A 72089-nucleotide genomic window follows, 5' to 3' on the forward strand; every position below is an offset into this window, starting at 1 on the left:
ACATCGAAACTTACAGAACTCTTTAGAAGCAAGATTCTTTATGCTTATCTCGTTATTCATTCATATAATAAGCTCAATTATATCGAGCGTACTCATATCGAAAGTGAACAAGAATCGTAGACAACTCGGAAATATCTCAAATAGAGCTTCAGAAGTCATAAATACGTATCAAAACCATATGCATATAGCTGAATAATTAAATTCCAAGACTCGATGAACAAATATAATTACTGACATCTGAGGGCTCAGAAACAAGTTTCAGGTCAATCAGAATTAGTATAAGAAAGTTGCGAGCTTTTGAAGTACAGAACCTTTTAAAACGTTTCATAAGCCATATTCAGAAATTCAAGTATTATTCATTTTAGGAACTTTTGAATAACATTATAGATCAAATCAAATGGAGACTTTAGGACAATATTGACGTATCAAAGTATTCATCAAAGACTTTAGTCATCTCGTTTTTCTTTCGAACAACCTTCGGAAACATAACAACTAGAATCTTTGAACATCATAAATACGTATCAAGCCATATGGAATAGCTTATAGAAGTCAACGATATTAGCCATCCTAGTGGCTCTAAGAATGGGATTTTCTTTGGAGGCATACATATACGTTATGGGTTTATTTCATAAAGGTCATGCCAAAAGAAGGAAAGGTAGGCTTTACATACCTCGATCGCTCGCTAAACAAATCTCGACTCAAGTCTCGGGCTCTCTAATATCTACAATAACGTTATCAATTACCAAACATTAGCTACAAGTACTTAGAAATTTAATTCTAACTAGTACTTGTCTACAGAAATTTCGGCAGCATCTCCCTTGTAAATTCAACATCCCCGAGAATCTAACTCGGCCAAATTCATCAACAACCATACCGACAATACCAACAACCATACCGACAATACCAACAACCATACTAATAGCATCAAAAATCAATTTAAATTGCATTCTAACATTAGTAACCTTCTCCTTTACGTAGCTTATCACATTCAATTCAACTACGTACATTCAAGCTAATATCAACGCTTACATATCCATTACTAATCCAAGATCATTCAAACACAATTCAAGAGCATTTCAAACAATCTACAAAATATTCAACCAACTCCACCAACACCATACTCCACCTGAAACCTCTACAAATGCAACGAAACTACAACGATGCATTTTCTTCTTCCAAATTCATCAACAACAACAACAATTCACACCTTAGAAACTCCATTTCCACAATTTCATAAAAAAAAACATATTAAAATCACATAAGTTCCTACAACAACCTACAACCAATTTCCATGCCAACTCGAACCATTAGTCTTTCATTTACATCATAAAGGCCACAACAACACAACTAACATGCTAAATAAAATTATTTCATCTTCTCTTCACCAATTACACCACACGGCCACACACACACAACACACCCACACGGCCCACACACAACACATAACATTTCCATGATTTTCATTCAATTCTACTCACTACAACATATATAAGTCTTCCATAACATGTAAAAGAATAGAAATTTTTACCTTTTCTTCAATTTTTCACTTGCCACCAAAGTGATTTTCTTGCTTAAATAATTATACCATGTTGAAGAGGGTCTTGAACTTAGTAAGCATTCAAGAAGAAAGGAATTTTTGGACCAAGGATGGAAGGCTTCAAAAAAAAAAAATCTCTTCTTGTTGGCCGAATGGCCTCTTGCTCTCACTCTTTTTTTTGTCTTCTTGAATGTTCTAAAAATGGAAGACTAAGTAGGGGTCTTCTCCTTTTATTTCTTGGATTAAATTTTTCATGGGCCTTGGGCCATTTTTTTTTCTCTATGGCCGGCCACTTGTTGGCCCTTTTTCTCTTTTTTTTTTTTAAGCCCAACTCACTTATGTCTAATATTTGTAATTCATGAACCCATTTTTCAAATTTCTAATTTTGCCCTTGGCCTTCTTCCATATTTCCGCATCAATATTTTTCATGAACAACATATATATTAAATAGAATCAAAATATTGTCTAATCTCTTACTAGTCACAATTTTCTCAAATTATTCGAATATGCAAAATTATGGGATATAACATCTGTTTTGTTAAAATGAAGGCTAATCAGTTCTTAAATGCTTATGTGTGCCTAGTTAAAGTCTTAAGAGTTGAAATAACAAAAGATTAGAAATTCCTTTTTTGTTTGACACCCATTTCTATTTTGAATCATCTAAGTCATGTAGGGGTTTAAAAGAACCTATTTTTGACCTTGAAGTGGTAAATGGTTGCTATGTGCTATCTTGAAGCTTGGCACTGTCTTGAATCCATTTGGCTGTCTTAGAGGAAAACTGAGTTTGCTATTTGCTAAACAAGACTAAAATTGACTAAAATTGTAAGGAAACAAACCTGTTGGCTTAAAAATTGGAGATTGTATTATGGCTTGCAATTTCGCTTATTTTCTCAAGTCTAAAAACATGAAAACTGAATGAATTCTGTGAAGGTTCAACTTTCCATTTATTTAGATATTTTCTTACATGACACCATAAGGTGCCTCTGTTTGCTTCGAAAAATGCATTACATTTGGTTCTCTTTTCTTCAAAGTTAAAACTGACTTGAAAAGGAAGAAGAGATCCTGTGTGTGAACTATTTAAATCATTTGTGTGCTTACTTGTCTCACTTCTCCTTGGTTGTCTGATTCTTTAGTTGTGACACTTAGAATCTATGAATACTTTAAAAAGCAGGTCACCTTTGGTTTGTTTTAGCCTGACTTAACCTGTGCTTAGTGACTCTGTGTGCATTATTCTAACTTGTTGGTATCTCTGAATAAAACTTAGATTGAAGGTTTAATATCTGAATTGAAAAGGTTGAAAAGGTAAATTGAAAACATTTGTTCGCAACCGTGCTCATGAAAACAGTGTGTTAATCCTTTCAAACTATAATTTTTGAAAATCTCTCTTTTTATCAAGAGTTGCTCTCATTCTAGACTGGATTAAACCCAAGCTTATTGACTTAGAAACTGCCTGATGAATTGAGTTTTAGGATGCTGATTTGTTCAGCTTAAATCATAGATCTTTTGTTATTTGTTTTACTGAAATATCCCTTGATTTATTTGCCTAAAATCCTTGTCATTTGAGAAGGTAAATCTGCTTACCTGTTAGTGTGTGCCACTGCTTGGTTTTGAGTATTTTCTGGGAGTTTTGGATGTTGTTTCTAGGTAGTTTTGATGATTTATTTGAAGGAAGGATACGGGGAACATATAGGGTATATGGAGGGTATGCCTCCCAAAGGGGTTTTGCTCTCCACATATAGGTATATCACCAAGTATATGTTGTATATCACAGCCCTAATACTTAGAAAGTTTCTAAAAAATGGAAATAGTCTATCAAGTGATATATATATATATATATATATATATATATATATATATATATATATATATATATATATATATATATATATACAAGGCCTTATATGGGAAGAAGTGCAGGTCACCTATCGATTAGTTCGATATTGGTGAGACGAAGTTGATAGGCCCAGACATGATTCAGCAAGCTGTTGATAAGGTGAAGCTTATTCAGGAGAGATTATTGGGAGCTCAGAGTCGACAAAAGGCATATATATATATATATATATATATATATTCTGATGGCACCGTACAAGGCCTTATATGGGAGGAAGTGCAGGTCACCTATCGATTAGTTCGATATTGGTGAGACGAAGTTGATAGGCCCAGACATGATTCAGCAAGTTGTTGATAAGGTGAAGCTTATTCAGGAGAGATTATTGGGAGCTCAGAGTCGACAAAAGGCATACGCTGATAATCGACGTCGAGACTTAGAGTTTCAGGTTGGTGACTGGGTATTCCTGAAGGTATCACCCATGAAGGGTGTGATGAGATTTGGCAAGAATGGGAAACTCAGCCCGAGGTACATTGGGCCTTATCAAATTATTCGTAAGGTAGGCAAGGTGGCCTATGAGTTGGACCTACCATCTGATTTGAAACCTATGGACTGATTTGGACTAATATTCAAAAACTTGTGGGACTAATTGTGACTATTTAGGCTTAGACTAAAAAATAAAATTTGACTAAAACTTGGCTAAAGGTAGAATAAAAATGGACTATACAGAATACAATTAATGTACGGATTATAATAGTATGCCCAAAATTATTTTCCTAAAAACTATTTTTTATACTGAAAAATAATTTTTTCAAAACTATTTTTGGGTGGACTTACATAGAGTCCTACTTATACTAAGAGCCTTAGGATATTAGCCTAAGTGTTCTAGTCCGATACCTTAAACGCCCAATTTTGGGCAAAATTTTACCACTTTTGTTTCTTGAAACATGTTATATTTCATGAATGACTAAATATTTGTTGCGAAAATATAAGCCGAAATAATTTTTCACCATAAACAATTTATATCTACAAAGGCATACTATTAGAACACGTAGGTCAACCGTATTTTACGAATCCTTAATATCGGAGTGCCTAACACCTTCCCCGGGGGATCACCAGAACTCTTACCCATACTTTGGTTAGATTAGGATTCTTTTAAAATTTAACCATTTTGAATGAACCCTTTTCGAACTGGTTTTACTAATTTACTAAAAATTAGATGGCGACTCTAAAATAAAGTCCATTTAGAGCAACATCCACATAGAAATATATATATTTTTTTTTTTTCCAGTACGATTGACAACCGTACTTCCCCGGGACACTTTCTTTTTTAAATGAGGCAAGTGCAAATACGAATCGGAAAAAATAGAACCGCTACACTAACATCATCATAACGTACCCAACTGCAGTGGTGTGCACAATAGGTGTCGTACCCGACACACTATAGCGCGGCTCGATATATATATATATATATATATATAGGCTCATAGAATGACAGTCTGAACCTTTCGGAGTGACGTAAGGTCAATAACCTCCGAATACGTTATTCGAGATAACTCGTCAATATGTAATATCATAAGGAGCAGCAAATATCATCAACATGTACCTTACATGAGAAGCCAAGATTAAGGACATGAACATGATCATATACATTTCAATAAAGCGAGACAATGTAAGCAATTTCTAACTTCTAAGAGTAGAGTACTTTGAAAGAATCATTCGTGCGCATTATGTTTCATTCGGATTCGTCCAAAAGAAGGAAAGGGTAAGTCTTACATACCTCGTAATGTCCTACCCAACCACAATAATAACAACCTAGATTGGAAACTCTAAGAATTCACAATCAAAAGATAACAATGCGGAAATTAAGATAGGGGAAAATTGGGGATGGGGAAAGAGATAAAGCTAGACCCAATTAGAAGAGAATTATTAGGCAAACTTGGGAATAAGTCCCAAATCCTCCTAACCTATTCTATCAATTTGACCCTAAACTATTTGAAATTCAAGGCAAGGGAAATTCAATTGAAAATCCACAAGTGAATAGCTCTTCATGAAATTCCAGGGCAATGTTGATTAACAACTTTAGAATCACACGCTACAATCTACTCTCAATCTAGGGCTAGTAAGTCAAACAAACTATATTGAACAATGTCAATTCTAAATTCATCAAAAACTAACTAATGCTAACCCTCAAAACACTATATATAGTGTTTGGGAATAATTACAAACTAGGCTCAAAAGTGTCCTTGCAAAGATAGCCTTCATGGAAGAAATATGTCTCGTGATGCCCTTTTATAGACTGTAAATAATTATACAGTTCGTACTTCTTGTTGTAAAACTATCAATTTCCATAGAAGTGTTAAGGTGACATTTACGGCCCGTAAATATTTTACAGTCCGTATAATGTTCCGTAAATCGGTAACAGAAACTGAAAACTGTTACGCCCTATTTTGAACTAGTCCAATATAGTTTGCAACTTCCCGGTTTTTCTAACTGGTTTAAAAAAGAGTTAGAGTCGCCACCTAATTTTAAAGGAAAATCAGGAAACCTATATGTATTTGTGTATCTACTCCATTTTAGTCCACGAAACCTATGAAATTCTAGATAAGAGTTTTATTTACCCCGAGAGGAAGGTATTAAGCATCCCTCAGAGTCTGCCCAAAGACAGTCCTTAAACTTAGTTTAACTGAACACTAGAGGGGGATTATCTATCTGTTTATCATTATTATTACCTGTTTTCAAAATATTATGAACTCATGAAAAGCTACACTAGGTGATATTATACTAAGTATATACAGTGTATAAAAATGTATTTATATCAAGTATCAAGTATTCATAAGAATGTATAGTAAAAAAGAATATATAAAAGAGTATAAAGAGAATGTACCTCGTAAGTATAAAATATATCTGTTAGTACAAAGAGTGTATATATATATATATATATATATATATGTTAGTGTAAAGAATGTGTAACTATATTAAGAATATAAAAAGAAATGTAAGACTGTAAAAATAAATGTATCAAGGATATAAAGAATGTGCGTCTATGTATATTAAAAGAATATATGTATATTAAACATATAAAGAACATATTTCAAGTGTAAAAGAGTGTACGTCAAATCTAAAATGTATAAAGAATTATATAACTAGATATATTAGTGCATAAAGAATGTAAAAAATAAGTTACTAATATTCATTGGTGTAAAGATTTATATAATGAAATTATTCAGAAAAGTGAAGTTTATTTGACTTGTTTCTACCGTTTAGTTAAAAAGAGTGTTTGTTTAATTAATATCCTATCAAAAGAATAAGGAACAAAATAATTGTAAAATGTATTGGTAAAAATAAGTATAAGGAAAAATGTATTAGTGTACACGAAACAATATAAAATGTAAGTTGTATTAAGAGTGTATAAAGAATCTAAATTAAAGGATGGACTAGTATTTTTGCCTAATCGTCAAAAGTGTGAATTTATTTAACAAAGTATTTATACCAAGTCAATTTAATCTAGTTATGAAAGTATTGACGGCCTAAGTCTTGCCTAAAGCGAATGACAATTTTAAGTTTAACAAACAAGGCGACAAGTAAACAAATATATCAACCCGTCATTCCAAAAATAAAGTTTCCACTATACTATGAGTTTATGTTTTGTACAGTTATATAAAAAAATGCGGAAAGTAAGTACAAACAGTGATTCGATAAAGTCTCCGGGTTCCTTCCGAGTGTCGTCTTCGGGATGTATCTCCGGGTACCTGTATAAACACTTAGTAAAAGTGTTAGTAAGAGAATAAATAACTATCGAATGAATTAAAGAAATAATGAATAAAATTAAAATAAAAAACCCGTCTTTTGTACATGGGAGGCTTTGGAAATTGACGGAAATTTCTTCATCGGCCATTTGGGTGTAGTATTTGTCCAAAATCAATTTAAGCAATATTTGTTAGCAAAAGAGTTAATGTAAAGCAGTCCAAATAAGCAACTACGTGCAATAGTAGAAAACAAAAATAAGAACAAGCTGCAAGTCGACCATGGAAAGAAGAAACGAGTCAACACAATAGCAGAAGCAAAAGTGAAGTTTGTCCAGTAGCAAACCATGGCCAAAATGGAGCAAACCTTCTCAACAAAGAGCAAGTCTTCAGCAAAGAACTTAGAGCTGCCAGAATAATCAAATGCAAAGCAACAACAGTGGAGTTTTACCGGAAAATAATCTGGTGTGACAACGCCAAAAGAAGGGAAGAGGAGCCGCATCATTTCGACGGCATTACCGGAATGACACCATAACAAAAAGAATCACCCAAAAAAAAAACACGAATCCAACGATAAATCATACACCACAACAACATGAAACATTAACAGTCAAAACATAATAAAAATAAACAAGATCAGTCTAGAAGAAAACTAGAGCACAATATAATGTTGTTAATGGCATTTTCCGGTCAGATTCGAAGCAAGAAATAGAGGGAGTCGTGGGTTAGTGAAATCAAAGTAAAACAAATAAAAAAGCAAGAAGAGAAGAAGAACAAGCCGTCAATGGTTGTTTTTCGATGACGTGGTGGTTCTTGGTCATTGGTAGTTGGATTTCGCGGTGGCGTTGGTCAATGACAGAGGGAGTAGAGGACTGGTGGTTGTCGGGGCTATGGTGGTTCACCGATGACGGGTTTCATGGAGGAAGGCAGCGTGGTTGCTGTGGTGACAGCGTGAGGAGGGAGAAAAGGGGCTGGACGGGCAGCGAAGTGGCGTGGTGGTGCTGTCATGATGGTTCGTGGTGGTGTGAAATGGTGGTAGTGTGGTTGCTCGCTGCTCCGATGAAGGAGACCAAGGGGTTGTTTGGTTCGTGGGTGGCGTTGTAGTTGGAGGTGAAGGCGGTGGCAGTGAGGGTGGTGGTCGAAAGGGAAAAATGGGGGGAAGGGCGGCGTGGTGCTGTGGAGAGGAAGAGGAAGTTGTGGGGCAGCGGGGGGTTCACGGCTGGTGGTGGTGAGGGTGGTTCGCCGGCGGTGGCAGTAAAGGTGGTGGTCGGCGGCTAAAGCGAAGTAGAGGAGAAGTGTTTAGGATTTTGTTTTAGAAGAGAGAGAGAGAGAGAGAGAGGCCAAATCTGAAAATTGAATTGTGTAGTGTGTGTAGAAGATTGTGAAAAAATAAAATTGTACCCTTCAACTTCTTAGAAAATTGAATTGTGTAGTGTGTGTAGAAGATGTGTAGAAGATTGTGAAAAAGTAAAATTATACCCTTCAACTTCTTAGAAAATTGAATTGTGTAGTGTGTGTAGAAAATGTGTAGAAGATTGTGAAAAAATAAAATTGTACCCTTCAACTTCTTATAATGTAAATAAACACTCTTTTTTGTCCAAAAAATAAAAGAATGTCACCCCTTGTCCCCTTTACCCGTTTTAACTCATGTGTAAAAATGAATTAACCAATGGATCAAGAACCCAACCCATCACTTCAGATGTCAAATTTTTAAAAGGTGACGAGACTTTGACTTGACCGAATTCTTTCTCGGCATTTGAGATTAATTGCTCCGACTTTTCTGTGCACTGACGGACTGTACTAAAATATAATTAACTAATACATGTATAAATAATAATGTAAGTATAAAATATAAATATTAATGTATAAGATATAAAAATGTACTGTTAAAAAAATTAAGAAATAATTATTAATTGCACAAAAATAGTAGTATTACGCTGTACATGTACAAAAATAATCATTCTTAAAAATGACAATAAATTGATAAAATTCCTAAAATAAGGATAATTATTGATAAATTGTCAAAAAATGCAAAAATGTGTAAAAAATGGTATTTCGTGCTCTTTAACGAATCAGGACCCCCCAAAACGTTAATTTCAAGCACAGCGAGCCAAAATTTGGTGTCAACAACGACCATCTTTTATGGTCCGTTAGAGGATTTACGGTCCGTTAATCTATTTGATGGGTTGTACTTCTGTACTGTTCCTTCCTTCTTCTTCACTCATCCAAGCAATCATCCAAAGGTTGTATATCTTGGCTTGTTGCACTTCAAGGGTCTCTAAAGCTTCTTTTTTCACGAATAGGCCTTGCAATACTTGGAGTTCCTTAGCTTGGCTCTGAATGAAGGGTCGTTGTTGAGTTGTGACACTTGATATCATATCACACGAGCTAAGCTTAACTCGCAACTCCTTAGTCTACAACCAAGAAAATGATACTACCGTCACAATGCGAGTGTTATAACTATCCCATTTGAAGGATACACTTTATTTTATAGCAAATCGGTCTGCACCTCCCCTGTTTTCTTAACTTCCATCAAGTTCAAGACAATTAGAAAACAACCCACACGACAATAATATTCCTAACAAGCTCTTTAAACAATTCAACAATCACAACGGGCGGCAAGCTAGGTTTTATGATTAACAAATTATAGCTTTAAACCCCTTCTTTCTCTAAGAACTTGTTAACAACATAAACCACAACATACTCAGTTTATTCCATCAATTGCCAGCCACAAAATACCATAATTTGGTCTTCAAAATAGTTCAACAAACAACGATAACAAAACTACGATTTCTGACTTTTATCTTACGGGTTTTCAATCATACGAGCCCGCCATGACTCCTACAAGCTTAAATACATGAAGGAGAAGTTAAATCTTACCTCAAACCACTTGAAACAACCTCCAACCCAAGCTGGAGAAGCTCCCAAATCCACCATAACAAGAAGCACAAGAAACTCACTAGCCCCACAGGATTCCCGGCGTTTGATTTGCCTTGTTAGCCTTTAGATTTTATTTGGGATGATATAAGAACCTTTAGGGAGTATTTTAGGAGAGTTTAGAGTCTGATTTGGTCGAGCATATGAAGTGAAATGAATAGGGCACCACTTCAGTCTTTAAAAAGAAATTTCCACGGCCTCATATGGGTCCCAAAGGGGCTGTTCGCGTAGTCCTGTGAAAATGCGAATATCTCTCTACTCCAACGCCGTAACAACAAACGGTTAAATGCATTGAAAACTAGAATCGTAGACCTTCAATTTACTGGGTGGATCACCCCGTCACTCGAATAAGAAAAGCTCAGTGACATCTGACCCAAATTTCAATAGAATTATGAACGTAACTTGCGATAACTTTTGTCGGCTTTTATTTTACAACTCGCTTGACTTCAAAACTTAACATATGAATATTAAACACATCAAATACCTTAATATATAGCCTCATTAGCATATTAAGCACTCCTAGTTTATCTCGAAAGTACGGGATTAAACATCTTCGATTCATTTAACCTCCAAACGCTCACAAGACTTCCTTAACACTTGTTTTAACCAATAATTAACTTTGTAAAGGTGATTAACCTCTCCGGCTCATATTGATTCACTCACGATGCATTCTAACATGAAAGTATGGGGTGTACCATCATCATTACAATTGTTTAGCCTAATATTAATTTTAAGTGTGTGTGTAAGTAAGCCACTCATTGAAGGGATATCCATCAAATGCATTGATAATACTCCCTTTCAAAAATCATTGAGAAAAAGCCTAGTGAAGATTTAAAAAAAAAAAAAAGTACATACATCTCATAATACGCATTACCGTATTAAGAATCTTTACCAAAAAAATTTAACAGGGACCAAATCCTAATTAAGAAAAAAAAAAGAGGACAACGCGAATTTTTCCTCCTCTAATACAAATATTATTTTATATCTTGAGAAGACACATTCTAATATTGTGGATGAGCTTCTTAAAAGTTGATATCGATAATGTCTTACTAAACAAATCTGCCAAATTATTACTTGAACGAATATATTGAAAATTTATCCCACCATTATGTCGAGGGTTATGCATAAAAAAAAATTGTATGAGAAATCAGAAGGATAATAGGAATTTTAAAATCAATAAGCCAAAGAAAAACATCTTGAGTATATACAATTAATTACGCTGTTGCAACAAGTGTTGAAAATCCAAGTGTAGCATAGTGATACTAGTTGAAATATCTTCCCATAATCATTTTGTTCAAAATTAATAGGCTGCCCAATTCAACTCTAATGCGTCGGAGAATTAAATGTGCCAGGAAGGATTGATTCTTTTTATAGAGGATTTTTAAAATGGCAGCCCAACCCAACTTTAGCTGCAGGCTAGCCCTTTATTTTTTTTATTCGAAATAGTATGGGCAATTCGCAAGAATACCCTTATTTTGGGGTGGTCATTAATTTTTGTCCCACAAATTGGTAGTCTTCAATTTTTTCCTTCGCCTAATACCATGAGGTTTGGGGTTCGAACTCCGACTTAGTAAAAAAAAAATCGCAAGACAGAGTTTTGCAGCAAAGTTAGTCCTATTCGGACCAAAGTTAGGTCTCAGGTAGAATTTTGAATTCAAAAATCTACCTTCAGGCAGAGTTTTGAACTCTACCACAAGCTAGAGTTTTGCATTCAAAACTCTGCCTGCAAGTTTTGCATTCAAAACTCTGCCTGTAGACAGAGTTTTGAACTCTACCCTAAGGTAGAGTTTTGTATTCAAAATTCTGCCTGAGGTAGAGTTTTGTATGCAAAACTACAAAACTCTGCCTTGTGAATCCAAACCTCTGTATTGTGAATGTTACAACTCGTAACTTTGTACGTTGAGATTTGTCGTATGTTAATGGTCCTAGACTCCTAGTTTGGGACACCGGAGTTACCTTCAAGGTTAAATGAGATTAGACATGCCTATCTTATGGTTATGAGGGTTTAAGTTCATGTTTAGTAAGTTATGGAAGGATTGAAAAATAAGTGAATCGAAGAGAACACATTTCATCGAAGTTTCGTTTTAAGATTGAATTATATGGACCGTATCTTAGGGAATACGAACTGTATTTTGTGATATGGACCATAGTTAAGGATTTAGAAATTTAACAGAGAAGGTAGATTTTGGGGCTGAGAAAATACGGACTGTATATATATGATGTTACACCTCGCAAATTTTGCATCGGTTGTGTCAAAGGTAAACTAATGTAAGCTGGAGAGGCCATGAAACTCTTATAAGGTTAAGGAAGACTTTAACAAGTGTTAAGCAAGTATCTAAAAGTTTCGAGATCAAGTGAATCGAAGAAATTAAGTTTGTCAAAATTTTGGGAAAGCTTGACAGAATTCCAGGTAGGATTTTTGGTCCAACTTTAGGGAGGTATATCTCTTAGCTTATGAGAAGTTACGGAATGCATAACCTATGTGAATTCAAGTTCAGAGAGTCTTCTTTCCAATGCAACTGACATATTGCAAATTCGAGAAATGCAATGAAAGTTGATGTCCGTATAAAATTATACGATTAATGATACGAATCGTATTTATTATATGGCCAGTATACCTGGCCGTATTTTTAGGGCAGAGCAGCCGCTTCATTCCAACATAATCCTAAGTCCATGAAAGCTCTAGAACTCTCTCCTAAACATATCTAACCAATCTCCAAGAGAAATCAAAGGTTAAAAGTGCAAATTAAGTGATCCAAGCTTGGGGTTTTATATTGAATCCTAGTGTTGCTTCTTGTGCTGACCTTGGGAAGAATTTAAGGGTGAAGAAACTTCTGTGTTGGATAACTTCGAAGGCATGGCTATGTCGAATCAAATAGTTTTGGTAAAAGCAACTATTTTTTTCGAGGAACAGTTCCGAGGGAAATTTGAATACGGAGATATGAAAATTGAGTTATTGGACTTTGGAGGTAAGCTACTACTTTGTTTTCATGATTATGGAATTATTTAGCCTTTCTACTGCTTGTTAGATGAGGAAATTGTAAAGGGAAAGCTTAAACTTGTTCTTGGCTATAAGTTGAATTGTGGGCTGATCTTGATCATGTTGTTGTGTTATTAGGATGGTTTCCATGAATTTGGATAGTATTTGATGTTGTTAAGATCTTGTTGAGTTTATAATTCATGGGTGAGAAGAAGGGAAGTGTATATCATTCTTGATGTTAGTACATTTGAGAGTTGATTGAAGAATATCCTTGTATGATTGTTGAAATATAAGAGGCTCATATGAGATGTTAGTTGTGTTGTTATGATTCTACTACATAGACATGAAAACGAAGATTATATAAATAATCATTTATGAAGTATATTTTGGGCTATTTTTTGTATAACATGGGAATACTTGTTGAAGTAAGTTTAAGCTCGCTTATGTAAACTTGTTGCGATTATTGTTGGCTGATGCATATGTTATCGTGACTAAGGATAAGGATAGATGTTGCCCGTTTCTTCATGAGAATAAAGTTATCATTTGATATACTAGTGCCATATAAGTTATAATATGCATTCCTTTGTTATAGGATTGGCGCGCTAGTTGTAATAACTCATTGTTGGATGGCTTGGACGACTTGAGGAATGTTAAGGCTGTCCCTTTCTTTCTTTTTGGCATGATTCTTATGGACAAGACATACACGTAACATTAATCCATAATGATTCTACTCTTAGAGTTAGGGATGTTCCATTTGATTCATGTTCCATAATGATATCTTTAGGAAGTCTTTCTTTAGATCCAGTATGGTCTCTAGAGCTACTCGTACTCTTATCATGTTTTGCATTGCATTGCATATATATATATACACATATGCATATACAGACTTGTGACCCCTCAGGCGCTATATATATATGGGGTATGGGGAAGGTGACGGCGTTATGTACGCACTACCACCTGATCAGCTAGTCATATGATGATTACGACAACGATGATGATGGGATTATATATATATATATATATATATATATATATATATATATATAGTATGACCTCATGCATGCATGTACAACATTTATGTACATCATTGGTCCATAGAGGCAGGTCAGACATACAGTTTGCATTTATTACATCTTATGTTCTCTTATGTCCCTTTCTTATTACTCTCATGACTTACATACACAGTACTTTGTCCGTACTGACGTCCCTTGTCCTGGGGGCACTGCGTTTCATGCCCGCAAGTCTTGATTTATAGGATGATGGCTCTCCTAGTAGGATGTGTTCAGCAAACAGTGTCGTTGCACTCCACTTATTCCGGAGCTGCATTGTGAGTCAGCATGGTTACATAGGCATATGCATGGATATGGTGGGGCCCTGTCTTGACCACTTTATGTCATGTATTCCAGTAGAGGCTTGTAAACAGTTATGTACAGTCAAATGTTGTACGACCTTGTCAGCTCGTACAATATGACCAGCTTATTTATGTAGTTATATCCTTTCAGACTTGTTTCATTTTAGTCTATTACTTCTGTGAGTCAGCAGGTTATCTCATGGCAGCCTTATTGGCCCACCTATGCTTATGATTACGTTACAGATGTATGCCTAGTGATACTTGGCGAGTAAGGCCAGGTGCCTGTCATGGCTCTCCGGGTTGGGTCGTGACAGCGAAATTCCTTCCCCCCCCCCCCCCCCCCCCCCCTTTTTTTTTTTTAACTGAGCTAAGGTTCGAACCCAGAACCTTGAGATATTAGGCGAAGGGCAAAAATTCAAAGACCAGTGCTTTTGAAGGGCAATCCGCACAAAAAAATGAAATGATATTCTCTAAGTGATTTTCGATAAAATCTGAACATGAAATTTTTTGCAATCTGAAATAGAATTTTTTACTACATCATTCTTGCACAAAATCACATTATCAAAACAAAATCAATTCAAAAGAATAAATATTAATTATTATCTTCGTTCACTTAGTTTAGTTCAGTCCAAAAGAGATTCAACATAATATGAATTTTACGACTAAAAAGAAAAATTCTAGTTCCTAATTTACTACTTAGCAGTCCGCACATTCTTTTTCTTATTAATTTTTGTCATTTTATTTAATTTTCTTTTGATTTTTTTAAAAATCAGTTATTTTCTTCTGGCCTCCGCGAACTAACCTCATCTTTACAACTCTTATTGGGCTGTTTTTCGTTGTCCAGTTGATCAGCACCCAATATATATAAAGTAGTGTCTAATTACTCGTTTAAGGTATAAAAGGCTTGCAATAAACCTAAGAAGAGATTTTACCAGTTTGTCTGAATGAACCTTTGACAAGTTCTGTTAGTTTCATTAGGTGAACAAATTAATTCTCAATTATAATCTATGATTTTATTTCTCAATTAAGTCCCAATTAAGTCCAAGATTTACTGAAGGGGCAATTCGCAAGAATGCCCTTCTTTTGGGTGGTCTTTAATTTTTTTCCATTAAATTGGTGATCTTTAATACCATGAGGTTTGAGTTTCGAAGCCCGGCTCAGTAAAAAAAAAATTAAAAAAATTAAAAAAATCGCAAGGCAGAGTTTGTAACAAAACTCTACTTGCAGGCAGAGTTTCAAACTTTGCTTGCAGGTAGAGTGTTGCAAACTCTGCCTGAAGGGAGAGTTTTATATGCCTGCAGGTAGAGTTTGAAACTCTGCCTGCAGCTAGAGTTTGCATTCAAAATTCTGCCTGAGGCATTGCAAAGTTAGGCCTTAGGAGAGTTTTGAATGTGAAACTCTGCCTGCAGGGAGAGTTTGCATTCAAACTCGGCATGTGAATCTCAACTTATGGCTTGAGATTTTTTTTTTTTAATTTTCTGATTGAGCGGGGATTCGAACCCAGATTTAAGGAGCTTTTAGCGAAGAGCAAAATTTAAAGATCACAAATTTAAGGGGCAAAAATTAAAGACTAGTGCTTTTGAAGGGCAATCTGAGCAAAAAAAATGTTACTGAAGTTAGGCACATGTCATTCTTTTGCTTATGGTGTTGATATTTAACCTTTTGATTATATATGATATACTACTAAGCACTAACAAGTTCTTGCTCATTCAAATATTTTTAGCGTCATATTACATATCTTTTATCTTTCTTCTCGAATATTCCTCCTCTAACCTTGCGTCTTCATCTCCCTTTCTAGCTATTAACATTTTATTCCAACCAATTGGTCAACCATGTTTTTTCGTTGCATTTGTCTACATCCTGCAAATATGTTACTTTTCAAATTTGTGAAAGTATTTCAAGTTTTTGAAAAACTAAAAAATAAATTTGTTATGTTTGAGAGTTTTTGGCTAAAATCATACCTGAACTATAACGCAAACCTAGAATACATCTTTGTGTTATCTGAGTAAACAACAAACATTTATGTACTATCCAAAAAGTTGCAAGTCCCATCCTTGTTACCTCATATGGTTTTTGCTCACTGAGGTAACACAAGGATGTACTTTAGATTTGGATCATAATTCCGGGATGATTTTAGCTAAAAACTCTATGTTTTACCTCTATTTTAATTCTAGAGTAGTCACTAGACTCACCAATGTATAAAGTTATTCTATCTAATTTTAAATATCTAGTTTGCCCCCGTTGGCTCCAGATCAAGATTGCACCAGAAATAGAAACTTAGAGGATTATTTATGGTGAGTAACAACAATAATAACAACATACTCCGTATAGTCTCATAAAGAGAGATAGAGCGGTTGTTTCCGACAGACTCTCGACTCAAAAAAGACTATTTATGGCGAGTGTTATATTTAAAGGGTGGAAACAAGATAGACTCTTAAATTGAAGGGTCCATTTGCACAAAAACTCACAAAATGACCATAATGGTGATTATGTGGAGAAAATCCCGTCCCTAGGGAAGCAAAAGTCAAAGAGTTAGGAGTAATATACTATTCTTGTCTTTCTTAATTCTTCTCTCCAAAACAGTTCTTCAACCCTTCTTGGTTTTCACTTTTATATACCTGAAGATATATATATATATATAGCTGAAAATTCACAAAAGTCCTTTGTTTCTTCTTTTCTTGATTGAATCAAGAACTGACTTTGGGGGTTATATATGGAGAGAATAATTGGAGAGAAGTATAAGTTGGGTAGAAAGATTGGAAGCGGTTCTTTTGGGGTTATATATCTTGGTCTGTTTTTTTTTCTCATTTCTTTTCTGTTTTTGATATTTGGGTTTGTTATATTTGATAGACTCTGATTGTTTTTTATGTGTTTCTGCTAATCTTTCAGCTACCCACATTGAAACTTTTGAGATTGTTGCTGTTAAAATTGTAAGCTGTCTTGCCTAGATTTAGTCTCTCCTTAATAAGTTGTTGTTGTTGTTAGGCAGCTTTATATACCTATGTTAATCATTTAGTACATCATTGAACATTATAATTTTCCCATCTTGCTTATAGATATATCTTGGTCTAATAAGTTGTTGTTAGGCAGCTTTATATATCTAGCTATGTTAATCATTTAGTACAGCTTTGAGCATTATAAATATATGCATATCAGTTTGATAAGCTTGATGTGTTGTTTTTGGGTAGATATTAATGGGGACTAGGGGCATTTAGGTTAAAGATTCAAAATGATGAATGTTTGTCCATAACCAGAAGTTTTTGATATGTGCTAAAGGAAAAAAGAAGTGTTCTGTATGCCAAGATTCAGACTTTAGATGTTTTGGTTCATTATTAGTGTAAAATTTTGATCGATTTAGATTGTCATTAAAAGCACCTAATTGCTGATGTCAAAAAATTTATACAAAGTAAGCGTGCGGCTTAAAGAACACCAATTTTAGAAAAATTCTTATGCTCTTTCTTAAGTTGTCCACTGTTAAAATGACATCCCATTTCACAAACTGCGTTGTTATTCCCAAAATTATGCTCCTTCCCTCTTACGCCCCTGTCGTGCTAACTCCAACCAATATGATTAAGTTGTAAAACATTTCGTCTCTGCTACTTAGGTATAATCTTATGTCTTACCTCCCCTACTGCAATATTATCTCTCCTCTTTTTTAAGGTATCTACTGATTCCATCGACTTTTCTGTCAAAGAGCCTATGTTCCAGCTACCTGGGTGAAGTAGACTCTATTGGACTAGCCTCTTTGCCCTCATTTGTCCATAATACGGGAACCCTTTCTATTTTTCACCACATCGGGATGCTGATGTGGCGGAACTAGCTTCTTTACCACTTATGTATGTCTTTTGTTGAATCTTTTTTCACGGCCTGATAGAAAATTTGGTAAGCTAATTATTTTATTCCATGTTTCAGAAAAGGGTTAACCAATATGCTAACTGATCGATTATGATAAATTGGATCTGATTTAGTTTTTTTTTTTTTCTGCAATCCCTTCACTTGACATGAGTGTGAAAGGGGTTCTAGAAACTCGTCCATGACGTGAGTTCCTTTCTTATTTTGCACCACATTCGGGCGCTGATGTGGCGAGACTAGCTTCTTTATCCATACTCATTTGTGATGTCGGAACTCTAGCCCATACTCCGTCACATCCAGGCGGCAATGTGATGGAACCCTTGCCTTATTTTTTACGACATATGTGTGCCGATGAAACACGTGCCTAGGGTGAGCACGTCCTGGTATAATTTATCATGAATTGACTAGTTTTATGCTAGCTGCCAGCCTACCGCAATCCTCTTCCTTTATCCGGGTTTGGGATTGGCAATGTGGACAAGCTCGTACGGGCAGAGTTACTATATAATCATGCATAAGAAATTTCTCAACCTCGTTGCATTCCCAACCTTAGATGTCCTCCTAACACTTATTTCACATGGCCAATCGATCATCAAAATTCAAGTAATCGTTTGATAACTTCTATGACATTCACCGAACAATTGCCAAACCGTTTACATGCGGCCGCGGGTAGCATTCTCCTATGGCTTTCTCTTGCACCATAGATCTTTTGAGAGATGTACTCTCATATCATTATCCTCATTTCATCCTATGCATCTCGAGAACCTTTCCATTCCCTTTATAATTCACTTCACTTGCTCACTCAATGAGAAATTCTCCCTCTGCCAGTCATCCATCATCTATTAATCCAAATTTGGTGCTATTATCATCCTCGATAAAGTGCTTTCCTCTTTTGGAAATATTCATAACCGTTTCCCTAGTAGTGCCATCTAGAAGATGGGCATCCTTTGGATTCACCATCCCCCACTGAGAGTGGAAATAATTAACTTCCTCCATTCCGAATAATACCTCTTCCTTCCTTTTCTACGCATGAGAAATATATCATCATATTCTTTTATCTATATGAAACATTTGCTTCCATAAAGCATTCTCCTCTTGAGCAAATCTTTCATCATCATCCTTGTTTGTGTACTTAGCTGTTTGAAGGGATCTGCTATACTCCTCTAGTTCAAATTCGGTCCCATGTTCCAATATCATGGAGTTTCTTTCTGAGACCCAATTCGGTATGCTCATTTGCCTATTGCTGCTTTGAGTTGGTAGTCGAGTCACCTCTTTTGCATGGATTTATTACATAATTAACTACTCCTTTTGTCATCAATATGTAAGCACGTGAATTTGTTACATAATCCTCCTAAGATTTTTGTTGATCTGCTCCTCCATCTGAAAATACGTGATACTGATCAACCCAATGTAGTTTGTATATTAATTTGATCCCATATATCTCCTACATTTTCCATTTCTATAGCATGATGTATTTCCTGGTTAGTACAAACCTATGTTGCTCGGACTCTCCAAAAATGATGCCGCACCCGTGTCGGATCCTTCAAAAATACACTACTTTTGGAGGATCCGACATGCACCCGTGTCCATTTTTGAAGAGTCCGAGTAACATAGGTACAAACAAATAGTCTTCCTTAGTTATGAATTTTTCAAACAAATACTTAGAATATTACTGATAAAATGCATCAAGTTGCGCGCAAACCGGCCTCGACATCACGGTTATAAAGAAAATACATTACTGATAAAATGCCGAAATATCCATGACATGGTGAAGGATGTGTGGATATCTAATTTTAAGCAATGTTTGAGTTAGAATGTGGTTGGTTATTAAAAAGAACAATCTCAGTTGTGGTTGCTAGACAGGCTGAACCAGTCATTTGACTGTGCTCTTTGTGATTGCAGGAAAATAGGCAGACAAGACACCCTCAGTTGCTTTATGAGGCAAAGCTGTACACTATACTTCAGGGAGGAAGTATGTCTTCCTTGGTCACCATTCCACTTTATTTGACAACATTTCCTTTTTAGCAGTGCTATCAAAAGCGAAAAGCGCAAAAAAGCTCTAAGGTCAGCTGGGGCTTTAAGCGCAAGGCACAAATAAAGCACGGGCTTTAATCAAAAAAGGCGCAATGGTGCAAAAAGACAAATATATATATGTTTAGACCAAGACTAATAATATCAAGCATGAATGAACAAATATATGGACAAAGAAAATGTAAAAACATTACGCTGAAGTGAAATATAAATTATCTAGTGTCACCTCTTCAAGAGAGGCTCATTGGCAAGAAAAAGTATGTCTTAGAGCCTTGATGATGACACTGAAGCGCACATAAAGCGAGGCGAAGCGCTCAACTTGTTTTGAGCCTCGCCTCAGGGCTTAAGTGTGCTTTAAGTGCGCCTTTGACAACACTGCTTTTTAGTCCATTCCAAAAAGAATGACAACTTTCTAAATTGGGAAAAAATTTAACTTTATTTCCCATTTAACCCCTATTGTTAAGCTTTTATAGCACACAACTGATGTGGAATGTTTAAGATCACAAGTTTCAAAAGTCTTATAACTACACAAATGTTATGGCATGTTTATGAGTTATGACCACAAGTTTTCAAAAGTCTTACTTTCTTTTTTAAATTCCGTGCCTATTCAAATGTTGCCACATGAATTGAAACGCAGGAGTATTCACTATTACTTGTTGGTTTTGATTTCAGGTGGTATTCCTAATATAAAATGGCGTGGGGTTGATGGGAATGACAGTGTCCTCATTATTGACCTGCTTGGTCCCAGTCTTGAAGACCTTGTTGTACACTGTGGGAGGAAATTTTCACTGAAAACTGTCCTAATGTTGGCAGATCAGATGGTAATCAAAATATTACATACTCCTGTTTCTTTTGAGTAATGCATGTTTTGTGTAATAGTCTTACTCTGGCCTTTATTTTACCTATGGCTTTATTTAGTTGTTTAAGTGTGGCGTATGCAAGTTTGATATGTACTCTGTTGTCTCTAGATAGAGTATGTTGCAGAAATTATGTGTCATCAAGCATGTTTGTTATGTGCCTTTAATATTGCTGCCTTTATCCCGTGACATCTATCATGGAATTATGTTCATAACGATACTGGGGATTCTTTTCTGTGACAAAAGCAGATTACGAGAATAGAGTATTTGCATTCAAAAGGATTTCTGCATAGAGACATAAAACCAGATAACTTCCTCATGGGTCTTGGCAGGAAGGCAAATCAGGTAATGATATTTTCAGATAAGCTTCAGTCATTTTATTTCGATAAGCAAGAAGTCCCCGAGGACCAAGCCACATAGTCATTTAGTCAATTATTATTTTTCCTGTGATTCTGTTTTACCTTTGCCTTTTTATTCTTGTTGTCCCTATTGACAAAACAGGTCTATGTTATTGATTTTGGACTTGCAAAAAGATATCGTGACCCCGTCACAAACCGTCATATTCCTTACAGGTATGCGTATATTTGGTTTTATGCAACTTTCCTCTGGAAGCATATGAAGCTTGATGTTCGGTATATTGCCTTTTGCCCAGCCTTTTCAGTAACAAAACTTCATTTTAAGTGAAAATTCGATCGCTACACTTAAAATTTAGTGATTGTTATCATTGTTGTTTATATGATACTTGGTCCTTTGCTATCATTAAGGTGTTGATGATTGAAAATCTGTGTATTGCTTGAAAGTTTTCAAAAATGAAATGTCAAATCCTATTTATTTATAGAAAAATCCCACTAGTCTTCATCACCTAAGAAAGAAATGCCTTTTGCTGGTTTTCTGTTTCTTCCCCAATTCAAATGTCTTATGTTCTTGCCACTTCTTGGTGCTGAGTTATTCTTTCTGCCTTCTATACTGTTACAGAGAGAACAAGAACCTGACAGGGACAGCAAGGTATGCCAGTTGCAATACACATTTGGGAATAGGTAAAATTCTGTTGTATGTTGGTATCTCATCTCTGAGATTGGATGGTGTACTAAAATATCCTTTTTTCAAAATCTCTAGAGCAAAGCCGGAGGGATGATCTGGAATCTCTTGGCTATGTTCTTTTATATTTCTTGAGAGGCAGGTGTGGCCACTTTTCTTCTACGCTATTTCTCATTCACTGTTGCTGATTTTTCTTTGGTTTGTTTTTTGTTCTTTTCTCTTATTGACAGAATTAATTGGTTGACTTTCTCATGCAGCCTTCCGTGGCAGGGTCTAAAAGCTGATACAAAGAAGCAAAAATATGACAAGATCCGTGAGAAAAAAGTATCAACACCAATTGAGGTCTGTTTTATAAAGTTGGATGGCTATATTCCTCTGTTTTTTAATTGATGTATATATATAATATATAAAGCTGGGTGCTATATTTAAAACATTATTAGGTTAAGACATTCACGGTGGTTTCATTTCATTGAGTTTAATGGATAGTCAACTGACATTCAATTCTCTCTCTATAGGTTTTATGCAAATCTCTTCCGGTGGAGTTTGCTTCATACTTGCATTATTGTCACTCTTTAACATTTGACCAGCGCCCTGATTATGGATTCCTGAAACGCTTGTTTCGTGACTTATTTACACGTGAAGGTACGGATTTTAAATTCAGATTCTAGCACAAGTAAACTGAACTTTATGTTGTCGCTGCATTTCTTACTGTACTCTGACTCATGGATAGGATATTTTTGGGTCTCACTGAGAACAAAAACCAAAGAAATCTGGAAAACATATTATTGTAATCATGAACATGTAAGATTAGGAGTGTCAAAAGCATCAATTATTTTATGTCCGTAACTATACTACTATAGAGGGTAAACCTAAACTCTTTAGCTAATTGGATTCTCTATTAAGAAATATTACTTTTTCAATTGTTTTGTTGTTACTTTTATAAGTTTCTTGCAAGTAGGCTTGATCTTTCTTGGGCAGAGTTCCAGTATACATGCATTCTTGCAGGATTTGGCAGTTATTTTTAAGCATTTTTTTTTCTTTTCTGAATCTTGTACTGTGTAACTACTGTTTTCTATCCCATCAGGTTATAAAATGGATTATGTGTTTGATTGGACCATCTTGAAATATCAGCAGACACAGAGGTCAAAGTCGCAGCTAGAACTACCTGTTAGTACTTTCATCACTTCATATTTCGGCAAAAGTATTGTTTTCCTCGGCTTTTTAAATATTTTATCTGTATGAAGACATTTGATGTTGTATATCATATTTATAGAAGGTAAGTTTGGTTTATTCAACCCATTTTGATATTCTTTTCTCTGTCACTGAATATTGCAGAGTCTTCATCCACTTTCTGTAACGACGGGTACTGGAGCGTTGCCAAAGGTTTTAAATAAGCAAGGTAACTTGTCTTCCAGTTTTGTATTAGCTCTTTTATCTGCTTATTCCGATCTCCAAATAGGATAGCCATTTCACAGCATTAGCAATTTGTAATATTGGGATTCTGTCAATTTTCAGTGCTGCAGTATAGACAGAACTTATAGAGATGCGTGTGTGTAGCATTTTCAAAAAAAGAGATGCGTGTGTAAAATAAGTAGTGGTTTTACGATCCGCAGGGAAGTTCGACTTTAGACCTTCCCGGATGACTCAATTTCATCAGATTTATCCCTGGGATCTTGCTCTTTGAATATTAAAACTTATATGAACTTTCCTCAAGTATGACTAGTTTTTCTCCATTTAGCTGACCTGGACCTTGTTATAGTCTTGGCAATCATCGATTCCCTTTAATATCTGCATGTAGAGGAGTAAATCTCAAATTATATATTTTATTTGGGAGTTACTGATATGTAACTGTTTTATATCTTCATTAGCTGAAGCTACAAAACAGAAGATATCAGGTAATTTTGTACGTGGTGATGCATCAGCAACCAATCTGAAACCGGACAATCGTACTGGAAAAAATGTAAGTTGAATGTAGGCTGGAGACTCTTGTTGATTTTATCTATCCCATTTTAGTTACATCAAACTTCAATATTGAGTGGCATTTTACCATAAAAACATTCTTCATGTTTCAGTTAATAGTCTTGTTTGTTGTATATGCATGTTGCAAACGATTGCTCTATATTTCTAATTTGTTATAGATAACAAGCGATGCGTCTATTCCTTCTACATCGTTGGCTGATGCCTTCAAGAGAAGCTTCCCAAAACACGAAGATTCAATTGAAGTTGGAAATGTAGGTCATGCACAAAGTGGGAAAGCTGGTGCTTCAAGCAGCAAGCTGCATTTCTTGAGCAGGATGTCTTCTAGGTGAACTGGTAGGAGAATCTTCTCCAATTAAATTGATTTTCTTTCTTTTAAGTTGCATCATAAGCTGGTGCTTGTTTCCATTTACAGGCCGTGGATTAGTAAGTCTATTCTTTCTCTCTTTTTTTTTTTTTGGAAAAAATAGGGATCATAGTATGTGGGAGAAGTGCCGAAGAAGTCAAGGTCTACTTCGTGATGTTGAATTCACTTGAGCCATGTGTACCAGTATTCTATCCATCTCGAGGTGACTATGAAGTATAAGGCATTGGATGTTGCTAAAAGATGGCCTATCAAAACTTGGTTGTCCTTTTTAAGTTTTCTTTGTCTTGAACAATAGGACATTGACTAAGCCAGCTACAGTTCATTATTAAGCAATGTGTAAAGTGTTTCTTTCATTCCTTTTCTAATAGAGCATAAAAGTGACATTCAAATGTTTGATTGTTTTATCGCACTTTTATCTGAATTTTATTTCTTTAATTCCTTTGTGCAAAGCCTCGATGTTTACGTGCATCAGTTTTAATAGGTGCTCAAGTTCCTGAAAGCTCAAATTCGGTATTAGAGCATTTCAGGTATATATTTAGTTGTTTTTCAGGTTCTCACTGTCCTTGTCTTTAGCTGTGTATATGTTATAGCTTATTTGCTAAATTTTCATGAATTTCAGACATCTATATGTCATTCTTGATGATGAAGCCTGCCTTTGGTGTTGAAGTTCCAATGGGGCACCATCATGGCTCTTATAAAAAATCAACCTTGCCTTTGTTTATAATCGTATACTTGCTGCGGAGATGATGGAATTCTGTAACATGGAGTCAGAGGTATTGTGTGATTGGAGCCATAGCTTTTCTGCTCCTTTAATTTTATCTATCATGTCTCAAAAACAATCTTCATACTACTACATGTTGGCCATTTTCGCTTCAATAAGGCTTTTCATGTATTTAGCTCACAAATATCTCCCCCCCCCCCCCCCCCCCCCTCCTCTCTGTATTTCTCTTTAAAATAGTATATGGGACAAAGAAGTCAGTAGTTTAGGTCATGTTCTGTCAAGAGGCTAGTTTGTTGAATTCGCTGAACTTTTTGGCAGAACTCAACTTAAAATATACCAAGAGGCCTTCCATATGTCTATGAAACAGATGATACTTTCAACTAGTTTGAACCATGAAGTTTCAAGCTTTTCCATTAGCTTCATGTTATACTATTTGACATGTATCATACCCGAAGGTTCCTTTCTATTGGGGTTGGGGGGTTAGTGGGGGTGTATTTTCAGCTTCAGCTTCAGTACCAGATGGCGTTCGGAGATTGAGAAATTTGGGTGGAAAAGAACACGAGAGTGCTATTTAGCAAAAGCTACAAGATGCAAAACTAGGTACAATATCGGACAGGTGGTATGCATATATTTCCGTTTTATTCTGCATTGACCTCACAAACACCAATTTCAGGTTCAAAATTTTTGTGCTGAATTTAAATGAATAAAACACAAGTTTGTTTATCTAGTTCCTGATTTGTGACAGGCTTGAGAACCTAAGCGCATTGGTTTATTCAATGTTCAAGTACTCTTTTACCTGGAAATACAGTGTAGGTATTTTTAGTTCAGTGATAATGATATCACTTAACATGCCAAAACTAATCGTCACTCCACCTGTGATGTGAATTAAAAGATCCTACTCTGTAGCTTCCGGTATGTTGTTTCCTCTAAAACGCGCTATTGCTATAAAGGTTACGATTTAAGCATTCAAAATGAAGTTATTATGAAATGTGAAAGACGTTTTTTTCTTCTTCACAAGGTGCTTCTGGTGTGGCAGATTTGTAGCTGCGTCTTACCACGTACATACTATTAATAATCGAAATAATAAGCAGTTAGCACTCATTCCTACAATTGGAAGAAATTAATTGGTGTTACATCTATCCAAATGAATTATTAAAACTGATATGTGGCATAAAAACTTGTTTATGCTTATTTGGGGAGGAATCAATTGATACTTCTATCATATAAGGTAAAGTTATAGAAACCAATTCAAGCAGTGATGTGTACAGGGACAGGCAGATTATTGAGGTTTCTTTAAAAAAAAAAAAAAAAATCAAACGTCACTAGAAATACCAGAAAAACCAAAAACAAAAACAAAGGACATGTAAAGATGTAGCAATGATGTCGATTCACGTCATTCACCCTGATATTACAGGAAAACCATTTTTTTGGTTGTATACAACGTAAAGGAGGATTGTAGTCAAGTTGGAAAATGGAAATGAAAAATTCCTAATGTTATTTTCAGATTTTTGGAGCACAGAAAAAACACATGAATATACGATTGTCAAAAAGAGTTTACACAGTTGCAAGTAGCCTCTAAGTAATAAAAGTATATTAATTATAATAACAAGAATTAAGGAGCTTTGATGCAACAGCCAAAATTGTAATTTTTTAGTAGAGGAATGTATATATTAAAGTTATACCGCTCCTCAGCACCTTATTTGAAAGGTAATTACTATAATAATCATTTTATAACGAAGACGATGAAATAAAACCTAGCAATAGTGATAATAGTATTTGTACAACCATATTTAGGTGATCAAGGACAAAATATGTTTTTAATAACCACCTAACATTCCTCACATACTGCGTCTACTTACTAAATTAACCTCTCGAGTTTTAGGTTATCACAAAGGCAAATGGCTCTTCCTAAACTTGCAGTAATAAAGTGGTAATGAAAGGGGAGTTGGGACCTCCAAAGGACTTAGTGCTCCATTTGCTATCTCTTAAGACATGATTAGACACTTAGTAATGATGAAAGTGTCAATTAAAGAGAGATGCTCCTCTCTTTTTCTCTATTTTGTTGATTGCCTCGGAGTCATAAAACCCCATTTTCAAGTAGATACTTGTTTATTTTCTTCTCCTTTCTTCCCTCTTCTTGTTCAATCATTATTGCTTTTCGGCGTTTTTGTTAATGCTCAGATTGATATAAGTAGTGCTACATAGCCCGAAATTAGGCGAAAGATTACTTTACTAAAGCATGATAAAGAAAAATAAAGGATTAAGAAAGTTGTATGACTTAACCACAACTGCAAAAACAATGGCTCCCAAAAAAAAAAGTGATTCGTAAAATGTAGACGTGTACATGGATCGGGTTGGTTTGGATTTTTAAAGACCAAACCAAACCAATTGCATCGGGTTTTTAAATCTATAAACCAAATCAAACCAAACCAACAAAAGTCTGATTTTTCAACCTCGGTTTTTTCGGGTTGCTCGGGTTTTTCGAGTTTTTTCCGGTAAAGTCTTCATACTAAACATATAACTTGCTAGTAAGATACGACTATCTAATTAAGATATTTTTTAAGAAAATAACACAAAATGTGAGATGAGAGATGACATTGTACCCATATTCAACAAAAAAAAGTAATGAAATTGCATAAAATAAAATGATCATATCTTAAAAGTACTAAGTCATGCTATAATAAGTACGTTTAAATTATAAAGCATATAGAAAATGATCATAATCTAAAAGTACTAAGTCATGCTAAAATAAGTACGGCTAATAAATATTAATTACATGTCTAAATATTAAAGAAAAAATAAAATTAAGTTATGTATTTTCACTTTCTAAACCAATATAAAACTAAAGAATAGATATACAATATTATTGTCATTCCTAGCGTTAAAATTGAATTTCTTTTATTAGCATTAGTATTGATTTGATTTTTGTTGAGTTTTATTTGAGTTACTACTATCTAGCTATGGGCTATAAAACTTATTGGACCATTCAAAATTCTAATTCCAAGTGAAATAATATGTTAAAATACAAAAAACTATGAAAAAGTTTAAGAAATATTTATAAATTACATTATAAATAAATATTTTTATGTATAAAATATTTTTGAAATTTAAAAAATGTAATATCGGGTTGGTTTGATTCGGTTTAACCTTTTTTAGTTAAAATCAAACCAAACCAATAGTGGTCGGGTTTTTCTTTTTAAAACCAAACCACTAGTCGAATTTTTTTTTTCCGGTTTGGTTCGGATTATCAGTTTGGTGCAGTTTATCTGTTTCTTTTGTACACCCTATTCAAATGAATTACACGCAAAAGGGCTTCACATAGTTTTTCTTTTCTTCCCCCAATACCAAGAAAAGAAAGCAAAACTCAGAAGAGAAATGAATTATTTAAACGACAAATAATGGAAAACATTATTTGAATGAATGAGACAAGATAAAGTAGTTAAATCAGTTGGTTAACCATGCTGCTTAGCGCTTGTTCTTTTGTCTCGATAATTTCTTGACATACAAAAGGATACATCACAGTAAACTGATTAAAGTAAAATCATTTTGGGTGAGGTACTATTTGGTTATTGATTCTTAAAATTGTTACTATATCGTATGCCAATGACTCCTCTTACTGGTTGTATCTTTCTTTTACACAACTTTTGGAAAACCAAAAAGAAGAAAAGGAAAAGAAAGTCACTCACGAACAAATGTCGTAAGAAATTCAATTCCATCTTTCACCACTTAGCTTAAAATGTTAACAAAAAGCAAATGCCCTTTGATCATCTAGTGCTGCACACCATATGTTTTAACAGCTTTTTGGACTTCAAAATAGTATTATAACTTAAGGTCAAGGGTATATCATTTTCTGCTGTGAGAATATATGCATGTATATTTATGCATGGAGGGTCCCTATTCTTTAGTCATCATGATGCCCGCCGTTCAAGAACTTATCTTTTAACCCTTTACGTATAAAGAAGAAATAAGGGTAGAAAGACAAAGGGAAGTTGGAGATAAAGTTTAATTGGACTTTTAAAATGGGACCTGTCGATATCCAGTGTCATAATATACTATGTATTGCAGTCTTCCACTTCATTCTTTCTTTTTGAATTTTCAAGATTTCGAGGGACTTTTGAAGTTCTTACTCTTAATTCTTTTTTCCTTTTGAAATACTCCATCACCAGTGTTATATATATCACACTATTCCTTTTCTTTTTCATTCTCCTCCACCATGGATACTATGTTAACTTTATTTTGTATAAACAAATTGATATAGGAAAAATTAAGTGTGCAGTTAAAGTCAAAAACATGCACAAATTTCTACTTGAACGAAATTTGTATTAGCTAATAACACACTGATCTCCTCCTTTGAGTGGTTATAATGGAAACGGCGGGCTCTTGCGGTGTTAAATGCAAGTCAAATAGGTTGGAAGGGATCAATGAAGATAGTGCAGCAAATTGGCTATCAGTGTCATGCCCTCCACCAGAAACTCCTACCGAATCTATGGAGTTCCTTGCAAGATCATGGAGTCTGTCAGCTAAGGAACTCTCTAAAGCTCTTTCTCACACAAAACAAACAAGTCATCCAGACGAGAAGATGTCGTTCCCTTCGTTACAAGCACAACATGGAAAGACCTCGATTATTGAGGAACCTGTAAGCCTTTCTTCGTTAAAGCTTGTTATTTTTTTCATTTAATTCTGTCTAGAGAACGAGTACTGTTGTGGAAATGCTTACTTTCATTGATTGCTTACAAGATTCTACTCTTATTATCTTTAAATTGCAGCAAGAACAAACACTACCTAACTGTGATAGCCCTCCAGTTTCTCCGAGGGGAAGTGATGATACAAAGGTAAAGCAAAGAGAGAAGCAAGAGGGGGGAAGGGGGTCCTATCTACTTGCATATGCATGCATGCAACCAAATCTTTTGGATATTTACATCCCACTTTGAAATCATACAAGGATAAGTACACCATCGTACTTCAGAAAACAATTTCCATAATGTTAGATTATTCATATTTCTTAAGAGCATGCAGCAAAAAGGCATGTATAACGGTAGTAAGGTGTTTGAAATGCGTGTTTCACTAAAAGAAAAAGGAAATTAATTGTCCTATGAAATCATGCACTTGAAGAGTTGAATTATAATTAGGCTAGAGGAGTAACAGTAGTGCTATACCCTTTTTTCTGAACTACAGATTAGGCATTACAATAAAGAAGCATGCGTTTGGCTGAAAAAGCAACCACAAAGTCCTCATCATCATTTTCTGAATCCAAATATGGACAAATTATGTTGGAGTGCCCTCTAGGTTGATGGAATTACCCTTATCTCTTTCCTTGTTCCCGAAATTACTCTTTAACTCTCTCAGTTTTGCACTCAGCTGAATAACTATACTTGTGCCTTATGGATCAGTAACCGACATCCTTAATCACAACTAATTATATTGATATGTGCAGGAATTGTTTTTACTACATCAGGCGCTCAATCCAGATTTCCTCTCCAATCATCATTTGTTGAAAGCTGGGGTATACAATTATTTTGATAATTACTTCACTACTACCTCTGAACAATCAAGACTAAAACTGGCATAATGCAGCTCTACAGGACCGTAATGCGTGGTAAGACACTGGGTAGATGGCTGAAAGATCAAAAAGAAAAGAAAAAACAAGAGCTTAGAACTCACAGTGCCCATGTGCATGCAGCAGTTTCAGTAGCAGGGGTTGCAGCTGCAGTGGCCGCTCTTGCAACCTCATCAGTAACTTTTCCAGAGAAATCCACAGCCCAACACAAGACATCTTCAAAGATTTCAACGGCAATTGCATCTGCAGCAGCTTTAGTTGCATCCCACTGTATTGAAATTGCAGAGGACATGGGTGCTGAACAGGACCAAATCTTATCAATCATAAATTCAGCTATCAATGCAAGAACTAGTGGAGACATCATGACTCTAACTGCTGGAGCTGCTACAGGTATTAAGCCAACTGGCCTCAGCGGGTCCATTAATCTAAAGAGAGCACAAACCCAGCCAATATGATAAATAAAAACAGCTCCTGTATTCTTCTTTAACATGGCATACTTTGCATAATAGTCATGCTCATCTTCCAACTGTTGCTACTATATGATACACAGAACATTTGCTATCTATAGGGATGCCAACAGTTCCCCTCAACCGTTTCATAATATAAGGACGGTTAAACTGGTAATGCTAATCTATCTCATTGGCATTCACCGTTACAGCATTGAGAGGCGCTGCCACTCTAAGGGCGAGGCTACAGAAAGGAAATGGAGCTGCAGCTGTTGCACTAGCTGATGAGCGTGTCGAAGGTAGCAAAGAATCAACTGTTACAGCAGCTCTTAGTTTTGTTGCCAAAGGGGGAGAACTGCTCAAACGTACAAGAAAAGGTAAAATGAATTTAGTAACTACACTTACCTTGCAAGAGATATTGCATTTTTTTCAACAATGTTTCTATTCATGCAGGAGATCTCCACTGGAAACAAGTCTCTTTCAATATAAGCCCTGATTGGCAGGTAATATTGGAGAGTATACCATCTAAATGGATATACTGTCTATTAAACAAACGAACTGTGTTTCAGATCTGCGTTACTGTTAAATGGAATGCAACAAATTTTACTTATGCAGCTCACGTGGTTGTTGTTTCATGCTTCCCTATATCATCATAACAAAAATGCGAATATGAATCTTGGTAGCAGGTGATAGTTAAAATGAAAAGCAAGTACATGGCAGGAACATTCACAAAGAAAAAGAAATGTAAGCTTTAACAAATACTCACTCTAGGATCAAATTGTCTATGTGATCCTTTACACTTTCATCTAAATTGGTGCTTGATGAGTATCCAGGTATGGTCTCTGCAGTCTATTGTGACATACCAGCATGGCCTGGACGAGATGAGGAACAAGACGAGCAGAAGTGCTACTTCGGGATACAAACTGCTGAGAGGATGATTGAATTTGAGTGCAGAAACAAAGGGGAGAAACAAATGTGGGTGGATGGGATTCAACAAATGTTGTGCTGCCGCATGACCAGGACATGACTTTGGATGAACATTTCAAAAAAAGAACCATAGTTTTTAGAGCAGTTGACAATGTGTGGCTTCCAAACTCTAACTATGGTATCAAATCAGAGAAGCAATGGATTGATTTAAGCTGTTACATCTGTATAGGGATAGATTACATATTGGAAAATGGCACTACAATGTGCTATCCCTGATTTATGTCAGAATAGATTATCTGAATGATATCAGTAGACAAATTGTGACAAATTATTCAGAAACCTAGTGCATGATTGAGATGTTTTGGGTTATCCTGCATTTGTTCACTCTAATTCCTTCATAAAGTCAGCATTATCAACAAAAACCTGCAAGATAACAAATGTATAGAACTAAGACGGACAGCAAATTTTTTTTTTTTTTTTATTTTTTTTTTTTTATCCTTCCTAATCTGATACTTATCACTAGTGAAAACATAGTGTTCCCACTGAAGCTGAACATTTTATTCCAACTCTGTTACATGAGTAGTCTTCCCTAACTTGATTCAACATAGCATCATTTCACAAGCCAAAAGCCTTACACCAATGACCAACGTCATAGCGGTGTATGCTTTTGCCATTTACTGATACATCCTATGTCTCAATTGAACAGACCTAGATATTATAACTTCAGTTTCACGATTGCAGAAATAATGTTTTAGCCATCAAATTTTGAATTAATAAAAAAATAACATCTGTTTTTCCTAAATTCAGTAGGTGCTAAGACACATGATGCTACACCAGAAACTTAGTTGGTCAATTAACATATGAATATAGGGAATAGAGCGTCATCTGTTTTACACATATTGAAGAAAATAATGTCTCTACTGCAGATTTGAAACACCAGTTATTCTCTCTCTCACCTAGTGTATGGTCAGCAGCGTCTAGAGGTATTACTTATTCTGCACGATACTAGCCAATTGGAGTGAAGGTTAGCGAAGATAAGTTTTCAATGATTGATCTTTTTATCATTTTTGTCTTTGTCCCATTCCTCTAGAAGATAGTGAATGGTAATGACTTCAAGGTAGATAACCGCCTTCAAATTATAGATACTCTTAAACTAGTATTCTGACAAAATCAAGCATTAGATGTCTTCAAACAAGTTTTGGTGCGTTGTCTAATGCTGGAAAAGAAACCACCAGTTCTTGCCAAAATAATCATAATTGCTGATGACTTACTGTCTTCCAACCATCAGGATCAACGCATGCCATGATCTTGGTGTTGATACCCGGCAAGGGTCCAGGTTCAAGTACAATTTCCCCTCCATACAGTCTTATAGTTTCTGCAGTCTTGTAGACATCATCTGTTCCTACTGCGATCTGCAAAGATATGGAATCTTCCTTACAAGCTGATACCTATAGAATTTTCTGAAGTCTGGGAAAGAATCAATGATCAATTATAACTTCAAATGAGTCTGCTAATTTTACTTATCTTAAACAACAGATCGAAGTAATATGTTTGAATGCTGTTACCTGACCATAACCATTTCCTTTATCATAGCTTTTGACACCGTAAATATATGTTAATTCCAGAACTGCATTTTGGTCTTCAGGTCCATAACCCATGATGGCTATTGTGTTCTGAGAACAGGTGTTAATAATTAACAAACAGAGGAGAGACAACCCCATAAATTAGCATTAAAGAAATGTTCAAGTAAAAAAAAGCATTATATCAAGGTGTAGGGAGCAGAACTTTAATAAAATCCAAAGAGAATATAAGAAGAATGGCCATCCTAGTATTGGGACCCAATCTAGCATGACAGAAATCGTCCACCCTGAACATGAAGTGTGTTTGCAAAACCGATGGAGAGAAAACCAAGAGCAAAAGGAAACACCAATGAGAAGTTGCTTAATTAAAGGTGTTGCAGCCACAAATAAATAAAATTGCCCTCTCAAATAGCTTAAACTTTTACATGAGGGTTCACACAATTAAACATATGAAACAATTAGAGTATTCAATCAAAAATCATAAAACATTGAGTGGAGTGACATTTAAGACCTTTACTATGACATTTAAGACCTTTACTAACTTCCATTATAAACCCCTTTGGAAGCACTTTTAAATCCAATGTGAGACAATATATAAATAAACACACTTTTCTCACATGTAATTCCCTCTAGGTTAATACCGACTTACAAGTGAGAAGATAGGCCTATTTAAGTGGCTCTCATACGATATAAAAGAATCCAAGCATCCAACCCAAAGCCTCAAGGAATGAGTTGAGTCAACTCTAACCACAAAGGACTATTTTGCAAAAGAACCTATAAACTCACTTTGTTGTCCGGATTATCTCTTTTACGAATAAGATCCATGCCAAATGCCTTGCAAAATTAATCAACAATGAAGATTTAGTGTTTCTTGCTATAAAAAAAGCACGTATATACAAGAATATTCATCTAGCTAATGTTGCAGTTTACCTTCTTATAGAAATTAATGGACTGGTCAAGATCTCCTACACGGAGCATTACGTGATGGAAAGGCACAAGAGTAGGACTTCTCTCTAGAAACTCGAAGTTGTAGCCGTCAGGATCTTCCACAAGGGCAATTATAGGTCCTCCATCTTTGATTGGACCAGGTTCCCGGAGGACCTTCCCTCCCTTTGCTTTTACTAGGTCTACCATCTTAGCAACCTATATGGAAAATTCGAAAAACATGTGACGTTAATTATTTCTGAACTTCTATAAGCAATTACGGGAGAAAAAAGAAAGTATTACTATTAGAAAATCATTTCTAAAGGTGTCTAACTGAAATATTGGTGATTCTAACAGCAAGATGTATGAAAGTCATCGGCAAGTAATGAGGAGTAGAGTAACTTCTAAAATGAAGACCAATCAAAGAAGGAAAAGGGCAACTCAACTAAATGCCTGTAAAACTTTAGTAATCTTAGTTTACTTGATTGTATGACGTCAGAGAAAGTATACATTGAACCGACAATGAATTTTCATCTTATGAACAACTTACATCCTCAACTGCAATTCCAAAATGACCAAAACCAGTTCCAATGTCATACTTGTCAACTCCATAGTCTGAAAAGTACAATGATTATTACATCCTAAAGTGCAATAGATAATTTTCGAAGAAAGCGCAGTGCTAACTGCCAGCTATGAGGAGCCTTACTGTAAGTAAGTTCAACAGCGAAATTTGATTCTTCAGGTCCATAACCAAGAAAAGCATTTGAATAACCATCCTCTGGTATATCTCGCCTCCTTAACAGCTTCATTCCCAAGCATTCTGCGTAAAACCTGTATCACAAGAACATCTCTGATACCTGGTTGGGAATATGAAACATAGTACTGAAGCTTCAACGTTTTTCTCTGTAAAAGTAAACTTACTTTATCGTCTTGTCCAAATCCCCAACACGGTAAACGACATGAAGCATTCTTCTTTTGTCTTGCTTGATCCACTCTGATGCATTTTCATCACTTAGGGCAATATTCGACTGCGCCAGTTCAGCAATCGTTCCACTTTCGATCACTTTCCCTTCAGCATTAAGAGATTCAGGTGCTTTTCCATTGAATAACTGTGACTGAGTGATGGCTGAAAAACCAATGAACTTCAGTAAGTCATCTACTAATACACCATTTTCCAGTCTTTTATTTTTGTCTATACTAAGTTATGTTTAGATCCATAATCTCAACTGCTCTTTAGTCCTTGGTCAGATCTTTTGGTGCAACGAGTGTAACAAAGAATTTTATGCTCATTGCAGGAACAACTGATAACCCCAACATTTATTTGGGGTACTGTATAAATTATAATAGGTCTTTATGTGAGCTTGGTTTTGCTTTACTAGTTCTATTCCATATTCGTTCGCTCCCCATTGATCGACATCCTATATCATGTAATTATTAGATCATCAGTTGTATACAACTAATTAACTGAATTGATCAATCCAATGAAATGTGCTACTACATTTTTAACTTTTTTTAAGAATTGAAAGATCGTCATGGAAATCGTTAATCAAAATAACTCTTAATACAATGGCTCATGAGCCCTACAATTGAGTAGTGAGTTAACTACCAATTCAAAAACCTATATAGCTAAAATCTAGCTCTGAGCAAAAGACCCTTTTTTTTTTTTTTTCTTTTTCATATGGGATTAAAGAGACTTAGTGCCTTTGCAACACCATTATCCAGTGTTAGCACCTCAATCCAACTTGCCAAACACAAAGGTTTTTCAGACAATTCATTATCTGAAGCACTGAAATTGCACTGTTACAACTACTAAAAACACAATTCCCCAAATCAATATCTACAACTTTGAAAAAAAAAAATATCAAGAACACTATCTTCTTTTTTCCCTTCTCATGTTTTGCCCATGGTCATTTTTTTCTTAAGAGTTAGATAAGTTTGAATTGCATTTGGATAAGATAAGAATAAAAGGCCATTTCTTTTTTCAGTTACTTATCAAAATAATGTGATAAAATCATGGAGCAATACTATATTCATAAGAACTACTGTACAAAAGAAGAAATGAAATTCAAGAACCTGTAGTGAGTTGAAATAAAGCAAGCCTGCGAGATGCATTGTAGGCACAAGGCACAAATACACTGCACCCATTATTAGTAGAAGAAGGAAAAATGGACTTCAATGGCTGTTGAATTTTAGGGGAAAATATTTGTAGAGCCATTTGTATGGACTATCAACTGTAAGTTCTGTAACGCTCCTGTCCTCTGCTATATCAAACTTTATCCTAACTTTACTTTGCTGATTTATACGTATGGGTTTGGATAAAACAGCTTTTTGGGTGTGTTTCGTATGAAAGGAAAATATTTTGTGGATTTCTTACTTATTTCCTAGTATTTGGTAAGTAAACAAAAAATATTTATTCCAAGAACATTTATACGTAACCTAGTAAAACACGGTGGGGGTTCGGGTGTGGGTTTTTTTTTTTTTTGGAGGGGGGGGGGGGGGGGGGGGGGAGTCAAGGGATGAGCGCGTTAGGTAGGTGAGAGGAGACAATGAACTTGGAATATCATTTATGCAACTTATTTTCCCGTCTTCATTAGGAAAATCATTTTTCTCATTTTTAAAAAACTTATTTTCCTAAATAAAATATTTTAACCAACCAAACATTAAAAAATTGTAAAACATTTTCTTAAAAATATTTTCCTCCTTACCAAAAACACCCTTAATTCTAATAATATTGCTCAATTATATTTTCTATGTTCCAGTTTGTATGATATTACTAATTGGTGAATTAAGTAAGTTTTAGGGAATAATTTCAGAGACATTCCTCTAGGTTTGTCTTGTTGGTAACACTAACTACACACAAATTCAGTCAAAATAAAAAAGGTGAAATCAAAATCCGATAATAACAATAAAAGAATTGGATTACCCATCCAAATAGACGAGCAATGAAGCGAAATTAATAACACCAGCCCTCCAAGTGTTGCACATTTTATTATTGGTTTCATCTCAACAATCTAATATAGTAATGCACAAAGTCTTCTCACCAAATCTGCAAACTCAATTTATTAACATAAGAAAACAATGGCCAAAGGTTAGAAGCAATGATAACACTTCGAAATTTAACAATTTGAAAGCTATTATAAGGATAAGTAAACACGATATGAAGACGAATATGATAATTGAATAAAGAAAATGAGTATAGAGACGTTTAAGGGCTTATATAGGAACTTCTCTTTTATTAGATCGACAAAAAAAAGTGAGTAGGAAGTTAATTAGTTGGAGAAAAAGAACAATTCTAGTGTGTTTGGAGGAGTGAAGGATTAAAGATGCTTAAAAACGGGTTTAAGCGAATTTTACAAAATACCTACGTAATTCTTTAAAGTGGTTTTGATTTTTGATATCCCTCACATCTTGACTTTGAGCCCGTTTGGCTTAGCTTATAATCTGATTTCAGCTTTTTTGAGTGTTTAGCCAGCCAACTTATAAGTCATTTTATGCTTAAAAAAATCCCAAAAATAAGTTGGTCCGTTTGGCTTAACTTAGAAAAAGCAGCTTATAAGCTGTTTTCAGCTTATAAACTGCTTTTTTTAAGCTCATCCAAATAGACTGTCTTTTTTGGTGAATTGGTGAATTGGTGTGTTACTGTGTGTGAGAGAAAGCAAACATGTGTACTCACAAAAGGGTAGATTTGGAAGAACATAGAAAATTTGTCATTTAAATATGTTTTGTCATAAAAATATTTACAAAATGAAGGTGAGTGTAAAATCTCAAAATTACAAATTACAAAGAAGGTCGATATTATGAAAACAAACTTGAAGAGAGATCCATGAAAGTTCACATGTTTTAATTATACTTTTTCTATCCATATTTACTTATCATATACGGACTTGACACGTCCATTTAAGAAGCCAAAAATAGAATAATAATTTTACTCCTATATCATCCTTAATTATTGCTCAATAACTTAATGATTGAAATCAATAAAATATACTTTAAAAGTTGTGAAACCACTAAAATTTCTTTGAACTTGTCAACACAATAATTAATAATAATAGTAAAATAATTATGAAATGATAAATATCTCTTGATTTTTCAAACTAAACAAGTAAAAATGATCAACTATTTTTAGTGTACAGACAACTAAAAATGGGTGAAGAGAGTAACGTTTAATATGTTTAACAACGGTAGTACAGTCAGACCTCTATATAACGGCACCTGCATATAACAGCACCTTTCTATAACAGCCAAGTTTTTTCGGAACCGATTTTTTATGTTATATTTTATTTCTCTATAATAGCATCTCACCTATAACAACAACAACCAACTTTATAACAGTACGCTCTTTGTAAAATTAACTCCCATATAACAGCTATTTTTTTTTTTGGTAATATAATAATTAATCATCTGTATAAAAATAGAATATATATGATTACCAATAATAAGTGTAGAGATTTTGACCAAATATTTGATCATTTAATAAACTATTTATGACATTGATAATTTAATACACTATTTATGACAAAAAAAGTCATATGTATATATATATATATATATATATATATATATATATATATATATATATATATATATATATATATGTATGTATGTATATATGTTTTCATCATTAAACGGTTTTCCTTCGTTATACAAAGTGTGATTAAGCTTAGAATTTGGCAATTAAAAATGAAAATTAGACTTTATGCATCTTTTTTGCCTATAACAGTGAAGTATTATTTAAATGTCAATGCTGTTATAAGTGTATAACAGCTGAAAAATTTCGGGCCCAACTGTAATGTTACAGAGAGGTTTGAGTGTAGTACATTTATGTAATGTATAAGGAGATTATCAAGATTCTACTGGCAATCCTATAAAAGTGAAGTACATAAAAATTTGATGTATGGTATTTCTTTTTTCTTTTTATAGCTTTCTAATTATACACCCTCTGTTCTCACTGTCACAATAGGTATTTGCTCGTCTTACAAGAAAGTATTAATTTAAGTAACTTATCAGAAGGTCACGGATTCGAGTCGTGAAAACAGTCTCTTTCAAAAATGTACGCTAAGGCTGCATATAATAGAATCTTGTGGTTTAATCCTTTTTCAGACCCCGCGCATAGAAAAAGTTTAGTGCACCGGGCTGCCCTTTACTCATATCAACTTTCTAATCTTTGTGCATATTAATTTATTTTTAATAAATAAGTGAACTCTATTTACTATTTACATGTCTCTTATAGTTTATTTTGCCAAGCTTTTAAAACTAGTTTATTTTGACAAGTGTTTTTAAAAAAAAGTACTTTTTGTGAGAAGTAATTTGTGTTTGGCTAACTAATGTGAAACACACTATTGAGCATGTAACACCTCGTACCTTCGGGCTAAGATTGACCCGTAAGACGGGGATATAATGGTACTAATATGGGAAGTGTTTTGAAACGTATAAAAGGTATAAGAAGAGTGCTTGGGAGAAGTAATGCCGAAAGCTACTTTACAAGACATGTTTTCAAGTGAGTTTACACCAGGTCTCACTGAAAGTGAGTATTCGGAAAAATCTATAAGGAATTTTAGAAAACTTCAAACATGAAAGTTGTAAATCTTTGAAATACCTTTCCATCCATATTTGGTGGAGCCTAAACGGACATCTGTATAAAGAGTTATCTACATTTTACTAAACAATGTTATGCAGACTTACGACAGAATTTACAGGCCGTGAATCTGATCCGTAAAAACTTTTACGGACCTTAAATCTGGCTGTAAATTCTGCCCAAAAATCACACATATTGTTACTGATTTGCGGCAGATTTTACGGGCCATAAATCTGATTTATGGGCTGTAAAATAGGCCTAAAGTGGGCATAAAATAGGTCCGACGGCAACTTTAAAACTCCATTTTTTGGCTTTTTCATTCATTCTTCACATCCTCAAGCCCTAGAACGACCATTATTTCTTCTCCTCGTCCTCATACATCAAGGTAAGTCCCTCTTATGTATTCCTAAGTGAAATTTAATGATTATACATGAATTCTAAGCGAAATCCTATGTTACCAACCTAGGGTTTTCAAGAAAACTCATCTTAAGGTTCAAGGTTCAGGCTTTTGGGTTTCTTCTTCAAGCTACAAACGTTGTTACACGTTTTGGAGCGATTAAGCTATGTAGGGCTTCTATCTATGTGTAGGAACATCATTGTTCTTCCCCACGCTACGTTCTTCCATGATTTCCTATAATTGCCTAGTTCATGAAAATACCAAATCATGTTATAGTTAAGTCTTAATCTCTTTGTTTGTGTTCATGATCATGAACCCTGCATGTAATCCATGAATTCTCATAATATTGATTCCATGAGTTTCAAGCATGTAACACAAGTATTTATGAACTACTATTGAATTACTTCATGAATCCTCCATGATTTTCCATGTCTTATGAAAACTATATTCATGCTACAAGTCATGTTTATGAAATCCATAGGCTTTTAAGCCAACTATATTCATGTTCATGTTTTGGGAGTTGCACAGATTATTAAGAGGGTTTAATACCTGAAACTATTTATGCCAAAATAGGATAAGGATCGTTCCGCCCAGTTAGGACGATTCCTTCATGTTTACCCATTGCGGGTTATTTTATGGATTCATTAATGTCATGTTCATGTCTCGTATCCCGGCAAGGTACGAGATGGCTTAGCTGATCGGGCAGAGATCAGACGCCACGTGCTCACGTAGTGGTTACATGTCAGTTATACTAAGACTCTCCCCATTTAATAATGTTTTACTCATGTTATATATTATATTCATGTCAGATACTACTCATGTTCATGTTCAACTTACATTTTTAGTTCTTATTATTTCATGTGCCATGTTTGTTCATTAAGTTGTTTTACATACAATTACAAAAAAAAAAAAAAAAAAGTACAATTCAAATGTAACAAGTACAATTCAAATGTACTTACATCCCTTTTTTCCCAGTCCTGCATTTCACGATGCATGCATTGATTTACATGAATGCGGATATGCTCGCTAGGAATCTTCGTATCAGCTATTGGTGAGCCCATTTCATTCAGGGCGTTATCTTTATTTATGTCCATGTCATGTTAGCCAGTAGAGGTATGTCGGGGGCCTTGTCCCGGTAAACAGTTTTAGTATTCAGATTCATGTTTCAGAGGTTTCATAGACTGGTCTAGCATGTCATGTCAGATGTTCAGTGTAGTAGAGCCGTGCTGGCTCGTATTTATGATGTTTTTGGACTATTTCCGCACTTATGTTAAAACAACATTTTTTGACTTATGGTTATTACATCTCATGTTTTACTCAGATCATTCATGTTTAACTTATATTCCGCATCAGTACATGCCCTATGTTGATTAAGCAAGCCAGGTGATTCGCTCGATCACATGCAGTCAGGCACCGAGTGTCGTGTTACGCTCAGGCCATGGTTCGAGGCGTGATAAAGCAACAACTAGTGTATGATCAACCATTTAAAAAGTGATTTTTAAGTACATTTTTCAAGAGAACTTTAAAAAAAAATGGAGAAGCTATGTTTTTCAGCCTCTCAAAAACAATTTCTGCTTTTATTCAAAAATACATTTTATTTACCTAGAAGCTTAGCCAAATACCTCAACTTTGAATAACAAATACTTTTTCTGGAACAAAAAACACCTTTCGCCTTGGAGAAGCTTGGCCAAACATGCTATTAATAGTAGAACGATTAATGCCAGCGAAAAATTAATTTTTTCTTGATTTTTTAAAAATGCTAAACAGTTCAAAATAATTATTTTTAATAAACATGACAGCTAAATGCAAAATAAAAAGAGTACGTTTTATTTCAGAAAGAGCAAGGAATTGATTTTTGATTTACACCAAATATTAGGACGTTTAATCTTGTACTCTGAACTTCATTCTTTTCAGGAAGAGACCTAGTTTTTCTTTACAAAATTGTTCATCTAAACAGTATAATCTCACTTCATTGAAACAACCTAACTTGTAATAAAGCATTAGCCTACTGGTAGTTAAGGTGGAAGCCCTCAAATCAAACCTTAGATCCTTTTTTCTAAAATAAATACTTATAGTTTATAAATCTGGAAACAACTTAACTTGGCAAATAATTTCAGAAACCTCTCTTCAAGTTGCGTTTTAGCACACTAACTTTCCTTATAGTCTACAGTATTATGCTTATTTACCTTATTTTGATTTTCTTGTAACCATTTTTAAACCCTATTTATCATTAATATAAATAAACTTGAATTGACAAATTTGTCCCTATTTAATATTAAACTCTTCCAATTAATTAATTCCATCAAAATATCTTGTTAAAACATTTTTTTAAAATAAAAATAGAAACGCAAAAGCTTCCTCTTGGCAATCTATTTCTGTCGAGTCCATTTTTACTGTCACGATCCAAATCTGACACTTGGGCCGCGACAGTGTACCTGTCGAGCTACTATTCATAAGGTAAATTATCTAAGCTAAGACACACATTAATCACGAAATAAAAGAAAAATAGTCTCAAATTGTATCATCTATAGGTATAAGTGCAGAAGTTCACGTAAAAGAGTAAGTACGTCCATACGACTTTGAGCACAAGTCATGGAGCTATTATGGAATAATTAAGTAGCTACCATGGTCAAATATTGGCTCACCTCAACTGATAGAAGCTGAAATCAATGGTCAACTACCTTATCACCCCCTGCATTCCGGGCACACAACCAAACAACAAGTGTGAGTCTAAAGACCCAGCAAGATCATCAACTCGTCCTCTCAGCTTACCTATGAGACAAGTCTTTGGAACTCGCTGATAATGCATAAAGGCATAAAACAACGCAATAATAATAATCATCTACAAGTAAAGCAGTTAAACTGAAACTATAAGAACTTCAATCTAAAAGAATGCTCTGTGCTCTCTACAACTAATTTCTCACTCCCAATTAAATTTTTCTCAACTTCACGTATTCAGCTTGTGTCTCACATAAAGTCATTTCGCATTTCATTTGTGTCATTCCTCATGGCATCATAGCCAACTTGGACAAATTCCTTCTCATTCACAATAGATACATATAAAATATTTTACGTAATATTAAACTCATTTCCATCTCGTTTTTCTCTCTCTATTTCTCTCAGGGTAATTTGGTGGTCCTGGGTTATTATTACTACTAATTCATATTATCATTTTATTAAGTTTATGAAAGGTAATAGTATGTTGCGCAAATTTAATATATACACTCTTTACCCAGTTCAGACATTTGACGTATGAAGTTAGGCTTTGCAATCTCAACTTTGAACTTTTTGGGCTGGAAAATTTCAAACTTCAAACATATGGGATTGAAGTTACGGACGGCAAAGTCTAACTTTAGATTTAAATATCTGAAGCTTGCACTGCACACACGCCAACTTCAAATATTTGAATTTTAAGTTAGACTTGACTGTCTCCAACTTCATATCGGTATTATATTTGAAGTTTGAACCGTTAGACAAACGATTCTCAATTTCAATATCACGAGTCAGAAGTTGAATCTGATGTGGTTAAGTATGAAAATATTTATAAACTTTGACTATTCTTTAAATAGGTGTCCTAAATACGACTTTTGTGCACAGACCCAGTAAGGGAGAAAGTTTATGGGCTAGCATCTTTATTGAAACAAGTGGGCCTACCACTAAGGCCCAACAAAGTTATAGGAATTAAAGGAGGAAAACATCAATGAATTTTCAAATGAAAGGAAAATCAAATCAATTTTCAAACGATCAAAAAAGATTTTGTGAAATTGACATTCTATGGCCATTCGCCAAATGAAAGGAAAGAAATAACACAAACTTAATGTCATTAGCAAGTTTTAACCTAATTTGACATTTTTAGTAAACAAAATTGGCACCCTTTAGCTAGGCACACCCTTCTTTGTCTACTGAGACATTGAAAGAAATAATGAGAAAGCTCGAATTATGGTTGCTTTTTTCCTTTTCTTCTTCATTAATTTCTCCAAGGCTCATCACTTTCCTTTAAAGTAGTTAACTTTCAAATCACAAACAAATTCCTCCTTGTTTGCTGAAAATATATATCTCTTCTGCTAAATATTTTTTCCTGACATTTGAGCACAGTCATCACTCTTCTAAAAATTTAGAAGAGAACTCAACTCTGCATGAGATGAAGTGACTGTGAGACTGAGATCAACTACCAGTGAGAAGAAAGTCATTATTGGTTGATATGATGTTTATCTGTAAGCATTAGAACACCATATCCACCATTGGTGCAGCCTTAAAAGAGTGGTTTGAATTTATATCCAAATTCTATTGTGTAAATTAATGAAGTGGTATTGTGGGAATAACTTTGAAACACTTTTTAGAATTTAAATATAAAGTTTGGGATAACTTGGAGGTGATTTACAGTTGTATTGATTGAAATTGGTGGTCTTGAACTTTAGATCCGATTGCCTCACATGAGAACTTTCAAGTCAAAAGTCAAAACTTGTTAAACTTAAAAGGTTTGCCCATGAGATAAGCGGGATTAAAAGTTCAAGACAGCCCACCTCCGAGGCCATTCTGTCTTAATCCTTTGAGCATCCTGCTAAAATATTTCATAGTTATCACAAAGAAAAATGTGACATTGAGTCACCTTGTCTCAATTTCTTTTGAGAATGACATTGCAAGGCTGGTTTGCCATTGATTATCGCAGAATAATATACCGTACTGATACATGATAAGATCTATTTAACAAATGTGTCTGAGAAGTTCAATTGCACCAAAAACTGCTTAAATAAATCACCCAAGAGAGTCATATGCTTTTTGCGTGTCCAGCTTAAGCATACATCTAGGAGATACTTTTTAAGGCGGATTTGCTACAATCTGCTATTTTGTCCATAACACTTTGCATTCTGTTTGTCAAAACTTTGAGAATCTATTTATACAACATTGTGCAACATAATATTGGTGTATATTTTTTGATTAATGATGAATGCTGGACTTTTGGAATTAATTATGTGATAGTGGTGCAGTTTATAGCTCCATACATTCAGCTTGTTGTCTCAAAAACAATCAGCACAATTAGCATGATCACTACTAGAAGATCTCTATTTTCCCGCTGAAAAATGTTCAGTGGCTATTTTCCACTGAGTGTTAGTAGGAAAAACCCAAATAGTAGTATTTTCACACGAAAAAATTAATAAGCCTCCCAGCGTTTCAATGGGAATCTGTTTCCCACCATGTGCTTTCCCAGTGAGCTATTTCGGTAGGAATGAGGTGAAAAAATCATGCTTTATAGCACAAATTTCCCACTGAATGTCGGTGGAAAAAACCTCTATTAGAAATAGTGAATATCTTCACCAATAATAATCGAGCCCTTCTTGAAGAACAAAGCATTAAAACCATCACATCTTAGGTCTTATGGACCTCTGTTCTTTCATTACTTTTAAAGCATTGACCTGAGTAGCAGCACCTTTTAATAGTAACTGTTTATAGAATTCCAAATTTTCACATTCAATTGCACTCTGTCTGCACCAATTCCCCACTAAATGTAACTGAATAAGAATTTTTTAAAATATTACTGCTACATGTGTATATTCATTTGTAAAAAATTGTAGTATTATGAACCACCAAAGGATGTGGTGCAGCAGATGAGTTTGCTTCTCCCTTAATCAAAGATCTTGCGTTCGAGCTTTGGGTATGAATTTTTTTTTGGTAGGAGCGCTTCCCTCCTAATGGGGCCCTATGCGGCGAATCCAGATATAGTCAGGCTCCAATGCGAGTAACGAACACCGGGTGAGAAACCAAAAAAGAAAATTGTACTATTATTATTGACAATATTTTGTAATTTAAAGATTCTGTCTCCTTTTCAAGGATGTTTCCATAAACATCAATGATTAAGATCTACTCTTCTGACAAAGATGAGATAGGAAAAGAGAATTGCCAATAAAGTTCAGCTACTTCCCACATGGATGTTAATTCATTTGTTCCACTTATAGACGATTTCTCTAGGCTAAAGAAATGATGTAGTCAAATAACACATGGCTTGGTAAGCATTAATCCGATTTTTAGTTCCATAAAAAGGGTAGTTTGATTCACATGTCAGAGGATTGTAATGCAAGAATAATATTTATGAGGTATTTAATGATAAAGAAATTATTACGCAAAAATTAATAATGAATAGATTGCTATACATGAATTATTTACTTTAAAAGGAGATTTCTGTCTTTGAATAATTTAATGCCTACATTACTAATACACATGTTCTTAATTTACATGTTATTTCAAATAATATATTTTTCTTATAAGACAATGAAATAATATTACTTTCATGCCCAGTGTAATCCCACAAGGGAGTCTAGCAGGGTAGAATTGCACACCTTATCCCTTCCTTTGTGAGGGTAGAGATTGTTTCCAACAGAGGTGGACCCAGGATTTTGACACAGAGGGGATACTAATGACCAAATGCCTTAATATTGACATGTCAATTGTTACTGTCAAAATTTGGTGTGCAACTCTTTGAAAACTTAATAATTATGATAATATATTAGTAAAATAGTATAAACTTCAATATTGGAAGGAGGAGAATGTGTTTAGAACGGGGAAAAGTATTGATTTGGGGCATTGATATGATTGACATGATCCTACATGCACACTTCATCTAAAGACTTACATCCAAAGCCAAGTTATGGAACTTCAAGCTCTACAAGCGGCATGGATGATAAGGACGACATTGAAGGCTTTTGGAGGCTCTTACAAACCACACAAGATGGCTTATGATATGTGGAAGGTGGCTTGGGAGTTGATTGAAGAAGAAGCTACTAGAAAGGAGACCAAATGCGCAAGTGGCTAGAAGTGAAAGAAGGGTATAAACGCAAAGTGGCCAAACGTGCAAACAGGGTCATTTCTGCAAATTGGTTACACTTGCAAACTTGGATAAGACCAGGAGTTGGCTATTTGTGCAAGGAAGAAACATTTCGAATCATCCCAACTAGCCAAACAAGGCTCTTGCCTCATTAATGACATTTTTGTAATAACTTAGTCTTCTTTAGTTTAGGGGTATAAATACTAGACTTAGACATTTCATTTACTTAGATTATGATGAATTGAGAATACTCTTTTGGAGAGATAAATTGTTTAGCTAGGATTAGCTTTAGATTAGTAATAGTTAATGGTGGATTCCATTATTGGTCTTGAACCGATTTTCCATTGATTTCATGAAGGGTTATTCATTTGTGGATTCAATTGAATTTCCCTTGCCTTGATTTCAAACAGTATAAGTTATTTGAATTGAATCAAATTAAGAGGGTCTAGGTTTGCTCAGAGGTTGATTATTCATTGGGTTCTACTTTTATCCTCTATTTCTCATCCCCTTTTCTTCAATTCTCATCCCAATTTCTTGTTATCCTTTAATTCCGCGTTTTTGTGATTGATTTGGTGTTTCCCCCAAATCGATTCTTATCAGGCATCTTTTTTTTTTGTCTGTGTGTGTGTTTTTTTGGGGTGCGGGTGGGGGGGGGGGGGGGGGGTGCTAAGGGAGGACTAAAGAATAAAAAAAATAAAAAAAAACGAAGTATGTGGGCTTATTAATTTTTTTGTAGAGAATCTACGAAACAAATTCAAAAAAAAAAAGTAGAAACTAAATTGCTATAGCCCGACTCAAACCCAAGTTTCATGCAAGGACATAAGGGGCCCAACAATCAATTGCACCAAAGTAATGGATATATCTCAGGGATCCTTTTAAATATACATACGGTTTTTACTGTGTATACACCATATATATATATATATAATGTTTTCCCGAAGTTAGAGGTGGCACGTGACCTCCCTCCTAATAGGGTGGGTCTGCCTCTGATTTTCAATAGATCCTTGGCTAAAAGAAAAAAGAAAATTGAAGCTGCAAGAACGACAATCAGATAATATACTATTTTATCCCAAATTCAAATATTGTACTTTATCTTAAAAACCAAACGACCCCTTAAAGTACTCAGAACAATAGTTATTGGTGGTGAGATAGTGCACATCAAGAAGTAAGTACGTGAAAAGGCCCTCTGTCCCTAATCCTTTGGAATAATTCTTAGTTGTCAATTGTCATGTTCGTTCAAATAAGCAATCAGTGTTTTGAGCTATTCGGAGGCTAGCTAGTACAATTATTCACTCAAGAAGTGCCAAAGAAAGATACCAAGAAAGTAAGTAGGCGTTTGGCCATCAATTTTCAAACCAGCGTTTGGTCATTAATTTTCAGTCATTATTTGAAATCTGGTTTGAAATCATGGTTTAAACACAAATAATCCAAAAAGCATGGTTTGGGGTTTGAAACCATGGTTTCAACTTTTTAAAATACAAAATTTAACCCATAAGTTAATATTTTGTAAAAAAAGACCCATAAGTTGGTAAATATTTTTAACAATTATCCCCATCAATCATTTACCAATCTCATTAACTTCCACCAACCTTTATTTATGTCTACCAACCTTTAATTTTTGTGGGAAGATTATATTAAATAGTAGTTACATTAATATTCATGTTAAATTTTCGATTTTATTGAAGTAAAGTTTGATTAATTGATGTTGCATTTTTTAGAAAAGACTTCTAGTAGTGTACTAATTTTGTTATAAACTATGATTTGCTCATTTGGTAAGATTATATAAGAATTGAGAATGTTTTGATAGTTTTCACAATTTGTGAGGTTTTTATGTCTATAAGAGAAAATACAACTTAAAATGTCCAAACATGATTTGAAACCAGGTTTCAAACCATGGTTTCAAACCGTGTCCAAAAGGGGCCTAAGTATGCGGAAATCATTTATTTTTTGGAGGCTAGCTAGTACAATTATTCACTCAAGAAGTGCAAAGAAAGATACCAAGAAAGTATGCGGAAATCATTAATTTTTTGGAGACTAACTGTAGTCTGTAGATGAATAGAAGAAGATGCACGAAATTAAACCAGAATATGCTCTGGAATTGCCTCGCATCTTTTACTGGCTGAGATATTTGTGTTTTCAAATATTAAGATGATATACAGTAGTCCAATTTCATGATATATTTTTCTTAATAGCATGTAATTTAGTGAAAAAATGAGCTACGCACGTTAATTATGTTCATTTTCTTCCTATGTATATGTAAAAGTCAATCTCTTAAAAAAGTCGATTAGCTGTATTTTCATTTATAGACTGGCAAAAGTTTTTTCGCTTGGACCTCTTAGGAAGAAAAAAAGGTAAATACTTATTTGTATGGGGTGTCTACAACAAACTAATAAAACTTATCATGGTTAAGTCATGTACTGAAGTAAGAATATACGGTCACGCTCCGAATCATGACCTGGGCGTAACTCTATATTCGGTGCCTGATGCATGTGACCAAGAGAACCACATAGCTTGCTGAATCAACATGGGATATGTACTATTGCAGAATACAACTTAAAGCATGAAAGCCTGAACAAAACATGTGACATCATAGTAATACTGAAAATACTGTTTATATCATGATGCCGAAATAATCTGAAAATATATCAAGTACTGAGACAATACTGGCTATACGACTCTGAACATCTGACATGACATGCTAGACCAGTCTATGAAACCTCTGGACATGAATTTGATCAACTGCTAAGCTGTTTACTAGGACAAGGCCCCCGGCATACCTTGACTGCATAACTAACATGAAATAAATAAAGATAACACCCCGAATAGAATGGGGCTCACCAAAAGCTGATACGAGCAATGTCCTAACGAGCTGATCCGTCATCTTGTAAGTCAATATCTGCATCGTGAAATGCAAGCCCCGGGCAATAAAAGGGGACGTCAGTACATTGGAATTGTATTGGTATGCAAAGCAATTGAATGAAATAAACATGACACATGGAATAATGGAACTGAAATTGAAAATATATCTGTAAGTTGAACATGAACATGAAATATTATCTGACATGAATATGTATAACATGAATAAAATATTTTAAGTCTGTAAACATAACTGTGGGAGTGCATTAGTTTAACCGACATATAGCCATCACGTAAACACGTGGCGTCTGATCTCTACCCGATCAGCTAAGCCATCTCATACCTTGACGGAGTATGAGACATGAACATGACATGAATGGATCCAATATACCGCGATGGAGAAACATGGAGGAATCGTCCTAACTAGGCGGAGCGATCCTTATCCTACGCTGGCATACATTATTTCAGCTATTAAACCTTCCTGGTAATCTGTGCAACTCCCAAAGCATGAACATGGGTGTGTGTGTGTGTGTGTGTGTGTGTGTATATATATAGGGTGTGTGTGTGTATCTTGTCTGAAACATGTAGGGTTTTCATGTGATTAATCATAATAGTTAATAACTTGCATTTAAGAACCCATGAAATGCAATGTATGGGTTTTCATGGATTACAGACAGATTCTCAATAATCAAAAGGGAATATTAAGAACACAATAACGAATTATTAATACAAACATGGTATATCATGGTACATGTACTTAGGGTTATAATGAACATGTCTAGAACCCTAGTTTTGGAGAACTTTCGTATAATCATGGAAGAACAACGATGTTCCAACACGTAGATAGAAACCCTACATACTTGTAAATGCTCCAAACTTGTAGAAAAGGTTTGAACTTTGAGAAAAAGCCCAAAAGCCTTAGTCTTGAATCCTTGTGATGGGTTTTCTTGAAAACCCTAGGTTAGGAACAATGAATTTCTATTTAGAAATTGTGGATGCATGTTAGAATTCACTTGAAAGGCTTGGAATAGACTTACCTTGATGTTTGAGAATGATGGGAGAAGAATGACTTCGTTCTAGGGCTTGGAGTATATGAAAATAACATAAAAGACTGAACATTGCGTATTTACACTTTTGCTAAGTCGGGGAAATGTATGAGCACCATGTACGGCCCGTACATTGTGGCCGTACTTGGAATGTCACATTCCAATAACTACGATTTTTCATCCGTGGGATACGGTTTGAAAGTTCGGCCCGTACTTATTTATATAGCCCGTATAAAATGTACGATTTCAAAAGTACGGACCGTACATAAATGTACGGTCCTTATAACTTGCTCGTACCTCGATTGACAATTTCCAGTAACTTCCAATTCTTTCCTCCTGAGGTACATCCATAAAGTGCGGCCTGTACAATTGACGTAACACGTCCTTTTACTGTTCTGATGCAAAGAAAATTCTAATCCCAACACTTCCGTCTTGATTTCTAAGTCCCTGGATTATGAACATAGATTAAATTGTAATTATGTTTGTTCAAACAAATGCCATGCATTCATTGTTTTGGTCCAACACTCGGTACAAGTAAGTTATTACCAAAAATTGAGATTTTTTTTTTCATTGAGACTGAACCTAAACCATTGTTCGAGAGACAACTGTTCATACACTGATAAGGGGCGTATGGATTCTCGAGAAGAGAGGAGCTGTGGTGGTCCCTGCCCGCGGATCACCCAAGAAATATATCAGAAAAAGAAGTTGCAATTATGATAAAATCAACCCAAACATGGCCTCCTAATTTTAATTTTTCATTATTTTTGCAGGAAAAAAGGAAAATAATTAGGGACGATGTTTAGTTTGCACAAAACCATACAACTGCTGGATTCTAGTAATAATGTCCCTCACTAGCAGATTCACGGAATCAACTTCATAAAAAAAGGAGAGGTTGTTATTCGCCTTGCAAAGTCAATGGAAGCATATGCTTTTGATTGATAACTTAGGTAGGCCTATTTAAATGTCAAATTGAATAATAACAAGAAAAGAAGTGATAGAGGAGAAAAAAAAATTAAATGAAGAAGACGACACCAAATGACACACTCACCAAACATACTCATTGATATATGCCAAATTCACATATCAGTTTTTGCTATGGTGGTGGGATAAAAGGAGCAAAGGGCATCTATGATTGAACTAAAGTTTCATCATGATGCATATATGCTTCATTAAATTCAAATAAAATTCTGTTGTTGTATAATTTTGATTTGTTGGAGTGATATTTTAGGGACTGGAAATTACTCCTACAAATAGCCAAATTATTAATTTGCACTAATATTTTGATATTTTAGAGAGTGCAAACTTTTATTTATTAAATTATTCTTCAACACACATGCTCACAAGTCACATGTGATTCTTTTTCAAGGACCAAGCACGCGAAGATTCTTTTTAGATATTGGCTGGAGACTCGAATCCAATCTCTTGCCTATTCTGATACGATATTGAAGTGTGTATCTAAAAGCTTAAATTATTAAAAGAGCATAATTTTACTTATTTAATTACTATTCAACATTGCGATCATTCGACGCAAGAATCATGAACTTTCTTGAAATGTTCATCGTTGGATTCCAATTTCAACATTTCTTTTCTTGTAATACGATAAGACTCCCATAATTGAGACTAGCTTGTCTCTTGTTTTTTTTTTTTAATGAAGTGGTGCCCCAAGTGGACTTCACATTTCCCCGTCGGTGGACGTTTTGATTTATGTCTTTTATTTAAAAGTGAGTTAAGTAAATTATTGTATCAGAGTAACTAAGTTAGGAGGCTGAGCTTGCTAAATTTAAACATAATTTATGCAAAATTTTATGTTTATAACAATCAAAAAATTATGTGGATTAAAATATTTTCCACTTATCTGAAAAGAAGGTCCATTCCCATTTCCAGAACGGTTTTGAGACAAATTAATCAGTACTAACAAGAAATACTCCCCTAATTTTAGAGTGCTGTGTAGTCCTTTTTTATTACTCCTAGTAGCTTCAAATTGTCGTCTTCTTGTTTCATAAATACTAAGATCAAAATATTTATTTCCCTTTCTATATCCATGATGCTACAAAAATTTTATGATCTTCAATTTTGTAGCTTTCCCTTTTCATATGTAATATTAAGATAAAAATGCTTATTATCCATTCTACGTTCATGTATGCTGCAAATCGTTGTGATCTTCAATTCGTCAATATCATTCAACAATTTAGAAAAGCATATACTATATGTAGAACCATGCATATTTCTAATTAAAAAAAAAATTGCTCCAAATTGATTTCTTTGTTGCACTTTACAATTACAAACCGGTCAACTCTACATTTTTTGTTTTTGTTTTTAGTCGTTTCACCTTTTAATTAAACCGTTGAATTTGTCATATCATTATCAGAATACCGTTTTCACCACTACCTGCCACCGAAAGTCTATCTCACAAGAATGCATGGCATTTGATGTCACTTAGTAACCTTCTTTCACAAACATATCAATTGTTTATTAGGATCAGCTTCAACATTAATTATGTTCAAACACATAACTGCTTATATATAGAATTAATTTCAGCACTAAAAGCTTATGAGCTATGTACAATCCGCTAACTTAAACGGGCTCTCGCCTCTTATTATTTTTTTTTTTAATTGAACCCCTATTTTGTCATATCACTATTAGAATCTCCTTTTCACCACTACTTGCTACTGTAGTTTTATCTTACGACTTACAAGCATTTGATATCACTTAGCAATTTTTTTATTGGACATATTAACTGCTTATTATCAGTTTTAACACTATTACTTAAACACATAATTGCTTATTTGTAAAAATCAATTTTAGCACATAAAGCTTATCAGCTATATATCTACAATCTGCTGACTCGAACACGGTCTTAGTTATTATTTCTCTTTTTTCTTTTAGCTCTACCCCTAGATATGTCATATCATTATTAGAATATCGTTTTCACTACTACTTGGCCACCCTAGTTAAGTATATTTTACGAGCATGGCATGCATTTGATGTCACTTGTATAAATACATGTACGTGGTCCTCCATTTTAAGAGCCAATAAACCATAGCCATTCTTCATTTCTTCTTAAGCTTTTAGCCTTTCGTTTGCCCGTCCATTTATCATTACACATTTCATTAGAAATTAAACGGCCAATAATGGCGAAGATTGCTGTTGGAAGTGGCCGTGAGGCTATTCAGCCTGACTGCATCCAAGCCCTCGTTGTCGAGTTTATTTGCACTTTTCTCTTCGTTTTTGCTGGTGTGGGATCTGCCATGGCTGCCAGTAAGTCAAAACAAAGCATGATAATATATTGGATATACATTTTAGTTATTTTTACATATATACATGTAATTCGAACTTAAATCAATGAGTTTACTTGAAGTCTTGAACCCACATATGACATAACTTGTACTAGATCTACCTCTACTATTGAGGTAATACAAAAAAGAGGGATTTTTACACTGTTACAGTCGCCACAAAAAATAATAGCCAGTAGACTGGGGCGGAACCGGGTTGCGACAAGGGGTTCTGCAGAAAATTACACTGTTTATACATAGTTAATAATATTTTTTATATATGTATATATATAGTAGATGTTGAATCCCTTTGACTTCTTCATGTGTTTATGTTGTCTTATTTTGAACTCCCTTAGGGAAAATCTTGGTTCCGCCACTACCAACAGATGCATAATATACACGAATTACACACAATTAGTGTATAGAATTTATGTATATTTGGCTAGATGATGTAATTATTTTTTACCGACCTGCTAAATGTGTAACTTCCCCACTAAAAAAACAGCATAATTTCATAGATGGTCATCAACTTTTAGTTTATGGCACTATAAAGTTACTAAATTATTTTCTTGCAACGGAAAAATCACTCAATTTTACCTATCACAAGAATCATCAAACTTATTGTAATCAAAAAGTCACTCAACTTTATCAATGTATCATATAAAGTCACCAGATGAAGGAAAATAAAAGAGACTTTAATTTTTGTATGATACTTAGAGAGAATTGAATGACCTTTTTGGTTACAAAAGAATTTTTTAGTGGTAATTTTGGACTTTGGTGATACGTAACTAGACAAAGGTTCGATCGATATTTCTTTGTTACATAAAATAATTTAGTACTTTGGTTATGAAACCAACATATGAATATGAAAGTAGATTTTTAAATAGTTTTTGAAAGTGTGAAGCAAATGGTAGTGTTGAATGAAAACAGATAAGCTAAATGGAGATCCACTGGTGAGTTTATTTTTTGTGGCGATGGCACATGCATTGGTGGTGGCTGTGACAATATCTGCTGGTTTCAGAATTTCTGGTGGGCACCTTAACCCTGCTGTCACACTTGGCCTTTGTATGGGTGGTCATATCACTGTCTTTAGATCAATCCTCTATTGGATTGACCAGTTATTGGCTTCTGTTGCTGCTTGTGCTTTGCTCAATTACCTCACTGGTGGATTGGTTAGTATTACTAGTACCTGCTACTCGCTCTTTTTTAATTGATGCAATAGAGTTTGATTAGCATGGAGTTAAAAGAAAAATTGGAACTTATGATTTTTAATTTGTAACGACACTTCAATGGCTGTGAAAGCGGCTAAAATAAGAACTTCAAAGTTAAATTAGTTTAAATATAAAAAAATATGACTAATTTTTAAACAAACTAATGAGGAGAATGTCGCGTAAAATAAAAGGGAGTAGTAACTCTTGTTCATCTAACCAAGTTTTACACAACTCTGTTTCAACATAATTTTTTTTTTTTTTTTTTTTTAAATGTTTATTACATAAGTGGTAGGGGAAGGGGATTACAATGTGGGGATTCGAACCCTCACCAATAAGGTGAAAGTTCAGGTAGCCAACCAACTGAACTACTAGATCCCTACATTTCAACATAATCATTTTGTGTCATACAAGAAAAAAAAAGTGTCATATATGTACATGATGCAGATAAAAAGAAAAGAAATGGGGGGCTTTATTCGTTACACATATGGATCAGGTTGAAAAATCAAACTTTATCCCCCTTGAAATCTTGAATACGTCAACAAATAATTTACAATATTTAACTAATTCACAATGGTCTCTTCCCATCAACCTGTAATAGTTGAATTAATGAAATTGCCTATACACTTGATAAGAAATGCAAAAATGGAAAAGCAATATAAAAAGAGATCCTCCTTTTACTTGTCACATTTTTCACATTATAAATTAGAAATTTGAATTGATATATTTATCGAATCTGTCAGAGCTTGAAGATGGATGGTAGTGATTGAGTTTTGTTGTATGTTGATCTTATCATTTTTGTATTTTTACAGATAACACCAGTTCACGCACTAGCAGATGGAGTGAATTATGGACAAGGATTAATTATGGAGGTGATTTTGACCTTCTCATTGTTGTTCACTGTCTATACTACCATTGTGGACCCCAAGAAGGGAATTATTGATGGGATGGGCCCACTTCTAACTGGGCTTGTTGTTGGGGCCAACATCATGGCTGGAGGGCCTTTTTCAGGAGCTTCAATGAACCCTGCAAGGTCATTTGGGCCAGCTTTTGTTAGTGGAATTTGGACTGACCATTGGGTTTACTGGATTGGGCCTTTGATTGGTGGTGGTCTTGCTGGCTTTATCTGTGAAAACTTTTTCATTGTTAGGTCTCATGTTCCACTTTCAAGTCAAGAAACTTTCTAGGTTTTGTAACAAAGGGTCTCTACCTATTGTGTAGTCTTGGAGTGCTTTGGAAGTTTAGTCTGCCTTGCTATGCATGTAATTTTATGTTTTCTTCTTGTTAGGTTATATCTAAGTAATATAACTATTTAGTACTTGCATAGTGTTTTTTACTTCGTTTTTGTTGTTACTTGTTGCGTCGTTGGCTGTGTCTATCTTGTCACTTTGCTGTCGTTATTTTTTTTTCCTTCTCGCCTATTTTGGTAATAAGTTGTTGTGCTGAGGGTCTACGGAAACAATCTCTCTACCCCTTAAAAGATAGGAGCAAGGTCTGCGTACATTCTACGCTCCCCAAATCCTACTTGTGAGATTACGCTGGGTAAGTTGTTGTATTTTCTACAAAATTGTGCACCAACTTTATACAAGAAAATGCTAAACCCGCTACGATATTTTCCATATTTTTAGTTTTTCATTACGAAACTAAACAAAAATCCTAAGATATAGTGGCTTCATTTTATTATGGTGGAGAGAAAGAAACGAAAGGACATGCAATATATCCTATTAAATATCTCTTTTTTTTTTTTTAGAATTATCTCTATTTAAAGTACTCAATAGAGCTTGAATAATGTATACGGTTGTTTCAGTTTAAGTGATATGATTTTATTTTAGGTGTCAAACCGACCAATTCTAGCGACAACCAAAGTTGGTTTCAATTGGGGACATCAAATTGGCAACCTAATATGTCTATTAGAGTTCTTAATCTGTTAGAAAGTATCAAACATGATCCGAGGTTCAAAATTGATCCAGCTTGCATGTATAGCCAATCATGATATTTGTCTTTATTTCTCCATAAAAGGAAACAAAACAAACAAACTAGTAAAAAACGTTTGTATATTTGTTCTTTGAGAAATGATCATATTTAGAATCGTTTTCTATAAAACATTTTAATCTAATATTCGAAGAACTAAACTAACTTTAGATTAGGCGTGATATCTCTAATCTATATATAATTAAAAAGAGGATAGTTTGCAATAGCATTGTGACAAGTGACAGCGTAACAGAATGCCATGTGTTAGTTTTAGGACAAAATTAGTTAATTAGGTAATTTTAGTTATTGTTTTAAATTAAAAATAATAACATATCTTTTTTTAAGTAGTGGTTGTACACAATTTTTCACAAAACTGAACAGTTAGTTTTTATATGAGTAGTGGTCTTGAAGGCCACGTTTTGCATATTCTTCCAACTTTGAATTTCTTTTTGTTTTAATAAATTAGAATGAGTTTGAATTATAATTAAAATCCTAACAGGTTGCAAAATCGACTAATTTTAGTTATTAGTTATTTTTTAAAATTAAAAATAATAAAATATCTTTTTTTTAAGTAGTGGTTGTACACAATTTTTAACAAAACTGAACAGTTTAGCGATGATTTGGTTCCAATCAGGATTATTAGTTACTGTTTGCCGTTTTTTTTTTTTTTTAAAAATTCAACTTGACAGTTACTTTAGGAAGTCAGAAAAAAAAAAAAAGACAACTAATCCTAACCCACCATGAATCCCACGTTCAACTCCCACTTCCCCATTTACCCCTTAATCTGCACCATGCTCACACAAATAAACATAAGTCATCGCCTGCACAAAAAGATATATACACGACACACATAAACAAAATACATAGAGAGAAAAACCGCTCAGATTTCTGAATTCTTACTCAAAGTTCAGGAGTTTTTCTTTCCGTTTATTTCGTATACAGAAGATGGCTCATATGTTCAGACTCTGCGCTCTCAAGCTTGACAATGTCTGTGAATTCAGAATTCGAGCTTGAGAATAGCGGCTTCAGATTCTCTGTCACAAGTACCAAGGCCTGAGTATGTGGTTTGTTTCATATTTGCTAACTATAGTGCAATCTTTTTACAGTTCATTCGTTGAAATGTGACTGCCTTCTTGAAAATTTAGGTCCTACATAAAGTGTAAGCAGTTCTTATTTAAGCTATAATGTTAGGGTCAAAGTATTATTTCATGATGACTTTGTTAAATATATATCATGAGTTCTTCCTTGTGGATACAATTGACTTATCACATAATTGATTTCTTTTGTTTGAATAAATGAAGAGGATAACTGTCCTATGTTATCCTCTGATCTTGATTTTGGAATTGTCATTTTTGTTTTTTGTTTTTTGTTTATAGTGACATAGTGACAACTCAAATAACAACGCATAATATAATGAGATTAACTAAGATGTGCGCTCTTGACACTATTGTTGGTTCATCTACGCTTGAGGCATTAAATTCTTTGGCTTTTTGTCTTAGTAATTTTCTAGGAAACATATTTGAATAAGACACCTACTCAGCGTCAATAGAGATAGTCTTGATAGATTGTTGAGATATGCATCTTCGCATGTATAGTATAAGAGACAGTTGTCTGAAAATAATTCGAAGTTCTATAATGGAACTTGCTTCTTTACTTATTTGAGTCAAAATTGAATTGACATTAAAAAGCATTCTAGCAGGTTGTCCAGGATTAGATTGCCCAGATAGTGGAGACAGCACGACAAGAAGTACATTTGGTGAAGTAGCAGTAATATGCGGAAGGAATGGGTGATGAGCCCCAAAGGCTATAACTTGATGGCAACGGATTGCAGGGCAGATTCATATGGAAAGTTATAACAGCAAATATTGACAGTGCTGTATTAGAAGTGAGTAATACTCTTTTGAAAAGTAGATGGCGCTTTTGGTAGCAACGGCCAACGGAGGATCAAGAAAGCAAGAAATGGTTAGTTTTCTCTTCTGGACTTTTCTTGCGCTTACTCTACATGAAATTGTAATCTGCTGGATCTCATGTTTAGTTTTCATTTAACTATGATTGCTCTATGTCTTTGAGAATTTTTAGGAAGCTTTCTTGAAAGCAAATCCTAAAGTTGACAAGAAAGTTAAGCTCATTTACTTTGGGAATTATCTTGCCCTCCTTCCTTTGGAAACGATAATGTAGCCTTTACTTGAATTCAAAGATGGTGATTCGTTCAAATTTCAATTTAGGGATACATATCAGTATCTCTAGCTATTGACTATATTATATACGCTCCAGTTCGGGTATTGTTTTCTTGGTCATTCATCACTTGGCAATTGTTAAGTGCAATTATAATTTTTGTAATTCAGTGTTATTTGTATCCATTTAGTACGAACCAAATGTTAATTCAATATATTCATCTCTGTTTGAAAAGGTTATAGTACTTTTAGCTCCAGTAAAAACTTACATGTTTTTACAACAGCCTATTACAATGGACTGAGTAGTCTTTTAGGTTTCCTTCTTTCTTTCAATAAACTCTTAACTCTTCAGTTGAGTATTTGTATTATGTTTTTGTTCTATTTGCATTTCACTAAGAATTTGTGCGCTTCAATTGTCAAGACAAGATACTAATGTTTCTTCGAAAGCATACATTTTGTTTTGTTTGCCCAAATTTCGCAATTTTCTACATCTTACATCGAGTGAGTATTCTTTTATTAGATTTATCTTATTTCTTATTTATGGTATTGGAGCTCAATTTTGTATTTATATTAGTGCTAAATTTATGTTTTCGTGGCATGGTAACAAAAGGTGCAGCAATAGCTATAATCCTTATAGGTTAGTGCGTGGAGATGACAACAATTTTCTAGAGAATACAACAAGCTTTTTTGTGAAAATTGACTCATCAGAAGTTTTCCCAGTTAAACGTCTGTTCCGATTGGTTTGGTATTTTCTGGCCAAGTGTGCGAAAGGTGTTAAGCAGGTAAAAGGGTGTGAACTGATAGTAGAGTTGTATGCCACAATAACTTTGCTAGATCAAGGAAGAGGAATTTAAAGGAAGGAAAGAGGTTATCTAGAAAGTTTTACCTCTATTTAACAGCCAATTTGATATTTTAACCTACATTGCCAAATGCTTGGCAAAAAATCTCATGGCTGACTTTCTTCTTCTTAATAATATATACAAGATATGTTGTTCTACCGTACTTTTGATCTATTTTTGCAGGATAGACATTCTATGGAGCATCAAAGCATAAAGCCACGGCAAAGATTGTTCATTTATATTTGTTTATATCTTTCATTTCCTACTGGCTCAACTAACTTTTGAGGAGTATCGTGACAACTGATTGACTTGGCAGGTCTCACCTAGATGTAAAATCTTTACTACAGATATCCGCAGATAGGCCATAATAAAGGGCTATGTTGCTATAATTGCTACAAGAGATGGTGGAATCATCACATATTTGCAATACATTTTTCTAATTTCTAGAATGGCTTCAGCTTTATTTGGGTAAATATTTCTGCTATTTACCTTTATGATTTTTTAATCTTTGTGTCATTGTTTGAACATCACTTAGTTGTTCAAAATTTCAAGTACCAAATATGTTATTTCACCACTTAATTTTAATTGTAGCTTAGATGATTTTGCATCTGTATCTCGAATATGACTTGTGTTTCTGATGACTTGAAGAAGATATATTAAGTCAAATATCAGCTTTTCTGTTTTATTTCAAGCAACTAATTTATTTTTAACGAGATGTTTTCATATAGACCAGTTACATAGGTTCCAGTGCTTATCTTTTATGGACTACATGTAAATATTAAGGCTTCTTATATTTGGACATTATTCTTTATCTAAAAATGCTCTTTATTGCATATCAAAAAATTTACACAGTAAATCATTTTCACGGACTAATTATGTTGGAACGTAGTTGCTGTTAGAATTTATAGAGATTGAGTCCGTGAAAAATATGGCAGCAGGTTTGGAATGCAGATGTTTATTTATTTCTTGTTAATTGCATATGGTTATTTTATCATGTTCCATCGCTCAGAAGAATTGAAAAACCCTCAGTTACTAACTATAAATGAATTCGGCACAGAGGATGGACAAGTCAGTTGTGCTAGCATGCAACTTTTGTTCCAAAATATATTATTCCTTTAATTTATATCAGTCTTATTTTATTGATTTGTACCAGAGGAATTGCTTATGGAATTCTAATACAACTCATTGCTTGTGCCCTTGCTACTTAATCGTCAAGCCAATTGTCCATAGTGATTTTGGAAAAGTTGGTTCTTGGCATATTAGTCATTCATAGAACAGTGTTAAGCATGCCCAAATAGCATCTGCATAAAGAAGTACTCATAGTTGTGCATCTGTATTCAAGAAGTACTCATACATACTTTTGCTCTTGGTGTAAAAAAGATTCTTTATTTCCAATTCAAGAATATCTTGGGTCTTTTGAAGGACATTTTATTATAAAGCTGTGAAATATTTCAAAGATTGTGCAGAGCATTGACATAAAAACTGCAAAGGCGATCTTGAACTACACTTTGCTTTAAGTAAATGGCCTCTTAAGAATGTAAATATTCTTTCGAAAAAAAAATTACCTAGAGTATTTCTTGGTTTGAGTAGATAGCCAACTAAATAAAACATGATTTTAGATTTTAAAAATGAGTGAATGTGTTACGCTATTCGGGATGGTTCATTGATACTATGTATTGCAGACTATATTCTGAAGGTGATTCCTTAATCATTGTAGATTATAAGCCACCATATCAATAATAGACCAGTATGGTCTTTACATGACATAGTATCTAAAATATTGGTTTGTTTTTTATAAGTATTAACTATTATAACCTGTCAAGGTGCTAAATATGCTAACATTCTCTCATGTAAACTTTACAATATCATTTTACAACAAACTAAATCTTGAATTGTTCAATAAACCTATATATTTATGATTACGTTTATCAACTGACCGCGCATCGCGCGGGTACGTATATACTAGTTATTATTAACATCACTGTTTTACAGTTGACATTTTAGTTTCAGCTTTTATTATTATTCACTTTATAGCCTATTTGGCAAATCTTCTAAATGAGCTTATTTTGAAAAGTGTTTTTTTCAAAAGTATTTTTCAAAAAAAAGTATTTATGGCAAAAAACAATTTGTGTTTGGCCTATTAATTTAAAAAACACTTTTGAGCAACAATTAGTGTTTGACCAATCTTTTAAAAAGTGCTTCGACGTGTATTTTTCTCAAAAGTGCTTTTGGCAAAAGCTATTTTTTTTTAAACTTCTGAAAAACTGCTTTTATTATTCCCCATAAATACTTATTTTCGCCCAAAAGCTTAGCCAAACACCTCACTTTTTAAAAATAAGCACTTATTGAAAAAGAAAAAAAAAATACTTTTGAGGGGAAATAAGCTTGGCCAAACAGACTATTAGTTTTAATTACTAAAATTTAATTGTTTTCAAGCAAAAGATTTTATTAGATTTAGAGTCTATTTGGTCAAGCAACTAAAAACTGCTTATTTTGATAAGAGTTTTTTTCAAAAGTGTTTTTGGTGAGAAGCAGTCTGTGTTTGACTACTTCATTTGAAAAGTGTTTTTGATAAGCAGATTGTATTTCGCTAATCTTCTTTAAAAAGTGCTTTTGAGTGTCAAATTACGAAAAATGACAAGTATCAATGAACGTTTACTATGAAGATTATTTTATAGAGAATTTTTTAAATGTCTATTATGAAGACTTTTATAAGTTTTTACTTTCATTTAATTAAAATTTAAATGTACATATTACAGTTTTTGATTAATATAATACATAGATAAATCAAAAAAATATATTAAATATTGATATGATATCAACATGGTGATTTAAATATACTAAAGAACATCAACCAAAATAAAAATTGAAATCCTTCCACAAATTAAAATTCAACACAAAAATAAGTAGAATCCTTCATACATAACGAAGATTCTCAATGATTTCATCCCTAATTTTATCACGCAATGTCTTCATAATAGTAGAAGAAGAGCTGCCTTGTTTTTATGAAGGAGTACCAAAGGGACCATCTTCTTCCTGATCTTTGAGATAATGTCTTCATTATCAAATAGTTGAACTCTTTATCAGTGGAAGAGTGTTGTCGTATGAAATTATTTATAGCCATAGTAGTTGGAACAAGATGAACTTGAGTGTCAAACTTAAAAGATGGCATCTAGTGTAAGAGAATTGTTGGATATTGGTTATGGGTCGCGGGTCGCCCATGTGGATTGACCCAGCCCAGTTGTTTATTCTGAAGTGATAAGATAAAATTAACTTCCTTTGAGAAGTTACCCACACAGTAAAAAAAAAGAAAAAAAAAGAAAAAAAGAAGAAGAAGGTGATAGCGGGATAAGATTGTGGGAGTGTGCCCATGTTGATTTGTTTTTTCACTTGAGTAACCGTATAATACAACCTCCTCCTATGTATGAGAGAATTACTCCAGTATTCTCAGATATATAGAAAAACGCAACAACACAGTAAACAAGAGAGAAGTGAAAGACATTTAGTTCGTGAAAAAGTACTCCGTTTCCAAGTGAGACGAAGTCAGATTTGGGGCAATTTTGTGGTAATCTTGTGCTAAACTTCCGCTGCTAACAGGTATATCATCCTTATTCTTGTTTCAAGATATGAAATCCATCAAATGGCATCAGAGCCACGTTTAATTGTTCCCATTCTGCGTTGTTTATTTCTTCTCTCTCGAAAGATCTGCGTTTTTATCTATTTCTTGCGGATATAACAGTATGCTACAACAAATTGTAGAAGAAAGGAATCACTGTTTTTTTTTTTTTTGGCTAATCTGTTACAAACAAAAAAGAGAGAGAGAAACTGCTTTTAAAATTGGTTCCCATATTTTGTTGGGTATGTAATAGAAAGTGTTGCTCTTCAATTTATTGTGATCTTCACTTTGTAAATAAAGTGTGAAGTTGCAATACTTTGTGGAAAAGATGAATAGTTCATAAAGTAGAATGTGGGGTTGCAATTGAATTTCGTTTTTCGAAAAAGAAAGCCTATGTGTCTAATGAGTGTGACATGAATAAAGAAAAGGAAATATCTACTAAGATTAAGAAATCTTGGCTACTAAAGACTTGTTCTAGACCCAGATTAAGTCTGATAGTTTCTAAATCTCGGTTTTCTAGACTTTCTCCCATAGATAATTGGCAAAATACGTGACTAAAAGTATTTTAGATCCTAGTCACCCGTGTAATGAGAAGAAAGCCATAGATGAGTAGTATATGACTTGTAATTGTGTAAATTCCTTTTATGAGCATATGTTTGTTTATCTCTTCTGTTATCTATGCATATGAATATTTATTTATTGTTAATTGATATGTATAATAGAATGTTGTAAGGGGATAAGACTAAAAGAATCTATGTGATTCTAGTCACGAATATAATTAAATAACAACAACAACATACCCAATGAAATCTCACAGTGTGGGGTCTAGGGAGGACCTTACCCCCATCTCAGAAGATAGAGAGGCTGTTTTCGAAAGACCCTCGGCTCAAGAGAAAACATGACAAGAAAAGGTTAGATAAGCACAAACAGTTCAAAGCTATACAAAAATGAAACCAATGAAAGCGACAAAAGCCATGATAAAGCAGTCAGAGAAAAAGAAGTAGTAGCTACCACAGATAAATACGATAATTGTGGTACAAGAAACAACATATAGTTGCAAGTGTCAAAGGACAAGACAGTGAAGATCAAAACTGCGACTACTAGTACGACAGGATACGTGAGACTACCTACTAGCCTTCTACCCTAATATGAGTCCTCCATAGCTTCCTATCTAAGGTCATGTCCTCGGTAAGCTGGAAGTGCGCCATATCCTGTCTAAGCACCTCTCCCCAATACTTCTTTGGCTAATCTCTACCTCTTCTGAAATCGTCCATAGCCAACCTCTCACACCTCCGCACTGGGGCATATGTGTCTCTCCTCTTCACATGCCCAAACCATCTAAGTCGCGCTTCCCACATCTTGTCCTCACCGATGCCACTCACATCTTGTCTCAGATATCTTCATTCCTAATCCTATCTTGCCTGGTGTGTCCACACATCCATCGCACATTATCATTTCTGCAACTTTCATCTTTTGGACGAGCGAGTTCTTGACTGCCCAGCACTCCGCCCCGTATAACAAAGTCGATCTCACTTCCACTTTATAGAACTTGCCTTTAAGCTTTGGTGGCACCTGCTTATCACATAGCACTTCTGAAGCGAGCCTCCATTTCATCCACCCTGCACCAATACGTTGTGTGACATCATTGTCAATATCCCCATCTCCTTGTACACTAAACCCTAGATACTTGAAACTTCCTTTCTTTTGGATGGCTTGGGTTTCAAGCCTCACTTCCACGCTAGCCTCATGTGTCACATCACTGAACTTGCATTCCGTGTACTTTGTCTTGGTCCTACTCAATTTGAATACTTTAGACTCCAGAGTTTGTCTCCAAAATTTCAGCTTAGCACTCACTATGTTGTGGGTCTCATCAATCAGGACTATGTCATCCGCGAATAAAATGCACGATGGCACCTCAACTTGAATTTTCCGCGTTAAACCATCCATCACCAAGGCAAATAAAAATGGGCTAAGAGCTGATCCCTAATGCAACCCTATCTCCACTGGGAAGTGTTCCGAGTCTCCTCCCACTTGGTCTTGTCTCCCTCATACATGTCCTTGATCGCCCTAATGTACGCCACAGGTACACCTCTAACATCCAAGTATCTCCATAAAACCTGTTTTGGCACTTTGTCGTAAGCCTGCTTTAGGTTGATGAAAACCATGTGTAGGTCTCTCTTCTTCTCCCTGTACTACTCCACCAGTCTCCTCACAAGATGAATGGCTTCTGTAATCGATTACCCCGGCATGAATCCGAACTGATTTTCTAAAATGGACACGCCTCTCCTTACTCTCATCTCCACCACCCTTTACCACACTTTTATAGTGTGACTTAGCAGCTTGATACCTCTATAGTTGTTACAACTTTGAATGTCGCCCTTGTTCTTGTACAAAAGAACCAACGTACTCCACTTTCATTCCTCGGGCATCTTCGTCGCCTTAAAAATGACATTAAACAACCCAGTCAGCCACTCCAAACCTACCCTGCCTGCACTCTTCCAAAACTCCCCAAGGATCTCGTCAGGTCCGGTCGCTCTTCCGCTACGCATCCTACAAACAACACCCTTAACCTCCTCTACCTTTATACTCCTACAATACCCAAAATCGCAACGTCACTCAGAGTACTCCAAATATCCCAGCACAATGTCTCTGTCACTTTCTTGGTTTAAGATTTTATGAAAGTATAACTGCCATCTCCGTCTAATGAGAACATCCTCTAGCAATACTTTACCATCCTCGTCCTTGACGCACTTTACTTGATCTAGATCCCGTGCCTTCCTCCCCCTTACCTTGACTAGCCTGAACAACTTCTTATCCCCGCCTTTGTCCTCTACGCATATAGGCATTCTAAAGTTTCCGTTTTTTCCACGAAACTGCCTACTTCGCTTCCTTTCTCGCAATCTTATGCCTTTCCCTATTCGTCCGCTTCTTCTCCTCGTCTTTGCTATTTACCAACTTTGCATACGCCACCTTCTTTGCTTTCACTTCCCTTGGAATTCTCTATTCCACCATCAGTCCCCTCAGTACCCACCACGATGACCTCTCGAGACCCCCAATACATCTCTAGCTGCTTCCCTAATGCAGTTGTCCGTCCTATGCCACTTACTGTTCACGTCCCCCCTACTCTCCCAAGCCTCCATAGCCATCAACTTCTTCCCCATCTCTTGGGCACTAGAGGAAGTCAGAATCCCCCACTTGATCCTCAGCCGGTCATCCACGACCCTCTTTTTCTTCTTCCTCTTAGTCTCCAAATCCATCACTAAGAGCTTATGTTGGGTAGTAAGGTTCTCACTCGGAATGACCTTGCAGTCTTTACAAAGACCTTTATCATCTTTTCTAAGGAGCAAAAAGTCTATCTGCTTCACAACCATCGAAATACGAAAGGTTACCAGATACTGCTCCCTCTTCGGAAAACTCGAGTTAGCTACCATTAATCCAAAAGCTTTTGCAAAATCCAGGAGTGAGACCCCTCCTCCGTTCCTGTCCCCGAAGCCAAAACCTCTTTTCTCATCATTATAGCCCTTAGTAGATGACCCAATATGTCCATTGAAGTCTCCTCCAATGAATAACTTCTCGGTGGGCGGTATACCTCCCACCACTTCATCCAAATCCTCCTAAAAACGTCTCTTCTCCTCTACGTCCAAGCTTACTTGTGGCGCATAAGCACTAATAATGTTCGAAGTAGACCCTCCCACGACTAACTTAATCGCCATCATCCGGTCATTGGCCCTCCTAACCTCTACCACCTGGACCCTTAGCTCACTATCTACTAAAATTCCTACCCCATTCCTATACATCGACTTACCCGAGAACCATAACTAATACCCGTCCACATCCTTAGATTTAGATCCTACCCATTTAGTCTCTTAGACGCAAGCTATATTAATCCTCCTCTTCTTGAGAATCTTAACTAGCTCTATGGACTTCCCCGTCAAAGTCCCAATGTTCCAGGACCCTACTCTCAACCTAGACGCTTTCTGAACCCATTTACCACCCCTAACCCTAGCCCCCGTCCCCGACCAATTACATGACCCTAGTCTACCATCGCTCACTAAAGCCACTAAGGCAAATATAAGCTACTCAAATGTTTATCTAGAACAAATAGGAATAAAAACTAAAGCACAAGTTAGCAAGAAACAATAGGCAAGTCGGGCAACTACGACAAGAATGATAACACTATGAGCGAGAAAAATAGAGGCAAGAATGTAACGTCAAAAAGCAACATGAAGCAGGTAAAAATTAACAAGGCTAAAATAAAGAATTTTTACTAGCCACCGGAGGTACCAACTCCGGGTGAAAGAACCTATTCGTCGCAAAAAATTCCAGTCGCTGCCTGAATGTACAGTTCACCTCCCGAAATTACTGTTCACCGCCGGAATCTATCGGAAAAATTGAGTACCTGTGCTGAACTGACCGAAAACCTACTAGAGAGGGGTTTTCGATTGCAGAAATGGGAAGACAAAAGCAACAAATAAAGAGAAGAGGGGAGGGGAGGGGAGATATCTGGTCGGAAAATGCCTACCGTCGGTGCACGTCGGCCAGAGAGAGGAGAGAGAAGTCCCTGGTCGGAGTGGCTCACTACCGTGGATGGAGAAATGAGGGGGGCTGGGGTGGGGTTAGAGTTACGTACTTATCGTTGGGGAGAAAGGGGGAGAGAGAGGAGAGAGAAAATCCAGCCTCAGTATTTAAAATCCAGTCAGGGATCATGAAAATGAATTGAACAATATTGTCCTTAGCTTGGTTAGACAAAACCTTCCCAAATTCAATATAATTAAATACACATTAAAAAATAATTTTAATTTTGGTTAAACATTTAGTTCGTAGATGATGATTGAAACTTTTATGACCTTTTGATTTTACACTAGATGTGAAACTTTTATGAAAATTGATCTGCTTAAATGTGTATATCACATGCTTTTATTTTAAGGGTAAATACTGATGAGAAAAAACTTGCTTAATTGTCGCAATCAACAAATATGGCATCTAAGAGCATTACTGCTAATTTAAACAAGAGTGAAAAACTAAGCGGTGAGAATTACGACATCTAGAGTCATAAAATCTGGTATGTACTGGAAGAGCAAGATGCTCTGGAAGTATTCACTATGTTTTAGTTCACCCAGAAGAGGGTAACACTACCCAACACAAAAGAGATATGAAAACTTACAATGCGTGGAAAAAAAGATTCTACTATACATGGAATTATTGTGAGTTCTGTTGTTGATGATCTCATTCACGAATGTGAAGAATACCCTACTGCTCATGCTATGTGAGTACACTTATGAGAGACTTATGGGGGTACCACTGTGACCCGTCTTAGATAGCTGATTATCAAATTTGACACTTACAAGAAGCGTCATGATCACAATAGCAAGCAACACCTTAGGGGGATGTCTAACATGATTAGTCAACTCAAAAGTGCTAGTATTGTTCTCTCTGATAAGCAGCAGGTTTAGGCAATGATCTGGTCTCTTCCCAATAGTTGGGAACATTTGAAGGTTGACTTAACCCATAATAATAGTATCAAAACTTTTTTTGATGTTGCCCGTCATGTCGAGCTTGAAGACGAATAGCTTAGTGCTGCTAAAAATGTATCTTATCCTATGTGGATTGTAGACTCAGGAGCCACCGACCATGTGAGTCGTGATCGAGAAGCATTTATGGAGTTTCTTCGAGTATTACCTGGATCAAGGTGGATATATGTAGTAAATAATGTAAAGCTTGAAGTCAAAGGTATATGCACTTGCAAAATGGACTTGTGTGGCAGCCGATCTTTGATGTTGCATGACGTCCTATATGCTCCAGAGATCCGACATAACTTAGAATATGTGGTTGTTCTTTTAAATCTTGGTTTCGATTAAAGTTTAGTCAAAATGGTGTTAGAATTACTCAAGACAATATTTTTATGGTTTTGGATTTCGGTATGATGGTTTTATCGTTTTAGATTGTAATCCTTCAATTTATGACTATTATGTTGACCCATTGTATAATGACATGTTATTCTAGTAACAATGATGTTGATGTTATTACATGGCATGCAAGATTAGGTCATATAGGGCATGGCCGGATGAATAGATTGGCAAAGGATGGGCATTTAGGTACTTTCTATAAAATCAAAATGCCAACTTGTGAAAATTGTCTTGTTTGAAAGATTACATATAAACCATTTGGGAAGGCTAAAAGAGTAGATTCCCTATTGTAATTAATCAATTATGATATATGTGGTCCAACGAATGTGAGGGAAAGGTCTGGTGCTATGTATTTCATTACGTTTATTAATGATTTCACGCGCTTCGGTTACGTCTATTTGATTTCTCACAAATCTGAAGCACTTCGATACTTTAGAAGATATATGAATGAAGTTGAGAATCAATTAGATAAAATTATAAAGAATTTAAGAACCGATAGAGGCTGTGAATATTTATCCAAAATTTTTGAAGAATTATGTAATGAAAAAGGCGTTACGAGATAGTTAACTACTCCTTACACGCCTCACCATAATGGTGTATCAGAAAGGAGGAATAGAACATTATTGGACATGACAAGATCCATGATGGCACAGACAAATTTACCTATCTCCTTCTGGGGAGATGCGTTATTGACTACGACCTACATACTAAATAAAGTGCCTTCTAAATTAGTTACCTCCACTGCGTATAAGTTATGGACTGGTCATAAACCGAACTTGAATGATCTATGACCTTGGGGTTGTGCTGCATATGTAAAAGATCATTTTGGTAAGTTTGGAAAACTGAGTCCAAAAGGGAAGAAATGTATCTTTATAAGATACTTAGAACACTTCAAAGGGTATGTGTTCATTGGTGAATTAGAAAATGGAAGTATAACTGAAATTGAATCACGAAATGTCACATTTCTAGAAAATAATTTTCCAAAAAGGGAGAAATAAAGGAAGGATAGCCTCTTTACGAAATGTTGAATTCAGATAATCAGAAAATGTCTTCAGATATATTTGATAGTAAAATAGATCAAGGATCGGTTCCTGATCCAAGTGGGAGATTTAAATCCCAAAATCCTATTGAGGAATCTGAACTTCAATTGCATAAGAGTACTAGAAAAGGTATATCTAAACGATCATATGAGATTGAGGATTACATTTTCTTGGTATCTCTCACAGAATTAGATGAGCCTAATTTTGTTACTAAGGCTTTGGCAACCCCTGAAAAAAATGAATGGAAAAAAGCAATGAAAGAAGAATTGGAGTCCATGAGAACCAGCAAAGTCTAGGATCTAGTTGACCTTCCTTCTGAGCGTAGAGCTATTAGGACCAAATGAGTTTTCAACGTTAAACGCAAAGCGGACGGGTCAATAGAAAGATACAAGGCACGATTGATTGCAAAAGGTTTTACCCAACAAGCTGGAATAGATTATGAGAAAACTTTTTCACCAGGTGTGAAGTTTACCTTAATTCGGTTACTGTTGGTTATTGTTGTATGTTTAGATCTAGAATTACACCAAATGGATCTGAAGATAGCTTTTCTCAATGGAGAATTAAATGAAGAAATATACATGGAACAACCTGTAGGTTTCATCGTTAAAGGCCAAGAAAAGAAAATTTGCAAATTAAAAGATCTATTTATGGCCTGAAGTAGTCTTCAAGGCAGTGGTATTTGAGCTTTCACAAAGAGGTGATGTCATATGATTTCA

At 34.9% G+C, this 72089-nt stretch overlaps 4 protein-coding genes across 17 annotated transcripts; 3 read left to right on the top strand and 1 right to left on the bottom strand.

Annotated features, from left to right (window-relative positions):
* Positions 1-16819: 16819 nt before the first annotated feature.
* Positions 16820-26496, top strand: LOC132635787 (casein kinase 1-like protein 3). 8 transcript variants are annotated; one of them, XR_009580747.1, is made up of 17 exons: positions 16820-17168; positions 17269-17309; positions 20131-20200; positions 20932-21080; positions 21366-21461; positions 21618-21688; positions 22092-22153; positions 22233-22296; positions 22412-22496; positions 22670-22796; positions 23239-23321; positions 23490-23553; positions 24023-24114; positions 24390-24467; positions 24602-24700; positions 24971-25025; positions 25118-26496. XR_009580747.1 is itself a non-coding variant. In XM_060352312.1 (15 exons), exons 1-14 carry the CDS (start codon positions 17093-17095, stop codon positions 24441-24443), a joined length of 1134 nt encoding a protein of 377 aa, XP_060208295.1. In that variant the 5' UTR covers positions 16820-17092; the 3' UTR covers positions 24444-24467; positions 24602-24933. The 8 variants fall into 8 exon arrangements, 2 of the variants coding, with proteins under 2 accessions (XP_060208295.1, XP_060208294.1); XR_009580746.1 differs by having other exon boundaries at positions 24980-25025; XR_009580744.1 differs by having other exon boundaries at positions 16822-17168; positions 24293-24467.
* Positions 26497-29107: 2611 nt separating this feature from the next.
* Positions 29108-32525, top strand: LOC132635789 (VAN3-binding protein-like). 3 transcript variants are annotated; one of them, XM_060352316.1, is made up of 9 exons: positions 29108-29855; positions 29986-30051; positions 30654-30722; positions 30794-30815; positions 30900-31166; positions 31435-31599; positions 31676-31725; positions 31909-31966; positions 32056-32525. In XM_060352316.1, exons 1-9 carry the CDS (start codon positions 29583-29585, stop codon positions 32247-32249), a joined length of 1164 nt encoding a protein of 387 aa, XP_060208299.1. In that variant the 5' UTR covers positions 29108-29582; the 3' UTR covers positions 32250-32525. The 3 variants fall into 3 exon arrangements, with proteins under 3 accessions (XP_060208299.1, XP_060208298.1, XP_060208297.1); XM_060352314.1 differs by having other exon boundaries at positions 29133-29855; positions 30794-31166; XM_060352315.1 differs by lacking the exon at positions 29986-30051 and having other exon boundaries at positions 29124-29855; positions 30794-31166.
* LOC132635790 (lactoylglutathione lyase GLX1-like) lies at positions 31439-36990 on the bottom strand. 5 transcript variants are annotated; one of them, XM_060352317.1, is made up of 9 exons: positions 36727-36979; positions 35575-35779; positions 35360-35484; positions 35204-35268; positions 34660-34872; positions 34516-34563; positions 33715-33822; positions 33421-33561; positions 31439-31577 (listed from the first exon to the last, which is right to left on the bottom strand). In XM_060352317.1, the coding sequence occupies exons 1-9, from the start codon at positions 36866-36868 to the stop codon at positions 31533-31535; spliced, it is 1092 nt and encodes a 363-aa protein (XP_060208300.1). In that variant the 5' UTR covers positions 36869-36979; the 3' UTR covers positions 31439-31532. The 5 variants fall into 5 exon arrangements, with proteins under 5 accessions (XP_060208300.1, XP_060208302.1, XP_060208301.1 ...); XM_060352318.1 differs by lacking the exon at positions 31439-31577 and adding an exon at positions 32306-32572 and having other exon boundaries at positions 36727-36973; XM_060352319.1 differs by lacking the exon at positions 34516-34563 and having other exon boundaries at positions 36727-36988.
* A 17314-nt stretch (positions 36991-54304) lies between these two features.
* LOC132635791 (aquaporin TIP4-1) lies at positions 54305-57149 on the top strand. Its single transcript, XM_060352323.1, has 3 exons — positions 54305-54605; positions 55550-55791; positions 56640-57149. The coding sequence occupies exons 1-3, from the start codon at positions 54479-54481 to the stop codon at positions 57012-57014; spliced, it is 744 nt and encodes a 247-aa protein (XP_060208306.1). The 5' UTR covers positions 54305-54478; the 3' UTR covers positions 57015-57149.
* Positions 57150-72089: the final 14940 nt, after the last annotated feature.

Source organism: Lycium barbarum, chromosome 4 (assembly GCF_019175385.1).
Source record: "Lycium barbarum isolate Lr01 chromosome 4, ASM1917538v2, whole genome shotgun sequence".
NCBI lineage: Eukaryota > Viridiplantae > Streptophyta > Magnoliopsida > Solanales > Solanaceae > Lycium > Lycium barbarum.

Bases quoted from the DNA above. Each gene is read 5' to 3' on its own strand.
- LOC132635787 (XM_060352311.1), top strand. From the start codon at position 17,093: ATGGAGAGAATAATTGGAGAGAAGTATAAGTTGGGTAGAAAGATTGGA. The intron at 23,322-23,489 runs GTTAGTACTTTC...TGAATATTGCAG, and splicing joins AGTCGCAGCTAGAACTACCT to AGTCTTCATCCACTTTCTGT. The intron at 23,554-24,022 runs GTAACTTGTCTT...TATCTTCATTAG, and splicing joins AAAGGTTTTAAATAAGCAAG to CTGAAGCTACAAAACAGAAG.
- LOC132635789 (XM_060352314.1), top strand. From the start codon at position 29,583: ATGGAAACGGCGGGCTCTTGCGGTGTTAAATGCAAGTCAAATAGGTTG. The intron at 31,167-31,434 runs GTATTAAGCCAA...TCACCGTTACAG, and splicing joins AACTGCTGGAGCTGCTACAG to CATTGAGAGGCGCTGCCACT. The intron at 31,726-31,908 runs GTAATATTGGAG...TCTTGGTAGCAG, and splicing joins ATATAAGCCCTGATTGGCAG to GTGATAGTTAAAATGAAAAG.
- LOC132635790 (XM_060352317.1), bottom strand. From the start codon at position 36,868: ATGGCTCTACAAATATTTTCCCCTAAAATTCAACAGCCATTGAAGTCC. The intron at 35,780-36,726 runs GTTCTTGAATTT...TTGGTTTTTCAG, and splicing joins TTTATTTCAACTCACTACAG to CCATCACTCAGTCACAGTTA. The intron at 33,562-33,714 runs GTAACAGCATTC...ATATCTTTGCAG, and splicing joins AAGGAAATGGTTATGGTCAG to ATCGCAGTAGGAACAGATGA.
- LOC132635791 (XM_060352323.1), top strand. From the start codon at position 54,479: ATGGCGAAGATTGCTGTTGGAAGTGGCCGTGAGGCTATTCAGCCTGAC. The intron at 54,606-55,549 runs GTAAGTCAAAAC...GAATGAAAACAG, and splicing joins GGGATCTGCCATGGCTGCCA to ATAAGCTAAATGGAGATCCA. The intron at 55,792-56,639 runs GTTAGTATTACT...GTATTTTTACAG, and splicing joins ATTACCTCACTGGTGGATTG to ATAACACCAGTTCACGCACT.